Source organism: Pelodiscus sinensis, chromosome 1 (genome assembly GCF_052426305.1).
Source record: "Pelodiscus sinensis isolate ZL-2025 chromosome 1, ASM5242630v1, whole genome shotgun sequence".
Classification (NCBI taxonomy): domain Eukaryota; kingdom Metazoa; phylum Chordata; order Testudines; family Trionychidae; genus Pelodiscus; species Pelodiscus sinensis.
This window is the reverse complement of record NC_143052.1, coordinates 349,970,619-350,041,012: the sequence shown is the minus strand read 5'-3', so window position 1 is coordinate 350,041,012 and position 70,394 is coordinate 349,970,619. Positions and strand designations below refer to the sequence as shown.

Below are 70,394 nucleotides of genomic sequence, written 5' to 3'. Positions count from 1 at the left end.
AATTCAGTGTCATTGACATCTGACATCATGTGCCAAGGAGCTATAAGGAGTTTGGAACTTGTCTTCCTGAAAGGAACAAGAAGAGATTCAATGATATTCAACGAGGAAGCTGTCTGCTCTTAGTGCAGTTCAACATACATCGAGGAGCCCAGGAAGATCAGCCAGATATAATCTTGGATTTACAGCACTGTCAGGAAGACAGGCTCTGCTAGACTGGAGCAGACCTATAGTCCATCAACTCAATATTCAGCGGCTAGTACCAGATGCATTGGAGGAAGGTGGATGAAGCCTTGCAATAGGAATAACTAAACCTGCTCCAAGGCAACGTTTCCCCTCAACGCACACAAATAAGATTCTTGTGGGGGTGCAATTAGTAATGAGTTGGCTATTCCAAGAGTTTTAAATCTCCCTTCACCACTGTAATTGGATATTCTGGTTACCGAGATAAATATCCATGCCTTGTTTGTATCTTCCTAAGCTCCTAGACTCTTTGGGTACATCTACACTGCATCCCTAGTTCGGACTAGGGATGCAAACGGAGACGACCGAAGTAATTAATGAAGCGGGGATTTAAATATCCCGCGCTTCATTAACATGATCTCGCCGGCGTGCTAGTTCGAATCACAGCTGATTCAAACCAGGAAGTGTGCGCCGGGACGTGTTAGTTTGGACTAAAGCCCTTAGTCCGAGCTAACGTTACTCCTTATTTTTGAGAAGTAACGTTAGTTCGGACTAAGGGCTTTAGTCCAAACTAACATGTGATCAGCTGTGATTCGAACTAGCGCGCCGGCGAGATCATGTTAATGAAGTGCGGGATATTTAAATCCCCGCTTCATTAATTACTTCGGTCGTCTCCATTTGCATCCCTAGTCTGAACTAGGGATGCAGTGTAGACATACCCTTAAATATCTTGAATCATGGAGTTCCGCAGCCTACTTGAGCACTATGTGAATTTACATTTGTTACCTCCCCACAGACACCTGTGCTGGCCCTTCACATCTCCATGTGGCCCACGGCAGCATGATGTGTGCAAACATGCCACGAGTGTGGTGAAAACAATCATTCAATGTATTGAATGCCATTTAATCTATTTATAAATGTCTGGTATTGCCTCATTGTAGTGTATATATATCTATTTATTTTCTCCACTCCAGAGAGTCCAGATTGGGTCATAGGATCTTTGGAGAAGTTGCTAGGAATTCTTAGGTGTACTTAAACCAATGCTGTTGATTTCAATGGCATCAGTTCAGATTTAGAGGTGTGAATTCAATACAAGTCTCTTAACTTCAGCACATGTTTCCTATGACAGACCCTGGACCCCAGCAAGGAATCCCTGCAAGAGAAGCTGAAGCAATTTGCCCACCAGTGTTGTCTGAATCCAGAGATATGGCTCATCCTACAGGCTTCTCTTCCTCCTCCCAGGACCTGAATGTTCTCCCCATGGAAGGTTCTGGTACATTCTAAGTGAACACGGACAGCAACTTCAGCTGATGGGAGAAGGAGCTGGAAATACAAATGGGTGATCAGGGCAAACACTAGATTTCCACTTGAGTGTGCCAGTTACTTCAGCCATGCTCCTGCAAAAGCTGATGGGCATAAACGGCCACCATCACACTCGCTGTCCTACACCTCAGTTCAGCTCTTTGCCAAAATAGACACCAGCAAATTTTTTCTCTCAGGACTTTTTTGTAACTCTTGCGCAGCTTGTGTACTGGCATATTGTTCCTCCAACTTCTGAATATCAGCGTAAGAAACTGTTTCTGGCCAGTTACCAGGAGACAATACCATGGAACAGTTTCCTGGACAAAGAGCGAGGAGCACAAAACAATTGCAAACACTCTTGGGAGTTCTTCAGAAACACTTTCTAAAGCAAACATCACGTCCTTCCTGTAGAAATTCCTTCACTCTGCAGCTGGATCTCAATACACATACATGCCATCAGGGTCATTTTTAGCATAACATTTGCACCTTGTTCTTTACCACAGCCAGTTAACCCATTCCTTCCCCTCTCATCTTCTTTGAAAAAAATGTTTCTCAGGTTAGAGTCTAGTACCTCCACTGTCCATCTCCATCCCTAGGTTTAAAGGTGACTGGTTCTCCTGAGGTTCTGTTCTGTCAGTCTATAGTCTCCAGAATAGCAACAGGCACTGGAATCAATATATCTAAAATATTGATTTTCCAAATTCGCACTCTCTGATTCACAGTATAACCCCACCGCCTGTTATTTTGGCATGATGAGGGTTTGCAGAAAGTGTGTTTCAAACTATAATGCTTGAGAATTCATGAAAATGGCACTTCATTTCCCATCAGAGAATTGCCTATTGTTCTCCCTCTCCCGCACTGTGCCTCTCTGGACACATAAAATTCACAGCACCTGGCACAGAATGGGTAGGTTAAACTCAGATCATGGGATGTTTGCTGTGTGTTTACATTGGATTAATTATGGGGACATATAAAGGATGGCGGTATTGAATGAAACCAGTCTGGCTCTTAGTTTACCAGCAGGCAGCTAGAAAACAAGCAGGAAGGGAAGCAGCAGCTCGAGAAAAGCCGTCGCTCAGTGAGACCCTCAAGGAATCAAAGATTTGAAAACGCATTTGCTGATTGTGTTTCTGGGAGCAAATAAACACGAGGTGATTTAGCAACTCAGCCCTGGACAGGATCTCACCCAGAGCGCACGGCATCTCTCGAAATAGGACACACCGAGCAATCCTGACTTGGGGCATTGAGGGTTTAACACTCCAAGCTCATCGTGAACCTCTGTCGAGCATGGGCAGATATAGCAGAGGGTATCCGAGATAGCTTCCATTGACTGCCCCCCACCTTTCTCACTCAGTCACCCCAACATCCCAGCTGAATCCTCTGGCACTGCACAGAACATCTGCCAATGCAAACAGCCTGCAGCCTTCGCCCTGCACTTGGCATGTTACAGATAGTGAAACCTGCCCACGTACCCAGTTCCTGCTAGAAGGGAGCCGCTGGCACCAGAGGTCTTCACTGTAAAGAACAAGGAGTCACCAAAGAGACAGCCTAGACAGCAGGCAGTGTGTGTTCAGCTAGGGAGGCAACTGTCTTTATGCAGCATGTTTGTACCTTCCCTTGGGGCCACTTGGCCATCAGGGAACCTCAGCTGCTTGGCTTCGTGTGCACCAGCTTTAACCCCGTCATAGCCAATGGCAAACGGCAGGAGGCCAAATCACAGGGGATGGGTGAGGTGATGCTAAACAACTGGCCTGTGGCACCAGCCCTGCTGTAGGCTCCATTCCTGGAATCTAGACATGTCAGCCCTGGTTGTATGGTTCCGATTAGTCCCATGGCTGCCGTGGGGACAGCTGAATGGTAAAGATGGTGCTCTTATAGCTGGGATCTCACAGACAGACAGACAGACAGACAGACAGACAGACAGACAGAAAGAAAGAAAGAAAGAAAGAAAGAAAGAAAGAAAGAAAGAAAGAAAGAAAGAAAGAAAGAAAGAAAGAAAGAAAGAAAGAAAGAAAGAAAGAAAGAAAATTCTCTGCACCAGTCCCCTGTTCTGTATTAACTCCCCAGGAGGTTGGCCAGGCCAGGGAATTTCCACAAAGCTCCATTGATGGACATGTCCATCAGAGTGTTGCAGAAGATTGTGTGGGAGGTATTGGACTAAGATGTATATGTGTTCATGATGTGAAATATTGGAAACTGGGAATACAGTTAATCTGTTGTGGCTGACAGCAGAAGTCCATGTCTTGAAATAAAAATGTATTGGCCCATTTACAGTGTCCTCTACGTTAAAAAGGGAGAAAAAGGGAAGTGGATACACACATCACTATTAATGTCATGTCTAAAAGATTAGCTCCATTTTGGGTTCTTTTACAGAGGTAAAGAAACAGAGAGGTAGCCGTGTTAGTCTGATCTTGGTAAGACAAAAAAAGCAGTCACGTGACACTTTAAAGACTAACAAGATGGTTTAGTAGGTGCTGAGCTCTCATGGGGCAGACCCACTTGTGAAGAGGGAACATGCACCTCCTCTGAAGGATCTCCCAGACAGAACCCAGACTGGGATTGTGGATATGGGGCTATGCCTTTGGCAATTGCTTTGCTTTGCATTGTTTGTCAGGTGGAAAAATTCTGCTGTGTGAATTATATTTGAGGGAGAAGAATTCCAGAGCTCGCGTAAAGACGGGATGCGTTTCGAGTAAGCCCTTGGGGCAATATATTCAGAGCCACTGGATGTGAACTTTACAGACTGATGACCATGACCTCAGCACCAGGCAAGTGCCAAAGTGGGCCCGGGCAAGGGAAAAATTTCCAAAAAAATATTTTTAAAGTAAAGGCTCTAACACTATTAGGGATGCAAATAACCCAGAGAGAATGAATATATCGGTGGTACCTAGGAAGGTGAGATTAAGGTTTTAGGATTATGTGTTTTGTAATTATCTGAAGATGTCTAGAGGTTCATGTTGAATCTCTGTAGTCCAACAACCTCGGGACTTGACCGGCGCTGAACCAGAACGTTTGCCTAACCACGGAAGGAGCATTACCAACACTTCCATTATTACTGGGCCTTTAGAAGACATTTAGGGATAAATGAACCCCAAATAACAGCAGAGAAGACTGAGAGCCAGGACGGGTGGCTATAAACAAACTATGGGACTGCAAGCTTGGCCACACCCATGGTAAGTGGACATCTGGCTAAGTAAAATCATGCCGGACTACGGTTGTGACTCATGGAAAAGAGCAGGCCCATGGCCATGTGGGATGAATGAGTCGATGTCTCTCAAGCGCCGGGTGTATGGCATTGGGGAGAGTCTTTCCCGAATGGGAAAATTGACTTGCTCAGAAGAATTAATGGGAGAATATTCTATTGTTGACCAAAGACTCTGGCTGGAGGGAGTTCAATTAGCACAAGCTACTTTTTTTTAGTGCTGGCATGGCAACCACAATGGGAAAATGGATCAAAAGGACTCAACGAAGAGTTTGGGATCTTCCGGTAGATCTTGGACCCTCTGACACGTGATCCCCACTGATTTGGCTGGGAAGCCATCAAGCTCTGGTACTTCAGTTGCTCCTCCCCTGCTCTGACACGCTGATCCTGCCCTTTGCCTGGGAGCTGCCCCCCTGGGAGCCTCTTGCCTGCTGTGCAGAGTGTGGGAGGGAGAAGGGGGAGCACTGGTGTCAGTGTGTGTCCCTCCTAACCCTTGCCTGCAGACACCCTCCTGCAGCCCCCATTGATCAGTAACATGGAGCCGTGGCCAGTAGAAGCTGTGGGCTCAGTGCCTGTAGATGAGGGGCTGCACACAGTGCCACGGAGCCATTGCTGTACACGCCAGCTCCTTTCAGGAGTGGTTCAGGGCTGGGGCAGAAGTAAGTCCACCTGAACCCCACTGCTCCACCACCCAGAAGCAGTCTCAGATAAATGGTGCCCAGCCAGAGCTTGCTTCCTAACCCCCTGTCCCAGCCCTGAACCTCCTCCTGAATCCAACCTCCTTCCAAAAGCTTGCACCCTGAACCCCCTCCTGGACCCCAAAGCCCCACCCTGGGCTCATCCCAGAGCCCCTCTCAGACTCCAAACTCCTTGGCCTACAACCAGAGTCTACACCCCAACCTTCTACCCCAGCCTGGTGAAAGTGAGTGAGGATGGGGGAGGAAAGGAGATGGACTGAGCAAGGTGAGGCCTCAAAAAAGGGGTTGAGCAGGGACGGGGTCTCAAAAAAGGGGGCGGGGACGATTCAGAGTGTTGAACGAAGGCAACAAAGTACACTTGGAAAATGCAGACCGGGAGGCTGATCTCCCTAAAGATAAAGAAGCACAGGCCCAGCGCGGCCGGTACGGTGGCTATTGAAATGCCAAGGTCTGTGAGGGACAATATGGAAAGGAAAATGTAGGAAAATGTAGGGCGGCTCATGGAAGCCTGGCTCAGTTTTTATAATTAACAGAATGACAGAATTGCCTCCTATTGCAACAGCATAAATTAAGCAGAAGGTGACAGCGATCCAGAGATGGGCGTCCTCCAGCCCAGGTACCCCGGTGGGGAGGAACACGGCATGTGTGAATTCGGCGTCATTGACAGCTGCCATCATGCCCGAGCAGATTCATTCAATTTCCTCTAAAGCCCAGACTTTCCTAACATCCTGCTCTCTCCTCCTGTGCTCAAGAGCAGCCCACTCACTTCCTTCCTGGGCTCAGCTTGGCTCAGCATTCCCAAAAGCCAGGCTCCACCATTTCCTTGGAGGCTCTGACTCTACTCCCTCTTTGTCCCCTTCTCCACAAGCCCTGAACTTTTGTCCAGAGTCCACAAGCCCTGAACTCTCCATCTTCCCCGTGGCTTGTGTCCTGGTGGCAGGGACACAGGCTTGGGGCTTGTATTCATCCCACCCATCCCATGCCCTGCCCAGGAAGGTGTGGGGCTACTCACAGTATCTCGGGTACCTCTTAATATAGTCCAGTTTCTGTCCTGGAGAATGGAGTGTTGGGTAAAGATGAGGAGCCAGAGGGTAGGACTTTGAAGGAACAAATGGAGCAAAGGGGAGGGCCTTAGAGAAGGGGAGGAGAACAGAGTGGGCATCAAAAGAGAGAGAGGCAGGGGCTCCTGCCTGTGTCTCTATTTTACCTTTTTAAAAGTTGGTTGTTCCACACTGAGGGCTCAGCTGGGGTCGGAATTGGCTGTGCCTCTGTGGGGGAGCTCAGAAACATGTCCATCCCTTTGCAAACAGCTATGGCAGCACAAAGGGAAGGAAGGAACAGGTCCCGAGTCTCTTGGAGGACCCTGCTGTAGGCAGACCCATTAATGGGCAAATGGACTGACCAGCCACAGGCCCCTGGAGGAGGGCAAAAGGTAAGGGTGGGTGTCTGTGCTCCCTAATTAGCCCTGGTCTGCCATAGGTGCAGCCCATGGATCATGCAGCACCCAAAGCACTCAGGAAGGGCCAGCACTGTGACAGCAGAACATCTCGGGAGCTCTTTTCGTGGCCTGCAGATTTTTAACCAGCGACAGTTCTGTGACAGGACAGGTGTCAGGAGAAACAACATGCACGTCCCTTCCCGTTATTGAATGTGTCAACAGCAACTCTGAGGATGGAGCAGCCACTGATGTCGTATCCCACCTGTTTCCTGGCACCCCAGGAATACAGCCACGAATAGAGTCCACGTCTGGCTTCTGTCCTGGAGAGCGGATGCAGCCTTGGGTAATAATGAGGAGCCAGTGGGTTGTACTGCTGGAATAGGCCCTGTCTACAGTTGCTGCAGCCCCATACACAGCACACAGCACCCAGAGTGCTCAGGAAGGGCCAGGACTGCGACTGCAGAACAGCCTAGCAGCTTTTTTCATGGCCCCCAGATGTTTAACAAGAGATGGGACAGAAACAGGGCAGGTATCATAGGAAAAAGCATCCACATCCCTTCCCTTTATTGAATGTATCGACAGGAATTCTAAGGATGGAGCAGCCACTGATATCACATCCCACCTGATCCCTGGTTCCCCACCAATATAGCCACTCTGGAAATGGAGTTGGCTGTCTTGGTCTCCCTTCCCTAGTGAGTTTTCACCCTCACCAGCAGGTGGGGACAGACCTGTGATGGGGTGCAGTCAGAGAAGACCCGTTGGAGCTGCTTCCCATTGTTCTGACAAAGCCACTGAGACATGCCTCCTTGCTCTGTGGGGGTCTTCACCCCCCTGTCCAGCTAGGCCAGATCTCCTGGTCCCCATCAGCCGAGGCGCAGTCTGGACTCTCTCTTGCGCAAAAGCACATCACTTTTCTGATGAGCTTTTGCAGTGTGGACACACTCTTGCGCAAGACGCTTTTACAGAAGACCTCTTGCGCAAGAAGCCTGTAGTGTAGATGTAACTTGAGTCTCTTCAAGTCTGAAGAGAATGTGGTTTCAGGCACAGTAATCAGAAAGCCCGTTCCCCAAATGGGATGAGAACTCCAAATAAATCGTGCATCATAGCCTCCGTTAGCAACGAAAGGAGGATGTGCACACTGATTGCTCCACCAAATATCAATTATTTACACTCGGCCTGATAGTAAATGAAAAGTGATTTTATTACATACAAAGAGTAAGAATCAAGTGGTTGCAAGTGAAAACACGCAGAGCAAAGGAAATTGCAACTGTAAAAGGAGAGAAAACGTAGAGCTAGTTCTAACACACTCAGAGTATGTCTACACTAGCCACCCTAGTTCGAACTAGGGTGGCTAATGTAGTCATTCGAACTTGCAAATGAAGCCCGGGATTTAAATATCCCGGGCTTCATTTGCATGTTCTCGGGCACTGCCATTTTTAAATTCCCTGTAGTTTGAACTACCTGCCCATGGCTACATGCAGCATGGGCTAGGTAGTTCGCATTAAAGCTCCCAATTCAAACTATCGTTACTCCTCCTGCAATGAGGAGTAATGGTAGTTCGAATTAGGAGCTTTAATTAGAACTAGTTAGCCTGTGCCACGTGTCGCCGTGGCCAGGTAGTTCGAACTACGGGTCATTTAAAAATGGCGGTGCCAGGGAATATGCAAATGAAGCCCGGGATATTTAAATCCTGGGCTTCATTTGCAAGTTCGAATGACTACATTAGCCACCTTATTTCGAACTAGGGTGGCAGTGTAGACATACCCTCAGAGGTTATTGCAAAGTTACCCTAAAACTCTTCTTTTTTCAGCTAAACCTCCATGCCAGGGAAGATCCTACATACCTGGGGCCTCCGGTTTATTCTCTTGAAGGTCAAGTCAGCCAAAGCCTAAAGAACATCTCGCTCCCCATTATCTTATAGATTTCACTTTGGGTAGGAAATTGTTCCTCTCTCCCCCTTCTTTGGAAAATTACCAGATCAGACCCTACCAGTTAGGGTGCTCACATATTTACTCAAGACTAAATATTGCTTAAACTTCAAAGACAAAGCAGGTACTTTAGAGCCAATACCGCAGACTTTGAGGTGCCCCATCACTAGAAACACCCTCAATGGCTTTCATTTGCACATTTATAATCCTAGACCATCCTCTATCTAACATCTCCAACTTTATGTGCAAGAGTGATACATGCATCAAAATAAAATGCATTGATACAGCAGATTGTGATGTTAAAATTGATAGGTAGGGGTACTTTGTCCAAAGCATTTTCGAGTTTCCCATAATTGTATCCATAATTTGTAGCCAGACAGAACCCCCCCCCCCTTGTAACATCCATTTTTGCTTGCCTGGAGCATACAGGGCACACAGAGCAGAAGGCCCAGGCTGTGTGACCGTGAATGGCTGTAAACAGAGATACGCCAATTGCTGACCAAGAGGCTGCCAAGGAGTGCCCTTGGCTCAAACCCATATTGATACGAACACACATCCATCCGCGGGGGGAGGAATCTCTCGCCCAGTAAAAAAATGTCTAGTGCTCACAATTTAGTTATCTCTCTTGCAAGTGTAAATTAACTTGAAACTTGCTTGTAAGAACTGGCGCCACAAAACGGACCAGTACAATTCGGCATCTTAGATAAGAAAGAGAATACGGGCCCCCAGGGGTATAAAGATAGGTCCAGCAGCGCATTTTCTCTGAGTGTCAATCTACCATCTATCTGCTGGTCGGGTTTGGTGTTTGATCTCCCGAGGTTCCAAGGGGACGCCCACCTCGTATTCGTCTTTCCTAGGAATTGAGAGACCGGCCCTGGCCTGACACGCTGGAGTCGAGAGGCACAGAAAGGGGTAAAAATTGTACCTGGATGTGGTCCTTTGTTTAAGTATATATATACATAGACTTAGAGCTCTTTAAAGATTAAGCTGTCACTTGGTACCATTATTTCTATTTTCTATCTTTATTTTCTTTGTAACCATTTTTAAAATCTGTATTTGTTAGCATTTACGAAATAGAGCAATAGCCATTGTAACCATATGCTTTTATAAGTCTTTTAATAAACCTGTAACTGTTTAAGCTTTAACCTGACTCCTTCAGTTGCTGTAACAGAACCAAGCACAATTTAAAAGAACTTCAGCCGGTCATAAAAGGACAGACATAGGGAGAGCTTGGGCGTTTGGATCTGTGTCACTCCCAGGTGACAAGATCCGTTGGGGCACCTTTCCAGCCTTTCCCAGGCTGCCCGCTGCGAAGGAACTTTGTGTTCTAGCAGTTAAAATCTAAGGTGTAATAAGCTCTTCCTATATAATGGGGCGTCTGTTGGCCTGCTGGCCACCCTCTGCGATGGGACCCCGGTCCTAGCAGTAAAGACACGGACGTTAAACCTTTTCTCGGAAACATACACACACACACTGCCCTGACCGTCGGCTGACATAATTCCATTTCATAAAGCATGGGGGTACAAAACTATCACAAGCTGCTCGCCCAGAACCCTGGGTCATCTGAATCTCTCTCTACTTAGTGGCAATGCCTCTCATGTCCTCTCAGAGGTAATGATCCAGGATGGAAGAGGTGACTATGGCACATTCTTCTGTCTCTGCTGTCACCACCATGGCAGAAGGGTAATGAACAAACCCTTCACTTGATGAACACCTTGATTATCCTCTCACGCAGGGGTTTGCTTTTCACACTGTACACGATCGGGTTCATCAGGGGTGGGACAAGCAGGGAGACGTAGCTCAGAATAATCCGAAGCAAAGGAGATGCGTCCTTCACAAATCTGGTTATCACAGACAGGCTGAAATCTGGTGTGTAGAAGAGCAGGACGGCGCAGAGGTGGGAGACACAGGTGTTCAGAGCCCGGAGGCACTCCGCTTGGGACGCGATGCTCAGCACGGTTTTGAGGATCATCACATAAGAGAAGAAGATAAGCAGCAAGTCCAAGCCCCTTGTTAAGATTTTAGTGATCATGCCGTACATGCCTCTTAATCCCACATCCGAACAAGCTAACCTCACAATGTCCTCATTCCGGCAGTAGGAATGGGAGAGGACATCGGATTGACAGTATTGGAACTGCCTCAGGAAAACAGGGAGTGGGATTACCACAGTAAGTGCTCTTATCACACTCACCAGCCCCATCTTGGCTATCCTCTGCAGGGTTAAGATGGAGGCGTATCTCAGTGGGTTACTGATGGCGATGAAGCGGTCAAAGGCCATCAACAAGAGCACACCAGATTCAGTGTACAGAAGGAAGCCAACAAAGTACAGCTGGAGGAAACAGGCGTGGAGGTTGATCTCCCTAAAGTTAAAGAAATAAAGGCCCAGGGTGGTTGGCATGGTGGCTATCAAAAAGCCAAGGTCTGTGAGGGCCAACATGGAAAGGAAAATGTACATGGGCTCATGGAGGCTTGGATTTGTTTTTATAATGAACAGAATGACTGAATTACCTACTATCGCAATAACATAAATTAAGCTGAAGGTGATAGCGATCCAGAGATGGGCATCTTCCTGCCCAAGTATCCTGGTGAGAAGAAACACGGCATGTGAGAATGTGGTGTCATTGAGAGCTGACATCATATACTGAGCAGATACAAGGAGTTTGGAACTTTTCTTCCTGAAAGGAACAAGAAAAGACTAAATGATATTTAATGAGGCAGGTTTTTGCTCCCATTGCAGTTCACCACACACCCAGTTAGCTCAAGGAAGATCAGCCAGAACATACTTTTGGATTTACCGTACTGATAGGAAGACAGGCCCTGCCAGGCTTGATCAGACATGAAGTCCATCAAGTCAGGATTCAGGAGTTAGTATCAAATACTTTGGAGGAAGGTGGAAGAAGCCCTGCAATAGGTATAACAAAACCTGCTCCTGGCGAATGTTTCCCTCCAGCACCCACAGATTAGACACATTTTGGGGTGTAAATCAGGAACGTTGAGAGCCCCTCCAAGAGAATTTATATCTGTCCTCACCGCTGTATTTGGATATTCTAGTTACCAAGATAAACATCCAGTCCCTTTTTGTTTCCACCTAAGCTCCTAGATCTTGAGGTATCATGTGGCTGGGAGTTCCGCATTGCTGAATTTACATTTGTGGCCTTACCACAAACACCTGTTCTGGCGCTATTGAATCTATTTATAAATGTTTGGCATTGCTGGAAATTCTTAGGGGCTCTTAATTCAATACTACTGATTTCAGTGGTATCACTCCATATTTAGAGGTGTAAAGACATTCCAAGTCTCTTAAATAACTTCAGCAAATGGCCCCAATGACAGACTATGAGACCCAGGAATCCCTGCAAGAGAAGCTGAAGCAATTTGCCCACTGGTGTTGTCTGAATACAGAGCAATGGATCATCCTACAGGCTTATCTTCCTTCTCTCCGGACCTGCATGCTCTCCGCAAGCAAGGGTCTGGTACATTCTAAGTTAACACAGACAGCAACTTCCGTTGATGAGAGAAGGAGCTGGGAGCACAAATGGGTGACCAGGGCAAACACTAGATTTGTTGTAAAGCCCCTTGGCTGTGTCTAGACTGGCCAGTTTTTCCAGAAAATCAGCTGCTTTTCCGGAAAAACTTGCAAGCTGTCTATACTGGCCGCCTGAATTTCTGCAAAAGCACTGACTTCCTACTGTAAGAAATCAGTGCTTTTTGCGGAAATACTATTCTGCTCCCGTTCGGGCAAAAGTCCCTTTTGCGCCAAACTTTTGTGCAAAAAGACCAGTGTAGACAGCTGAGATTTGTTTTGTGCAAAAAGCCCCGATCGTGAAAATGGCGATCGGGGCTTTTTTGTGGAAAAGGGTGTCTAGATTGGCCACAGACGCTTTTCCGCAAAAAGTGCTTTTGCGGAAAAGCGTCCGTGCCCATCTAGATGCTCTTTTCCGAAAATGCTTTTAATGGAAATCTTTTCCGTTAAAAGCATTTCCGGAAAATCATGCCAGTCTAGACGTAGCCCTAGAGTGTGTCAGTTACATCAGCAATGCTAAATGGGCATAAATTCCCACCATCACACACGCTGTCCTACACCTCCGCTGAGCTCTCCGCTGAAACGGAGAGCAGCCATGTTGTTCTCTCAGGACTTTTCCCTGAGTCTTGCACAGGTTTTGCACCCGGATTGTCTTCCTAAACCTCATGAATATCAGAGTATTAAACAGTTTCTGGTCAGTGACCAGGAGACAATACCATGGAACAGTTCCCTGGACAAAGAGCGAGGAGCACAAAACAATTGCAAACACTCCTGGGAGTTCATCTGCAACACTTTCTAAAGCACAATTCCGGTCCATCCTGAAAAAATGTCAACAACACTGCAGCTGGATTTCAGCACACATACATGCCATCAGAGACATTTTGGGGCATAACATTTGCACCTTGTACCTTAGCTCACACAAGTCAACACATTCCTTGCCCTCCCATCTTCTTACAAAGAAGATTTCTCAGGTTAGAGTCCAGTACGTCCGCTGTCCATCTCTGTCTCTGGTTTTAAAGCTGACTGGTTTTCCCCTGGCTCTGTTCTGTCAGCCTGTTGTCTATCTCTGGAGTGGCAACAGGGACTGGAATCAATATATAAAGTATAAAATATTGATGCTCTGAACTCAGACTCCCGGGTTCTCTGTAACGCCGGCACCTGTTATTCTGGGATAAGGAGGGTTTGCAGAAAGTGGATTTTAAAGTGTAATGCCTGAGTAGTCATGGAAATGGCACTTCATTGCCCACCAGAGAGTTGCCTATTGCTTTTTCTCTACCTTCTTGTGTCTCTCCTGGACACATACAATTCACAGCAACTAGCAGTGGCACTGGAAAAGACTTGGAGCTGGGCTGCCCTATGGAATGGGTGGGTTAAACCTAGCTCCTGGGATGTTTGCTGTGTGGCTACATTGGATTAACAATGTGGAAATATAAGAGATGGCTGCATTGGGTGAAACCAGTCCGGCTCCTCTTAATTTAGCAGCAGCTGGCTGGAAAACAAGCAGGAAGGGAAGCAGCAGCTCAAGAAAAGCCGTCGCTCAGTGAGCACCTCAGGATACAAAAGGTTGGAAAATGCATTTCCTGATTGTGTTTCTGGGAGAAAATGAACCTATAATGATTTGGCAACTTAGCCCTTAGCAGGATCTTGCCCCGAGCACACGGCACCTCTCGACATGGGATCCACCGAGAATCCCTGACTCAGAGCATTGAGGGTTTAATACTCCAAGCTCCTTGGGAATCTCTTTGTACTTAAAAAAAAATGTATGGAGCCCAGGCAGATGTAGCAGAGGAGTTCCCAGATTGTTACCACTGCCTGCCCCCCAGTCCTGTCACTGAGTCACCCCCACAGCCCAGCTGAGTCCTCTCCCGCTGCACAGAACAGCTGCCAATGCAAACAGCCTGCAGCCTTCGCCCTGCACTTGGCATGTTACAGACAGTGAAATCTGCCAACGTACCCAGTTCCTGCTAGAAGGGAGATGCTGACACCGGAGGTCTTCACTGTAAAGGACAAGGAGTCACCACAGAGACAGCCTAGACAGCAGGCAGTGTGTGTTCAGATAGGGATGCAACTGCCTTTATGCAGCACGTTTGTACCTTCCTTTGGGGTCAATTGGCCATCAGGGAACTTGAATTGTTTGGCTTTGTGCAGGCTGTATTCTTGGAATCCAACCTTGTCAGCACTGTTCATGTAGTTGCAATTAGTCCCAAGGCTGCCTTCCTCCCACACAGTTGTATGGTCGGATGATGCTGTAACAACTGTTATTTCTCCTAACTAACTATGTACATAAACAAACAAGTTTCTTTGCAGCAGTCTCCTATCCTGTATTGACCATCCAGGCTGCTGGCCCGGGAAGAGAATTTCCACAAAGCTCCATCCATGGACATTTCCCTCAGATTGCTGCAGAAGATTCTGTGGGAGGAATTGGATAAAAGTCTATTAGTGATGGCTACCGGCAGGGTGCATCGGGTCTAGACAGAGGGTGTGTCTAGACTACAGGGTTTTTTCGAAAAAACTATACCTGCCTCTAGACTACTGCTGCGTTCTGTCGACAGTAATTTGACAGAATGTGACAGTTTTGTCAACAGCGGTAAACTTCATTCTATGATGAATATCGCCTTTTTTCGACAGAGATCTGTCGAAAAAAGGTGCTATTGTATGAAAACAGGGTTTTTTTCAAATGAGAGTGTCTAGACTCTCTTTCGAAAAAGCAAGCCGCTTTTTTGAAAAATCGTCTTGTTGTGTAGACACTCTTTTTCGACAGATGCTTTTTTGAATGATACAGTTGAAAAAGCCTCTGTCGAAAAAGGTGTGCAGTCTAGACATAGCCAGAGTGACTGACAGCCATGGGTGCACAGCGTTACTTGAAAAGTGTGCCCAAAGAAGATGAGAAAAGGAGGTGTCCCTGATAGATGAAAGAGTTCCCATCTGAATATGAGAAAATGAAATATAGATGGATAGACACATTTAAGAAAACAGGAGAATATGGGCCCTCGCAGGACCCTGTTAAAGTCTGACGCAGTCTTGCATGTTGGCCTCAGGCTGAAGCAAGTATGTGGAAATATATCCTTTTCCCCTTGGTTATAGGGTAAAGGCTTGACTGTAAACTGCTTAAAGTGCTGAACCTGCTAAGTACGTGCCCTCAGGCATTGGGTGAGGTCTACTAATAAGTAGCTTAAAGTGCTGAAATCATTCAAGTGTATGCCACTAACAACAAGTAGGATCAAAATTTCCAGAATTATTAAGACGTGGTTTATAGAAATGGGGGCCAGACAATGGGCATGCCCTGTATTTTATGAAAGTGCTAACTGCCAAATGGGTAAACAGCTTAGAATAGTGTAGACATAAGTTACCCTATGTCTACACTATAGGGTTTTGTCGTTGTTGTTTTGAAAAAGCTACTCAAATTGCGCCCTGGAATTCGCAACGCTTTTTCCGATTGCTTTTCCAGAAGAGGCTTTTCTGACATTTGGCCCCGTGAAGATGGGGGCAAATGGCGGAAAAGCCTCCTCTTTTGGAGGAACCCTTAATACTCATAGAATGAAGTATACAGGGCTCCCCAAAAGAGCGTGTCTGCTCTTCTGCGAAAAAACGTGGAAGACCAAACCTGTTCCCAGGATGTGGCAGAGTTTTTCCGGGATACCTCCGGTATCTCATTAAGCCCCACAAATATTGGACAAATAGTGTTAAGTAAAATGAGTAGCGTATGGAAGCATGTTGGAATAAAGAAGTGCAAATGGCTGGAACACCACGTGGCAAAAAGGTATGAAGCAACCCAGTCTCGCTTAGATAAAGGATGCTTCTGCATGCAAGTGCTTTGGGAGGGAGGAACGGAGAAGACCCGCAAACTCTGTTCATGTAACCAGAAGTTCTTGGCCTGTACATCCACATCATGCAGTCTAGGACGTCTCCGTGTGAGGGAAGAAACGAGACCAAAACCTCCTGCCCAGAGATTGTTGGGATCAAGGGTGAACTGTAGGTGCATTAGGCTTAAATATTGTAATATAGCTAATTGTGCACTAACTGCTTTGCATTATAGGTATCTTAGGCTAACCGTTTTTAAAATCCATAGAACTTTAAACTAGATTGCATAAGTGATAAATTGGCCTATAATGAATCATGGCTGAAGCCCGTATTGTGACTTATGCTGCGTTTATGTGTCTTGCACTGGGTGAACTATACTGACCCTTTGATGTGCAAAGTTCTTTGGTTATTGTCATTGCTTGAACTTTGAATAAAATAAGAAAGTGGTTAAGTTTAAATCTCTCTCACTGGTCTGTCCTGCGCCTTTGAACCTAAAAGTACAGTGCAAGAACCACCACACAACAAATTGGCATCATACACAGGATTCAGAGAACTCAGGCAGATTTGAGATATTTGTGAGTTATGTCACTGTTTAAGCATGGGAAGGGAGAAAAGGACCAGGGAATGATTCTGGGATGGCAACCCGGCAATTATTGGATGATCCTTGCAAATTATATAGCCCAAACTGAACCGCCGATTGGCTGGGTTCGGGAAGACATTCAGAGAATTTGGCAAAAACCAGGGGAATTGGCAGAGATGCTGAAACAGGCAAGTGTAAGTTGAAATTCATCAAGCAATTGTGACTTGATCTCCTGGCTCTTATTAATGGCATTGGAGGCAGGAGACAAAGGCATCGGCGATTTCCAAAAGAAACAAATTACAGGTTCAATTGGAACAAGCAGAAAGCACCATTCAGCTATTAAGACAGGGCATGAGAGAGGCACAGAACTTCACAGACAAACAGGAAAAGAAAATGAATAAGCTTCTGGTAGCTGTTGGGAAACAAACCGCAAATAAGCGGGTGGCCACAGTAACCAGGGGGAAAATTAGTAATAGCAAACTAGCTGCATTTTGCAGAAGTGAGAACTGGGACCCTGAGGCTATGTCTACACTGAAGGCTTCTTGTGCAAGAAACTTTTTGCAGAAGAGATCTTGATTGGCTCTTTATGCGCAAAAATCCCCTGTTGCCTGTCCACATACACCTTTTTGGGCAAGAGCTCTTGCGCAAAAAGGAGACATTCCTCGTAGAAAGAGGAATACCTACACTGCAAAAACCTCTTTGTTCTTTTGATTTATTGTAAATTTACTTGAGCAAAAACATGTTTGAGGTGTGGATGCGCTGTGAGTTTTTTGCTCAAAAATGGCCATTTTTGCGCCAAAATCCTGTAGTGTAGAAGTAGCCACACAGTCAGGGGCCAAATCTGTTACCAAAAGTGGAGAATTATACTACCTCTGAGCTAACTGATCTACACCAACGTATTAGGTAAGCCAGAGGAAACAATATCCACATGGCTGCTCCGTATATATGATCGGATGGGAGAAGCTACTGTGTTAAATAAAGAGGAAATTAGGGCATTAGGAAAGCTAACAACAGACCCCATAATAAACCAAACCTTTAGGGGACTAACATCCACAGGGAATGTGTGCGAAAAGGTACAAACAGAAGTAAGAATGGGAGTCATGGGCTGGAGGGGGTGAAGTCCTAAGGGAATTAGCCATGGGACGGTTGTTGTAAGGTGGCGGGGGTAGTATAATTACCGATCCCGATAAAGTAGATGTTACAACATCTATGTTCCAGAAGCTAGTAAAAGGAGGCCCTCCAGGGGCACAGGGTACTTTGATGGGTTTCCAAGGAAACATAACTGGTTAGCCAGTTTGCAAATGCAGTAAATGCACTGGCATCCATGGAAGGCCTGGGGATAGGGAGAGAGCCTCGGGGAAAAGACCGACGTTGTGAAGACAGAACGAGGCGTATATGGAGGTGGCCAATGACTCTGTAGAGGTGGCCAATGAATCAAGGGGAGGGCATGAACAATGGGATGGGGTCCCATATGTAAATATGTTACAGAGGTGGCAGCAACTGACCACTAATATCGGCAGACCAGGGGTTGACCCTTCAGTTCCTCCTGCTCCTGACCAGACCATTCCCAGTCAAAATAAGGAAAAGGGTGACCAGGGATCCTCACAGGTTTATCCTGATCTGGAGCCCTGGAAAACCAAAGCAACAGATTAGGAGTGGGACCACCCGGTGGCTACTTTGGCAGTCACAGGAGTAGGCGCCCTAATAGAGTGGATGCTTTAAATTCCCACCCGATAGTTCAATTAAAATTAATTGGGATGCAAATAATTGGGAATTCAGAGATATGCTCATGGATACCAGAGCAGAAGACACAGTTTCTGAGGGGCATATATTCTCCCAAGAGGCCAGAAAATTAAACTTGAAGGTAGTTACAGTGGGAGGAGTGACTGGAACTGCTCGGCCAGGAAAATCAAATTGAAGAACGGGGATGAACTACAATTTCCTGCCCAAAGTGAAAGCTATAAAACAATGGGAAGCATGCCATCCCTTGGGCTTTGGCTGCTGTGACGCTCAAGAGAATAAACTAGAGGGCCCAAGGATAAAAATCTTCCCTGGCATGGAGGTTTAGCTGAAAACACAATTAAGGAATCTCTTTACGAACATCTAGACTAATATATTGGGATAAGTAATAGCATAATTTGTGAAGAACAAATTTGTCATAGGCTGGAAATGGATGACAAGAGAGGGATCACTTGATAATTCCTTGAGTATGTCTGGACTGGCAGGTTTTTCTGGGATAACAGACATATTCTGGAAAATCTCCGCCGTGTCCAAAGAAGGCGTTTGCTCTTCCACTTTTTTTTATGGAAGAGCAAATGTGCTCTTTCGGGGAGCCCTGTATATCTCATTCTATGGGGAATAAGGGCTCAACCAAAAGAGGAAGCTTTTCCACTATTTGGCCCCATCGAGACAAGGCCAAACGGCGGAAAAGCCTCTTCCAGAAAAGCAAGAAAAAAGCTACGCAAATTGTGGAGAGCAATTTGCGTAGCTTTTTCCAATAAAAGAGTGCAGTCTAGACCTACTCCCTGTTCTGTTGACTCCTTCTGGGGCATCAGGTATTGGCCATTGTGGGAAGACAGGACACTGGGCTGGAAGAATCTTTGGTCTGACCCAGTGTGGCTGTTTTTATGGTCTTATGTTCCTGGTCTCCAGCAACCAAGGCACACAACTGAGATCACCCCCGACCCTACCCGAAGAGCAACAAAGATGCTGAATCACCTCAGGTTTGAAGAGAATGCAATTTCAAGCCCAGAAATCAGGAAACCCATTCCCCAAAGGGGATCAGAATCCCAAATAACTGACTGCTCCCCCAGGTAACAATTATGTACACTCGGCTTATCATAGAATACTAGGACTGGAAGGGACATCGAGAGGTCGTTGAGTCCAGTCTTCTGCCCTCATGGCTGGACCCAGTACTATCTAGACCATCCATGATAGACATTTATCTAACCTACTGTTAAATATCTCCAGAGAGGGCAATTCCACAATCTGCCTGGGCAATTTATTCCCGTATTTAACCATCTTGACAGTTAGGAACTTTAGCCTAATGTCCAACCTAAACCTTCCTTGCTGCAGTTTAAGCCCAGTGCTTCTTGTTCTATCCTCAGAGCCACGAAGAACAAGTTTTCTCCCTCCTCCTTGTTGGTTTATCAGGTGATGAGCTTTCGTGGGCCATACTCACTTCCTCTGACCCACGAAGACTCATCACCTAATAAACCATATTGTTAGTCTTTAAAGTGCTGCATAGTCATGTCTTTTGTTTCAGCAAGATCAGACTAACACGGCTACATCTCTATTACCCTCCTCCTTGTGATGCCATTTTAGATGCCTGAAAACTGCTATCATGTCCTCTCTCAGGGTATGTCTACACTACCCCCCTAGTTCGAACTAGGGGGGTAATGTATGCATACCGAACTTGCTAATGAAGCCCGGGATTTGAATTTCCCGGGCTTCATTAGCATAAAGCCGGCTCCGCCATTTTTAAAAGCCGGCTTGTTCGAACCCCGTGCCGCGCGGCTACACGCGGCACAGGCTAGATAGTTCGAACTATGTAGCCATTCCGATCTATCTGTACGCCTCGTGGAACAAGGAATGGGAATGGCGGAGCCGGCTTTATGCTAATGAAGCCCGGGAAATTCAAATCCCGGGCTTCATTAGCAAGTTCGGTATGCATACATTACCCCCCTAGTTTGAACTAGGGGGGTAGTGTAGACATACCCTCAGTCTTCTCTTTTCCAAACTAACCTTAATAGTAAATAAAAGTGATTTTATTAAGTGCAAACAGTAGGATTCAAGTGATTCAAGTGAAAAGAGGCAGAGCAAAGGAAATTACAAATTAAAAAAACGGAAAATGTACAGCTAGTTCTAACATACTCAAGTTTATTGCAAAGTTACCGTAAAACTCATCTCTTTTTCAGCTAAATCTCCATACCAGGGAAGATCCTTTATTGCTGGGGCCTCTGGATTATGCTCTTGGGTATCAAGCCAGCCAAAGCGCATGGGACAGCTCGCTTCCCGTGGTCTTAGAGATTTCACTTTGGGTGAGAAATTGCAGTCCTCTCTCCCACCTTCCATGGAAAATTACCTGGTCAGACCTTACCAGTTGGGGGGGTCACATGTTTACCTAAGAACACCTATTGCTTAGACTTAAAGGACAATCACCCAGGCAATCACCCAGACTTTGAGGTACCCCAGCATTGGAAATGCCCTTGATGACTTTCATTTGCACATTTAAAAACATAAACTCTTCCATTCCCCATATCTCTAACTTTACATACAAAATGATACATACACCAAAATAATATGTACAAATCCAGCATATTGTGACATTACAATTGATAGGTTACACAGAATAGTTTGTACAAAGCATCTTTGAGTTATGCATAATCTTGTCCATATTTCCTAACACGTAGGGGGAACAAAAAATGGACACAGACCCCTCTCCCAATGACTCTGGTCTTCTCTCTCCAGTAGAACATGTCATCTCAGATATAACGATCCAGGATGGAATACGTGACTATAGAAAGTTTTTCTGTCTCTGATGTCACCAGTGCTGCAGAGGGGTGATGAACGGCCTCTTCACTTGATGAACACCTTCATTATTCTAGCACGCAGGGGTTTGCTTTTCACGCTGTAAACGATTGGGTTCATCAAGGGTGGGACAAGTAGGGAGACATAGCTCAGAAGAATCCGAAGCAAAGGAGAAGTGTCTTTCACAAATCTGGTTATTACAGACAGGCTGAACTCTGGTACGTAGAAGAGCAGAACGGCGCAGAGATGGGAGACACAGGTGTTCAGGGCCCTGAGGCACTCTGCTTGGGAAGCGATGCTCAGCACTGTTTTGAGGATCATCACGTAAGAGATGAAGATGAGCAGCAAGTCCATCCCCATTGTTAAGGTCTTAATGATCAAGCCGTACATGCTGCTAGGTCTGATATCCGAACAGGCCAATTTCAACATGTCCTCCATCCGGCAGTAGGAATGTGAGAGGACATTGGCTCGACAATATTGGAACTGTCTCAGGAAAAGGGGAACTGGGACTATTATGGCAAGTGCTCTTAGCACACTCACCAGCCCCAACTTGGCTATTCTCGGCAGGGTTAAGATGGAAGCGTATCTCAGTGGGTTACTGATGGCGATGAAGCGGTCAAAAGCCATCAACAGAAGCACGGCAGATTCAGTGTATAGAAGAAAGGCTACAAAGTTCACCTGGAAAATACAGGAATGGATGCTGATCTCCCTAAAGTTAAAGAAGTATATGCCCAGTGTCGTTGGCATGGTGGCTATCAGAAAGCCTAGGTCTGTGGTGGCCAACATGGAAAGGAAAATGTACATGGGCTCATGCAGGCTTCGGTCTGTTTTTATAATGAACAGAATGACTGAATTGCCTACTATCGCAATAGCATAAATTAAGGAGAAGGAGATGGAGATCCAGAGATGTGCGTCCTCTAGCCCCGGTATCATAGCAAGGAGGAACACGGTATGTGTGAATGAGGTGTCATTGACATCTGACATCATGTACTGAGCAGATACAAGGAGTTTGAACTTTTCTTCCTGAAAGGAACAAGAAGAAAGTAAATGATATTTAATTAGACAGATTTCTGCTCTCAGTGCAGGTCAACACACAGCCAGGAGCTCAAAGATCAGTCAGAACATAATCAACATAGTCTTTGATTTACAGCACTGACAGGAAGAAAGGCACTGCCCGACTGTATCAGGATTCAGTGGCCAGTTCCAGATGATTTGGAGAAAGGAGGACGGATCCTTTCAACAGCCAGGTGTGACAAAACCTGCCCCAGGATATATTTCCCCAAAACACCCACAGATTAGACACATTGTGTGGGGGTAAATCAGGAATGTTTAGAGCTCTTCCAAAAGAGCTTAACTCTGTCCTCCCCACTGTAATCAGGTTTACTGAACACCACTATAAACATGCAGTCCCTCTTTGAATCCTCGTAAGCTCCTAGACCCTTTAGTATCTGGGGATAGGAGTTCCCCAGCCTGCTGGAGCACTGTGTGAATTTACCATTGTGACCTTCCTACAGACACTCGTTCTGGCCTTTCACTTCTGTGTGTGGCCCATTCTAGCATGATGTGTGCAATTATATATATATATTTCACCACTCCTAAGAGTCCAGATTACACCACTAACACTTCGGAGAAGCTGCTAGACATTCTTAAGGGTTCTTTATACAATAATGTTGATTTCAATGTCATCAGTCCAGATTTAAAGGTGTGAATTCAATACAAGTCTCTTAACTTATCACATGCTCCCAACGATAGACTCTGAGCCCCAGGAATCCCTGCAAGAGATTCTGAAGTGATTTGCCTGCTGGTGTTGTCTGAATCCAGAGATATGGCTCATCCTACAGGCTTCTCTTCCTCTCCCCAGGAAGGGCCTGATACGTTCTAAGTGAACAGAGACATCAACTTCAGCTGATGGGAGAAGGGGGTTGGGAGCACAAATGGGTGACCAGGGCAAACACTTGATTTCCACTAATAGCCATTTGAGTGTGCCATAGTGATAGAAATGTAGCCGTGTTAGTCTGGTGTAGCTGAAGCAAAATACAGGACTATGTAGCACTTTAAAGACTAACAAGCTGGTTTATTAGGTGATGAGGTTTCGTGGGCCAGATCCACTTCCTCAGATCAAATAGTGGAAGAAAATTGGCACAACCTTATATACCAAAGGATACATTTGAAAAAAATGAACAATATGAAAAGGAGAAATCAAATTTCAGAACAGAAGGGAGATGGTGGGGGGAGGTAAATGTCTGTGAGCTAATAATATTAGAGGTGATAATTGGGGAAGCTATCTTTGTAACGGGTAAGATAATTAATGTCTTTTTTTAAACCTAGGTGAAAAGTGTTGAATTTAAGTTTGAACGACAGTTGTCTCAACGACTTGATTACCTGCATCCTGCTTCAAAGACCTTTTAACACCAGACTTGAAAGAGAATCCTCTGAACTGTCAATCATACTTAAATTCGACACTTTTCAGCTAGGTCTAAACAAAGACATTAATTATCTTACCCATTACAAAGATTGCTTCCCCAATTATCACCTCTAACATCATTAGCTCACAGACATCTACCCTTCCCCACCTCCTCCCCCTTCTGTTCTGAAATTTGATTTCTCCTTTTCATATTTGTTCATTTTTTTGATTGTATCCCTTGGTATATACGGTTATGCCAATTTTCTTCCACTATTTGATCTGGGGAAGTAGGTCTGGCCCACGAAAGCTCATCATCTAATAAACCATCTTGTTAGTCTTTAAAGTGCTACATAGTCCTGTTTTTTTCTTGAGTGTGCCAGTGACTTCAGCCACGCTCCTGCAAAAGCTGATGGGCATAAATGGTCACCATCACACTCTCAGGACTTTTCCCTAAGTCTTGCATAGGTTTTGCACCTGGATTATCTTCCTGAACCTCCTGAACATCAATATATGAAACAGCGTCTGCTCAGTTACAAGGAGACAATATCATGGGACTGTTCCCTGGAAAAAGCGTTAGTAGCACAAAACAATTGTAGAAGATTCAGGAGGCTAGCCAAGTGAGTTCATCTGTATAGGATAAACTTAAAAAAAACAACAAAAAGTCTGGTAACATAGATTCATAGAATCATAGAATATTAGGACTGGAAGGGACCTCGAGTGGTCATCGAGTCCAGTTCCCTGCCCTCATGGCAGGACCCAGTACTGGCTAGACCATCCCTTACAGACATTTATCTAACCTACTGTTAAATATGTCCACAGATGGAGATTCCACAACCTCCCTGGGCAATTTATTCCAGTGTTTGACTACCCTGACTGTTAGGAACTTTTTTCCTAATGTCCAACCTAAACCTCCCTTGCTGCAGTTTAAGCCCATTGCTTCTTGTTCTATCCTGAGAAGCCAAGATGACCAAGTTTTCTCCCTCCTCCTTATAACACCCTTTTAGATACCTGAAAACGGCTATCATGTCTCCCCTCAATCTTCTCTTTTCTAAACTAAACAAATCCAAATCTTTCAGCCTTCCTTCATAGGTCATGTTCTCTAAACCTTTAATCATTCTTGTTGCTCTTCTCTGGACCCTCTCCAATTTCTCCACATCCTTCTTGAAATGCGGTGCCCAGAACTGGTCACAATACTCCAGTTGAGGCCTAACTAGCGCAGAGTAGAGCAGAAGAATGACTTCTTGTGTCTTGCTCACAACAGTCCTGTTAATGCTTCCCAGAATCATGATTTCTTTTTTCGCAACAGCATCACACTGCTGACTCATATTCAGCTTGTGGTCCACTATCACCCCTTTCTGCTGTACTCCTTCCTAGACAGACACTTCCCATTCTGCATGTTCTGCATGTGTGAAACTGATTGTTCCTTCCTAAGTGGATCACTTTGCAATTGTCTTTATTAAACTTCATCCTGTTTACCTCAGACCATTTCTCCAATTTGTCCAGATCATTTTGAAAGCTCATAACACAATCTACAAGTTTTTTTAATCTTTCAAGTACTATCAGACTATTGGGCTGTGTCTACATTGGCACCCTTTTCCGGAAAAGGGATGCTAATGAGACACTACAGAATTGCAAATGCCGCAGGGGATTTAAATATCCCCCGCGGCATTTGCATGAACATGGCTGCCGCTTTTTTCCGGCTCAGGGTTTTGCCGGAGAAAAGCGCCAGTCTAGATGGGATCTTGCAGAAAATAAACCCTTTTCTGCAAGATCCCTTATTCCTACTTGAAAGAATGGAATACTTGAAAGTAGGAATAAGGGATCTTGCGGAAAAGGGTTTATTTTCTGCAAGATCCCGTCTAGACTGGCACTTTTCTCCAGCAAAACCCCGAGCCGGAAAAAAGCAGCAGCCATGTTCATGCAAATGCCGCGGGTGATATTTAAATCCCCCGCGGCATTTGCAATTCCAAAGTGTCTCATTAGCATCCCTTTTCCGGAAAAGGGGCCAATGTAGACACAGCCTTGTTATTTTTTTAAGAGTAAAACAATTGCAAACACTCTTGTGAGCTCTTCTACACAAATGGGTGACCAGGGCAAACACTAGATTTCCACTAATAGCCACCTGAATGTGCCAGTTACAACAGCCATGCTCCTGCAAAAGCTGAGGGGCGTAAATGGTCACCATCTCACACTCAGGACTTTTCCCTAAGTCACATTCTCAGGACCCTTCCCTGAATTCTTGCACAAGTTTTGCAATTGGATTATCTCCCAGAACCTCCTGAATATCAAGTTTCTAATGCACAAATCGGGCTCTTCCTGTAAAAATGTTTGCTATGCTGCTGTGGGTTTCAATACACATACATGCCACCAGAGACATTTTTTGGCATAACTTTTGCACTATATACCTTAGCACACACAAGTCGACCCATTTCTTCCTCTCTCATCTTCTTACATGGAAGATTTCTCAGGTTGCAGTCTAATATCTCCACTGTCCCGCTCTGTCCCTGTGTTTAGAGCTGATTGGGTCATCTCAGATTCTGTTCTGTCAGACTGTTGCCTGTCTCTGGAGCAGTAACAGGCAGTGGAATCAATATGTAAAATATTTATTCTCTGAACTCACACTCTCTGGTTCCCAGTAACCCCAACGCCCGTTATTCGGGCATGAGGAGGGTTTGCAGGAAATGAATTTTAAAGTCTGATACCTGAGTATTCATGGAAATGGCACTTCATTGCCCACAGGAGTGTTGCCTATTGCTCTCTCTCCCTCCCTCACTGTGTCTCACCTGGATACATAAAATTCACAGCAACTGGCAGAGGAACTGGAACAAAAATGGAGCTGGGCTGCCCTACGAATGGGTGGGTTAAACCTGGGATGTTTGCGTGTGGCTACATTGGATTGACTATGTGGCGGTAGAGGAGATGGTTCTATTGGATGAAACCAGTCTGGCCATACTTAGTTTATCAGCAGGCTGCTGGAAAACAAGCAGGAAGGGAAGCAGCAGCTCAAGAAAAGCCGTCGCTCCTTGAGCACCTCAGGATACATAAGGTTGGAAAATGCATTTGCTAATTGTGTTTCCAGACCAAAAAAAAAAAAAACCTGAGGTGATTTCGCAACTCAGCCCTTAGCAGGATCTCACCCAGAGCACAGGGCACCTCTGGAAATAGGACCCATCCAGAAATCCTGTCTCAACGCACTGAGGGTATAACACTCCAACCACATTGGGAAACTCTTTCTGCTAAAAAGAGACGTATGGAGCGCAGGCAGGTGTAGCAGAGGAGTTCGCAGCTTGTTACCACTTCCTGCCCCCCAGCCCTGTCACTCTGAGTCACCCCGACAGCCCAGCTGAGTCCTCTGCCACTGCACAGAACATCTGCCAATGCAAACAGCCTGCAGCCTTAGCTCTGCACTTGTCATGTTACAGACAGTGACACCTGCCAACGTACCCAGTTCCTGCTAGAAGGGAGCCGCTGACACTGGAGGTCTGCACCTTCAAGGAGAGGAAGTCACCACAGAGACAGCCTGGACAGAAGGCAGTGAGTGTTCAGCTAGGGAGGCAACTGCCTTTAAGCAGCATGTTCGTACCTTCTCCTGGGGGACCCTTGGCCATCAGGGAACTTGAGTTGTTTAGCTTTCTGCAGGCTCCTTGGAATCTAGTCTAGTCAGCACTGTTCGTGTAGTTTCAATTAGTGCCCAAGGCTGCCTTCCTCGGATGTAGCTGAATGGTAGGAAGATGCTGTTAGAGCTGTGATCTCACTTAACTATGTATGTAAACAAAGAAACACATGTCTTTGCAGCGGTCCCCTCTCCTGTATTGACCACACAGGCTGCTAGCAAGAGAAGGGAATTTCCACAAACCTCCATCCATAGACATTTCTCTCAGATTGCTACAGAATGCTGTGTGATAGGGACTGAACAAAAATGTAGTATGATGCCCCCGGTCTGGTGCATCAGGTCAAGACGGAGTGACTGACCTCTATAGCTGTGCCAGATTACTGGAGAGTGTGCCCAAGAATGTTGAGAAGAGGAAGTGTCGGAGCCCTGACAGAGGAAAGAGTTCCCATTTGAATATGAGAAAATGGAATTTAGATGGACAGACACATTTAAGAAAACAGGAGACGATAGGCCCTCACTGGGCATATCTTATAGTGTGCAGCCCCTAATGGCACATGAATGGTTAATTTAGACAATGGGTGTATTTGTGAGTGTGACCACTGAAAAATCTGGGGAAAATATGACAGGAAAAGGGCTGTGGAGGAGTCCGTACAGCGTTCTCTGGCTTGACAAGAGTTCTGGCTAAGAAGCCAGGTGCTGTTAAAGTTTGGTGCAGGAGGGCCTCAGGATGAGGCAAGTATGAGGAAATATAAACTTTTGCCCTCGGTCATGAGTTAAGGGTTGACTGTAAACTGCTTAAAGTGCTGAACCTGCTAAGTTCATGCCCTCGGGTATTGGGCGACATCGACTAATAAGTAGTTTCAAATGCTGAAATCATTCAAGTGGATACCACTAAAACCAAGCAGAATCAAATTTTCCGGAATTATAATGACGTGGTTTATGGAAATAGGGGGCGACACAACGGGCAGTTCCTGGCTGTGTCTAGACTGGCAAGTTTTCTTGCCAGCTCTCTACACTGGCCACTTGAATTTGAGCAAAAGCACTGACTTTCTACTGTCTGAAATCAGTGCTTCTTGCGCAAATACTATGCTGCTCCCGTTCGGGCAAAAGCCCTTTTCCGGAAATGGTTTTCCGCAAAAGGGCCAGTGTAGACACCTGAAAACTGTTATGCACAAAAAAGCACCGATGGCGAAAACGGCGATCGGGGATTTCTTGCGCAAAACCGCCTCCAGATTGGCACGGACGGTTTTCCGCAAAAAGTGCTGTTGGGGAAATGCGTCCGTGCCAATCTAGACGCTCTTTTCCACAAATGCTTTTAACGGAATAACTTTTCTGTTAAAAGCATTTGCGGAAAATCATGCCAGTCTAGACGTAGCCCCTGTGTTTTACAAAAGTGCTAACCAGAAAAAGCGTAAACAGCTTAGGAGAATGGCGTCAATTAGGTTATGTCTCTACTTTAGGGTTTTTTTCTGAAAAGGCTACAGAAATTGCACTCTGTTGACACTTGCCCTATGCTTTCTGGGGCCTCTCACCACCCTGCCCTGCTGGGCCAGATCTTCTGGTCTCCACCAGCCAAGACACCGAGCTGAAAAACCCCCCCATCCAACCCACAAACAGAAATAGAGACATTAACTCTGTTTAGGTCTGATGAGAATGCAGTTTCAGGCACAGTAATCAGGAAGCCTACTCTCCAAATGCGATCAGAACCCAAATTAAATCATTCTGGGTAGCTGCCTTTAACAATGAAAGGAGGATGTGCACACTGATTGCTCCCCCAGGTAACAATTATTTGCACTCAGTCTGATAATCAATAAAATTGTTTTTATTAAGTACAATCAGTAGGGGTCAAGGAGCTACAAGTGAAAACAGGCAGAGCAAAGGAAATTACAATTTTAAAATAACAGAAACAGCAGAAATAGTTCTAAAACACTCGAGCTTACAGCAAAGTTACCCTAAAATTCTTCTTTTTTCAGCTAAAACTCCATGCCAGGGAAGATCCTTTATCCCTGGGGCCTCCGGTTTATTCTCTTAGTCCAAAGACTAAGTGACAGCTTACTTCCCATTATCTTATAGATTTCACTTTGGGCAGGAAATTGTAGTTCTCTCTTCTAATTCTCAAGGAAAATTAAATGATCAGACCCTGCCAGTTGGGGCGGTCACATGTTTACCTAAGACCAACTGTTGCTTAGGCTTAAAAGACAAATTGGGTGCTTACAGGCAATAGCCAAGACTTCGAGATGTCCCATCATTGGAAACAGCCTTGCTGGCTTTCCTTTGTACTTTTAAAAACATTAAACCATTCCCTACCCAACATCTCTAACTTTACATGCAAGAGAAATCATAAGCATTGATATCGCCGATTGTGATATAACGGTGGTAAGTTACATGAGGTTCTTTGTCTAAAGCATCTTCCACTTACGAATAATTGTATCCATAAGTCAAATTCATAAAACAAAGGGGGTACAAAACAGTCATGAGCCCAGTACCCTCTGTTTTAGATTCCATCTGAACCTTTCTTTATATACTGGCAATCAGTAGCTCATGTCCTCTCAAATTTAAGGATTCAGGACCGAATAGGTGACTATGGCATGTTTTTCTGTCTCCGGTGTCATCAGCACTGCAGAGGGGTGATGAACAGAACCTTTACTTGGTGAACACCTTGATTATCCTCGCACGCAGGGGTTTGCTTTTCACACTGTACACGATCGGGTTCATCAGGGGTGGGACAAGCAGGGAGACGTAGCTCAGAATAATCCGAAGAAAAGGAGACGCGTCCTTCAAGAATCTGGATATCACAGACAAGCTGAACTCTGGTGTATAGAAGAGGAGGACAGCGCAGAAGTGGGAGACACAGGTGTTTAGGGCTCTCAGGCTCTCCGCCTGGGATGCGATGCTCAGCACGGTTTTGAGGATCATCACATAAGAGAAGAAGATGAGCGGAAAGTCCAACCCCATTGTTAAGACTTTAATGATCAAGCCATACATGCCTCTTAATCCCACTTCCGAACAAGCCAACTTCAGGATGTCCTCATTCCGGCAGTAGGAAAAGATGAGGACATTGGATCGACAGTATTGGAACTGCTTCAGGAAAACGGGGAGTGGGATTACAACAGTCAGTGCTCTTATCACACTCACCAGCCCCATCTTGGCTATCCTTGGCAGGGTTAAGATGGAACCATATCTCAGCGGGTTACTGATGGCGATGAAGCGGTCAAAGGCCATCAACAAGAGCACACCAGATTCAGTGTACAGAAGGAAGCCAACAAAGTACACTTGGAGGAAACAGACGTGGAGGTTGATCTCCCTAAAGTTAAAGAAATAAAGGCCCAGTGTTGTTGGCATGGTGGCTATCAAAAAGCCAAGGTCTGTGAGGGCCAACATGGAAAGGAAAATGTACATGGGCTCATGGAGGCTTGGCTCAGTTTTTATAATGACTAGAATGACAGAATTGCCTACTATCGCAATAGCATAAATTAAACCAAAGGCGATAGATATCCAGAGATGGAAGTCTTCCTGTCCGGGTATCCCAGAGAGAAGGAATATGACATGTGAGAATGTGGTGTCATTGACATCTGACTTCATGTGCCGAGCAGATACAAGGAGTTTGGAACTTTTCTTCCTGAAAGGAACAAGAAGAGATTCAAGTATATTTAACGAGGTAGTATTCTGCTCTTTGTGCAGGTCAATACATACCCAGGAGCTCAAGGAAGACCAGCCAAACATAATGTTGGATTTACAGCACTGACAGGAAGACAGACTCTGCCAGATTGGAGCAGACCTGCAGTCCATCAACTCAGTCTTCAGTGGCTAGTGCCAGAAGCAATGGAGGAAGATGGACGAAGCCTTGCAATAGGAATAACGAAACCTGCTCTGAGGCAATCTTCCCCCCCAACACACACAAATTAGATTCATTTTGGGGTGCAATCAGTGATGCGTGGGCTCTTCCAAGACTTTTAAATTTCTCCTCACCATTGTTATTGGACATTCTGGTTACCAAGATTAATATCCAGGCTTTGTTTGTTTCCTCCTAAACTCCTAGACTCTTTAATATATTGTGTCAGGAAGTTCTGCAGCTTACTTGAGCACTGTCTGAATTTACATTTGGGACCTTCCTACAGAAACCCTTTCTGGCCCTTCACATCAAAATAGAATCATAGAATCATAGAATAATAGGACTGGAAGGGACCTCGAGAGGTCATCGAGTCAAGTCCCCCGCCCTCAAGGCAGGACCAAGCTCCACCTACACCATCCCTGACAGATGTCTATCTAACCTGTTCTTAAATATCTCCAGAGAGGGAGATTCCACCACCTCTCTTGGCAATTTATTCCAATATTTGACCACCCTGACAGTTAGGAACTTTTCCTAATGTCCCATCTAAACCTCCCCTGCTGCACTTTAAGCCCATTACTCCTTGTCCTGTCCTCAGTATCCAAGAGGAACAAATTTTCTCCTTCCTCCTTGTGACACCCTTTTAGATATTTGAAAACAGCTATCATGTCCCCCCTTAATCTTCTTTTTTCCAAACTAAACAAGCCCAGTTCATGAAGCCTGGCTTCATAGGTCATGTTCTCTAAACCTTTAATCATTCTTGTCGCTCTTCTCTGTACCCTTTCCAATTTCTCCACATCTTTCTTGAAATGTGGCGCCCAGAACTGGACACAGTACTCCAGCTGAGGCCTAACTAGTGCAGAGTAGAGCGGCAGAATGACTTCACGAGTTTTGCTTACAACATACCTGTTGATACAACCTAGAATCATATTTGCTTCTTTTGCAACAGCATCACACTGTTGACTCATATTCAGCTTGTGGTCCACTATGACCCCTAGATCCCTTTCTGCCATGCTCCTTCCTAGACAGTCGCTTCCCATCTTGTATGTATGGAACTGATTGTTCCTTCCTAAGTGGAGAACTTTGCATTTCTCTTTATTAAACCTCATCCTGTTTACCACTAACCATTTCTCTAACTTGCTAAGGTCATTTTGAATTATGTCCCTATCCTCCAAAGAAGTTGCAACTCCACCCAGTTTGGTATCATCTGCAAACTTAATAAGCGTATTCTCTATCCCAATATCTACATCATTGATGAAGATATTGAACAGTACGGGTCCCAAAACAGACCCTTGCGGAACTCCACTTGTTATCCCTTTCCAGCAGGATTTAGAACCGTTAACAACAACTCTCTGACTACGGTTATCCAGCCAATTATGCACCCACCTTATCGTGGCCCTATCTAAGTTATATTTGCCTAGTTTATCAATAAGAATATCATGCGAGACCATATCAAATGCCTTACTAAAGTCTAGGTATATGATCCACCGCTTCTCCCTTATCCACAAGGCTCGTTATCCTATCAAAGAAAGATATCAGATTAGTTTGGCATGACTTGTTCTTCACAAACCCATGCTGGCTATTCCCTATCACTTTATTACCTTCCAAGTGTTTGCATATGATTTCCTTAATTACCTGCTCCATTATCTTCCCTGGGACAGACGTTAAACTGACCGGTCTGTAGTTTCCTGGGTTGTTCTTATTCCCCTTTTTATAGATGGGCACTATATTTGCCCTTTTACAGTCCTCTGGAATCTCCCCTGTCTGCCATGATTTTTCAAAAATCATAGCTAAAGGCTCAGATACCTCCTCTATCAGCTCCTTGGGTATCCTGGGATGCATTTCATTAGAACCTGGTGACTTGCTGACATCTAACTTTCCGAAGTGATTTTTAACTTGTTCTTTGTGTATCCTATCTTCTAAACTTACCCTCTCTCTGCTTGTGGTCTTATGTGGTCCATGGTTGCATAACGTGTGCGAACATGCCATGTATGTGGTGAAAATAATCATTCAATATATTTGTCTTCCATTGACACTATTTCTAAATGTCCGTCATTGCCTCAGTGTATATTTATCTGTTTATTTTCTCCTCTCCAGAGAGTCCACATTAGGACCCTGGGTCTTTGGAGAAGTTGCTAGAAAATCATAGGGGTTCTTAATTCAATGACATTGTTTTCAATGACATCAGTCCAGATCTGGAGGTGTGAATTCAATACAAGTCTCTTAACTTCAACACATGCACCCAGTGAAAGACTCTGAGCCCCAGGAATCCCTGCAAGAGAAGCTGAAGCAATTTTCCCACCAGTGTTGTCTGAATCCAGAGATACCGATTGTCCTACAGGTTTCTCTTCCATCTCCCAGGACCTGCATGTTCTCCCCATGCAAGGGTCTGGTACGTTTTAAGCTACCACAGAGAGCAACTGCCCAACTGTATCAGGATTCAGTGGCCAGTGCCAGATGATTTGGAGAAAGGAGGACTGATCCTTTCAATATGCAGGTGAGACAAAGCCTGCCCCAGGAAATATTTCCCCAAAACAACCACAGATTAGACACATTGTGTGGTGTAAATCAGGAATGTTTAGAGCTCTTCCAAAAGTGCTTAACTCTGTCCTCCCCACTGTAACTGGGTTTACTGAACACCGCTATAAACATGCAGTCCCTCTTTGAATCCTCATTAGCTCCTAGACCCTTTAGTATCTGGGGCTAGGAGTTCCCCAACCTGTGGGGGAATGTGTGAATTTACCTTTGTGACCTTCCTACAGACACCCATTCTGGCCTTTCACTTCTGTGTGTGACCCATTGCAGCATGATGTGCGCAAATATATATATATAAATATGTATGTATGTATTTTCACCGCTCCTGGGAGTCCAGATTACGCCACTAACACTTGGGAGAAGGGCTAGAAATTCTTAAGGGTTCTTTAAACAGTAACATTGATTTCAATGGCATCAGTCTGGATTTAGAGGTTTGAATTCAATACAAATCTCTTAACTTATCACATGCTTCCAATGACAGACTCTGAGCCCCAAGAATCTCCGCAAGAGAAGCTGAAGTGATTTGCCTGCTGGTGTTGTCTGAATCCAGAGATATGGATCATCCTACAGGCTTCTCTTCCTCCTCCCAGGACTTGCGTGTTCTCCCCAGGAAGGGTCTGATACATTCTAAGTGAACAGAGACAGCAACTTCAGCTGATGGGAGGAAGGGGTTGGGAGCACAAATGGGTGACTGGGCAAACACTAGATTTCCACTAATAGCCACTTGAGTGTGCCAGTGACTTCAGCCATGCTCCTGCAAAAGCTGATGATGGTCACCATCTCACTCTCAGGACTTTTCCCTAAGTCTTGCATAGGTTTTGCACCTGGATTATCTTCCTGAACCTACTGAACATCAATATTAGAAACAGCTTCTGCTCAGTTACCAGGAGACAATACCATAGGACTGTTCCCTGGACAAAGAGCTAGTAGAACAAAAAAATTGCAGAAGATTCAGGGGGTTAGCCGAGTTAGTCTCTACGGGATACACTTTAAAAAACAACAAACAGTCTGGTAGCCCTTGAAAAACTAACAAAGAATAGAATCACAGAATACTAGGACTGGAAGTGACCTGGAGAGGTCATCGAGTCCATTCCCCTGCCCTCATGGCAGGACCAAATACTGTCTAGACCATCCCTGATAGACATTTATCTAACCTGCTCTTAAATATCTCCACAGATGGAGATTCCACAACCTCCCTGGGCAATTTATTCCAGTGTTTAACCACCTTAACAGTTAGGAACTTTTTCCTAATGTCCATCCTAACTGTCCCATGCCGCAGCTTAAGCCCATTGCCTCTTGTTCTATCCTCAGAGGCCAAGATGAACAAGTTTTTTCCCTCCTTCTTATGACCCCCTTTTCGAAACCTGTCTCAAGGCGCTGAGGGTTTAACACTCCAACTACATTGGAAATCTCTTTCTGCTCAAAAGAGATGTATGGAGCGCAGGCAGGTGTATCACAGGAGTTCCCAGCTTGTTACCACTGCCTGCCCCCCAGCCCTGTCACTCTGAGTCACCCCGAGTCACCCCGACAGCCCAGCTGAGTCCTCTGCTGCTGCACAGAACAGCAGCCAATGCAAACAGCCTGCAGCCTTACCCCGGCACTTAGCATGTAACAGACAGTGAAACTTGCCAACGTACCCAGTTCCTGCTAGAAGGGAGCCGCTGACACTGGAGGTCTGCACCTTCAAGGAGAGGAAGTCACCACAGAGACAGCCTGGACAGCAGGCAGTGAGTGTTCAGCTAGGGAGGCAACTGCCTTTAAGCAGCATGTTCGTACCTTCCCTTGGGGGCCCCTTGGCCATCAGGGAACTTGAGTTGTTTGGCTTTCTGCAGGCTCCTTGGTATCTAGTCTAGTCAGCACTGTTCGTGTAGTTTCAATTAGTGCCCAAGGCTGCCTTCCTCGGATGTAGGTGAATGGTAGGTGGATGCTGTTAGAGCTGTGATCTCACTTAACTAACTATGGTTACGTCTACACTACAACGTTAATTCGAACTAACTTAGTTCAAATTAGTTAATTCGAACTAAGCTAATTCGAACTAACGGATCCAGACTAAAAAACTAGTTCGAATTAGTGTTTTGCTAATTCGAACTAGCATGTCCACATTAAGTGGACCCTGAACCAGGCTTAAGGATGGCCGGAAGCAGTGCCGGCAGGGCATCAGAGGAGGACTTAGAGCGTGGAGATGCTGTCTCAGGCTAGCCGAGAGCTGTGCTTAAAGGGTCCCGAACCCTACCCTGGACAGACAGTTCTCAGGGGTGCCCTGCTTGCAAAGCAGTCCTGGCTTGGATTGCCTGAAGTACCCACACTGGGCACATAACAGCACTCGGCCATCAGTCCGGCTGCACTTGCCGCAGGCTGCCATCTGGGGAGAGGGGGCAATTGGGGGGCTGCAGGAGAGCTTCCACCCCCAGAAGCCCACAGAGCCAGCCCAGTCCTCCCCATCGGGGGCGCGTACCCCATTCCTACCTCACCTCCTTCCACTTACCCTTCCCTAGCCCCTCTTCTTGATGTACAAAATAAAGGACAATTGTGTTCAAAAATGGAATCTGCCTTTATTGAACAAAACTGGGGGAGACTGGGAAAAGGAGGTGGGAGAGGGGAAGAGAGAGAGTGGGAGAGGGGAGGGCAACTACAATGATGAGGGGTTTTGGAACAGGTCCCATATGAAGAGAGGCTAAAGAGACTGGGACTTTTCAGCTTAGAAAAGAGGAGACGGAGGGGGGACAGGATAGAGGTCTCTAAAAGCAGGAGTTGGGTGGAGAGGGTGCATGCAGAAATGTGCTTCACTAGTTCCCATAAAGAAGGACAAGAGGACACCAAAGGAAAGGAATGGGTAGCAGGCTTCAAACTAGTAACAGAAAGTTGTTCTTCACAAAGTAAAGAGTCAACCTGTGGAACTCCTTGCTGCAGGAGGCTGTGAAGGCTAGAACTAGAATAGAGTTTAAAGGGAAGTGAGATAAAGTCATTGAGGTTGGGTCCATGGAGTGCTATTAGGCAGGGGGTAGGAGTGGTGTCCCTGCCCAAGGTTTGTGGAAGGCTGGAGAGGGATGGCACGAGACAAATGGCTTGGTCACTGTCTTCAATCCATCCCTCCAGGGTCCCTAGGGTTGGCCGCTGTCAGCAGACAGGCTACTGGGCTAGATGGACCTTTGGTCTGACCCAGGACGGCCATTGTAAGCTCAGGGCTCAGGGTCGGGGGTCTCAGTGGACCACCTTGATTTTCATGCACACCTGCTCCTGGGTGACCAGGCTGGCAGCTCTCCTGCCCCAGCCAGCAACTTTCCTGTGCCTAGTGCGGAGGTCGTGGACAAGGTCCACGATGTCCACACTAGACCAGGCGGGTGCCCGCCTCTTGCGGTCCCGGGCAAGCTCCCGGGAGACGCCAGCCTGGTCCTGGGAAGAGGGGAAGGGCTGGGGGGCATCGAGTGGGTGGCTTGATCCGTGCCAGGTGCAGGGTCTGCTGGCTGGGTGCTGGCAGGCTTGCACCTGGCACGGGCACCGTAGCCAGCCCGTGCCCCTTTAAGGGGTCCTGTGCCGGGAGGGGGGTAGACGAGTTTCCCTGGTGTTGGCCGGAGTGGCCACCAGGGAAAGCTGGGGAGGGCTAGCCTCCCACTAGTTCGAATTAAGGGGCTACACACCCCTTAATTCGAACTAGCTAGTTCGAACTAGGCTTAATCCTCGTAAAATGAGGTTTTCCTAGTTCAAACTAAGCGCTCCGCTAGTTCGAATTAAATTCGAACTAGCAGAGCGCTAGCGTAGCGCCTATTAAAGTTAGTTCGTACTAACGTCCATTAGTTCGATTGAACTAACTAACATCCATTACACTTTGTAGTGTAGACATACCCTATGTATGTAAACAAAGAAACAAATGTCTTTGCAGCGGTCCCCTCTGCTGTATTGACCATACAGGCTGCGGGCCAGGGAAGGGAATTTCCACAAACCTCCATCCATAGACATTTCCCTCAGATTGCTGCAGAATGCTGTGTGAGAGGGACTGGATCAAAATGTAGTATGATGCCTCCGGTATGGTGCATCAGGTCAAGACGGAGTGACTGATCTCTATAGCTGTGCCGGGTTACTGGAGAGTGTGCCCAAGGATGTTGAGAAGAGGAAGTGTCGGAGCCCTGACAGATGAAAGAGTTCCCATTTGAATATGAGAAAATGGAATTTAGATGGACAGACACATTTAAGAAAACAGGAGACTATAGGCCCTCACTGGGCATATCTTATAGTGTGCAGCCCCTAATGGCACATGAATGGTTAATTTAGACAATGGGTGTATGTGTGAGTGTGACCACTGAAAAATTTGGGGAAAATATGACAGGAAAAGGGCTGAGGAGGAGTCCGTATGGCCTTCTCTGGCTTGACAAGAGTTCTGGCTAAGAAGCCAGGTGCTGTTAAAGTTTGGTGCAGGAGGGCCTCAGGATGAGACAAGTATGAGGAAATATAAACTTTTGCCCTCGGTCATGGGTTAAGGGTTGACCGTAAACTGCTTAAAGTGCCGAACCTGCTAAGTTCATACCCTTGGGTATTGGGCGACGTCCACTAATAAGTTGTTTCAAATGCTGAAATCATTCAAGTGGATACCACTAAAACCAAGCAGAATCAAATTTTCCGGAATTATAATGACATGGTTTATGGAAATAGGGGGCGACACAACGGGCACACCATGGCTGCGTCCAGACCGACAAGTTTTTCGGCACAAGCACTTACTTTTGCGGAAAAACATGCCAGCTGTCTACACTGGCCGCTTGAATTTGTGCAAAAGCACTGACTTTCTACTGTCTGAAATCAGTGCTTCTTGGGCAAATACTATGCTGCTCCCGTTCGGGCAAAAGCCCTTTTCTGGAAATGCTTTTGCGCAAAAGGGCCAGTGTAGACAGCTGAAAACTGTTTTGCAGAAAAAAGCCCCGATGGCGAAAATGGCGATCGGGGCTTCCGTGCGCAAAACCGCGTCTAGATTGACACGGACGCTTTTCTGAAAAAAATGCTTTTGCGGAAAAGCGTGCGTGCCCATTAGACGCTCTTTTCCACAAATGCTTTTAACGGAATAATTTTCCGTTAAAAGCATTTGCGGAAAATCATGCCAGTCTAGACGTAGCCCCTGTGTTTTACAAAAGTGCTAACCAGAAAAAGCGTAAACAGCGTAAACAGCGTAAACAGCTTAGGAGAATGGCGTCAGTTAGGTTATGTCTCTACGATAGGGTTTTTTTCTGAAAAGGCTACAGAAATTGCACTCTGTTGACACTTCCCCATGCTTTCTGGGGCCTCTCACCACCCTGCCCTGCTGGGCCAGATCTTCTGGTCTCCCACAGCCAAGACACCGGGCTGAAAAAAACCCCCATCCAACCCACAAACAGAAATAGTGACAATAACTCTGTTTAGGTCTGATGAGAATGCAGTTTAAGGCACAGCAATCAGGAAGCCCACTCCCCAAATGCATTCAGAACCCAAATTAAATCATTCTGGGTAGCTGCCTTTAACAATGAAAGGAGGATGTGCACACTGATTGCTCCCCCTGGTAACAATTATTTCCACTCAGTCTGATAATCAATAAAATTGTTTTTATTAAGTACAATCAGTAGGGGTCAAGCAGCTACAAGTGAAAAGAGGCAGAGCAAAGGAAATTACAAATTAAAAATAACAGAAACAGCAGAAATAGTTCTAAAACACTCGAGCTTACAGCAAAGTTACCCTAAAACTCTTCTTTTTTTCAGCTAAAACTCCATGCCAGGGAAGATCCTTTATCCCTGGGGTCTCCAGTTTATCCTCTTAGTCCAAAGACTCAGTGACAGCTTACTGCCCACTATCTTATACATTTCACTTTGGGCAGGAAATTGTAGTTCTCTCTCCTAATTCTCAAGGAAAATTAAATGATCAGACCCTACCAGTTGGGGTGGTCACATGTTTACCTAAGACCAACTGTTGCTTAGGCTTAAAAGACAAATTGGGTGCTTACAGGCAATAGCCAAGACTTCGAGATGTCCCATCATTGGAAACAGCCTTGCTGGCTTTCCTTTGTACTTTTAAAACCATAAACCATTCCCTACCCAACATCTCTAACTTTATATGCAAGAGAAATCATATGTATTGATATCGCAGAGTGTGATGTAACGTTGGTAAGTTACATGAGGTTCTTTGTCTAAAGCCTCTTCCACTTACGAATAATTGTATCCATAAGTCAAATTCATAAAACAAAGGGGGTACAAAGCAGTCATGTGCCCAGTATCCTCTGTTTTAGATTCCATCTGAACCTTTCTTTATATACTGGCAATCAGTAGCTCATGTCCTCTCAAATTTAATGATTCAGGATCGAATAGGTGACTATGGCGTGTTTTTCTGTCTCCGGTGTCATCAGCACTGCAGAGGGGTGATGAACGGTCCTTTCACTTGGTGAACACCTTGATTATCTGCTCACGCAGGGGTTTGCTTTTCACACTGTACACGATCGGGTTCATCAGGGGTGGGACAAGCAGGGAGACGTAGCTCAGAATAATCTGAAGCAAAGGAGACGCGTCCTTCATGAATCTGGTTATCACCGACAAGCTGAACTCTGGTGTATAGAAGAGGAGGACAGCGCAGAAGTGGGAGACACAGGTGTTTAGGGCCCTAAGGCTCTCCACCTGGGATGCGATGCACAGCACTGTTTTGATGATCATCACATAAGAGAACAAGATGAGCGGCAAGTCGAACCCCATTGTTAAGATTTTAGCGATTAAGCCGTACAAGCCTTTTAATCCCTCATCCAAACAAGCCAACCCCACAATGTCCTCATTCCTGCAATAGGAAAGGATGAGGACATTGGATCGACAGTATTGGAACTGTCTCAGGGAAACAGGGAATCCGATTACGAAAGTAAGTGCTCGGATCACACTCACCAGCCCTATCTTGGCTATTGTCGACAGGGTTAGGATGGAACCGTATCTCAGCGGGTAACTGATGGCGATGAAGCGGTCAAAGGCCATCGACAAGAGCACACCAGATTCAGTGACTATAAGAACGTAAACAAAGTACACTTGGAGGAAACAGGCATGGAGGTTGATCTCCCTAAAGTTAAAGAAATAGAGGCCCAGTGTTGTTGGCATGGTGGCTATCAAAAAGCCAAGGTCTGTGAGAGCCAACATGGAAAGAAAAATGTACATGGGCTCATGGAGGCTTGGCTCAGTTTTTATAATGATTAGAATGACAGAATTGCCTACTATCGCAATAACATAAATTAAACCAAAGGCGATAGAGATCCAGAGATGGATGTCTTCCTGTCCGGGTATCCCAGAGAGAAGGAACATGACATGTGAGAAAGTGGTGTCATTGACATCTGACTTCATGTGCTGAGCAGAAACAAGGAGTTTGGAACTTTTCTTCCTGAAAGGAACAAGAGATTCACGTATATTTAAGGAGGTAGTATTCTGCTCTTAGTGCAGGTGATCACATACCCAGGAGCTCAAGGAAGACCAGCCAGGCATAATGTTGGATTTACAGCACTGACAGGAAGACAAACTCTGCCACACTGGAGCAGACCTGTAGTCTATCAACTCAGTCTTCAGTGGCTAGTGCCAGAAGCAATGGAGGAGGATGGACGAAGCCTTGCAATAGGAATAACAAAACCTGCTACGATGCAACGTTTCCCCCCAACACACACAAATTAGATTCATTTTGGGGTGCAATCAGTGATGCGTAGGCTCTTCCAAGAGTTTTAAATTTCTCCTCACCATTGTAATTGGATATTTTGGTTACCAAGATAAACATGCAGGCTTTGTTTGTTTCCTTCTAAACTCCTAGACCCTTTAATATTTTGTGTCAGGGAGTTCCGCAGCTTACTTGAGCACTGTGTGAATTTACATTTGGGACCTTCCTACAGACACCCTTTCTGGCCCTTCACATCTCCATGTGGTCCATGGCTGCATGACGTGTGCGAACATGCCATGTATGTGGTGAAAATAATCATTCAATGTATTTGTCTTCCATTGACACTATTTCTAAACGTCTGTCATTGCCTCAGTGTATATTCATCTCTTTATTTTCTCCTCTCCAGAGAGTCCACATTACGGCACTGGATCTGTGGAGAAGTTGCTAGAAATTCTTAGGGATTCTTAATTCAATGACATTGTTTTCAATGGCATCAGTCCAGATCTGGAGGTGTGAATTCAATACAAGTCTCTTAACTTCTACACATGCTCCCAGTGAAAGACCCTGAGCCCCAGGAATCCCTGCAAGAGAAGCTGAAGCAATTTGCCCACCAGTGTTGTCTGAATCCAGAGATACCGATTGTCCTACAGGTTTCTCTTCCATCTCCCAGGCCCTGAATGTTCTCCCCATGCAAGGTTCTGGTACGTTTTAAGCTAACACAGAGAGCAACTGCCCAACTGTATCAGGATTAAGTGGCCAGTGCCAGATGATTTGGAGAAAGGAGGATGGATCCTTTCAATATGCTGGTGAGACAAAGCCTGCCCCAGGAAATATTTCCACAAAACATCCACAGATTAGACACATTGTGTGGTGTAAATCAGGAATGCTTAGATCTCTTCCAAACGTGCTTAACTCTGTTCTCCCCACTGTAATCGGGTTTACTGACCACCGCTATAAACATGCAGTCCCTCTTTGAATCCTCATTAGCTCCTAGACCCTTTAGTATCTGGGGCTAGGAGTTCCCCAACCTGTGGGGGAATGTGTGAATTTACCTTTGTGACCTTCCTACAGACACCCATTCTGGCCTTTCACTTCTGTGTGTGACCCATTGCAGCATGATGTGTGCAAATATATATATATATAAATATGTATGTATGTATTTTCACCACTCCTGGGAGTCCAGATTACGCCACTAACACTTGGGAGAAGGGCTAGAAATTCTTAAGGGTTCTTTAAACACTAACATTGATTTCAATGACATCGGTCCGTATTTAGAGATTTGAATTCAATACAAGTCTCTTAACTTATCACATGCTTCCAATGACAGACTCTGAGCCCCAGGAATCTCCGCAAGAGAAGCTGAAGTGATTTGCCTGCTGGTGTTGTCTGAATCCAGAGATATGGATCATCCTATAGGCTTCTCTTCCTTCTCTCGGGATCTGCATGCTCTCCCCAGGAAGGGTCTGGTACATTCTAAGTGAACAGAGACAGCAACTTCAGCTGATGGGAGGAAGGGGTTGGGAGCACAAATGGGTGACTGGGCAAACACTAGATTTCCACTAATAGCCACTTGAGTGTGTCAGTGACTTCAGCCATGCTCCTGCAAAAGCTGATGGGCATAAATGGTCACCATCTCACACTCAGGACTTTTCCCTAAGTCTTGCATAGGTTTTGCACCTGGATTATCTTCCTGAACCTCCTGAACATCAATATTAGAAACAGCTTCTGCTCAGTTACCAGGAGACAATACCATAGGACTGTTACCTGGACAAAGAGCTAGTAGAACAAAAAAATTGCAGAAGATTCAGGGGGTTAGCCGAGTTAGTCTGTACGGGATACATTTAAAAAACAACAAACAGTCTGGTAGCGCTTGAAAAACTAACAAAACATAGAATCACAGAATACTAGGACTGGAAGGGACCTGGAGAGGTCATTGAGTCCAGTCCCCTGCCTTCATGGCAGGACCAAATACTGTCTAGACCATCCCTGATAGACATTTATCTAACCTGCTCTTATATATCTCCAGAGATGGAGATTCCACAACCTCACTGGGCAATTTATTCCAGTGTTTAAACACCTTGACAGTTAGGAACTTTTTCCTAATGTCCATCCTAACTGTCCCTCGCTGCAGCTTAAGCCCATTGCCTCTTGTTCTATCCTCAGAGGCCAAGATGAACAAGTTTTTTCCCTCCTCCTTATAACCCACTTTTCGAAACCTGTCTCAAGGCGCTGAGGGTTTAACACTCCAACTACATTGGAAATCTCTTTCTGCTCAAAAGAGATGTATGGAGCACAGGCAGGTGTAGCACAGGAGTTCTCAGCTTGTTACCACTGCCTGCCCCCCAGCCCTGTCACTCTGAGTCACCCCGACAGCCCAGCTGAGTCCTCTGCTGCTGCACAGAACAGCAGCCAATGCAAACAGCCTGCAGCCTTACCCCAGCACTTGGCATGTAACAGACAGTGAAACCTGCCAACGTACCCAGTTCCTGCTAGAAGGGAGCCGCTGACACTGGAGGTCTGCACCTTCAAGGAGAGGAAGTCACCACAGAGACAGCCTGGACAGAAGGCAGTGAGTGTTCAGCTAGGGAGGCAACTGCCTTTAAGCAGCATGTTCGTACCTTCCCTTGGGGGCCCCTTGGCCATCAGGGAACTTGAGTTGTTTGGCTTTCTGCAGGCTCCTTGGTATCTAGTCTAGTCAGCACTGTTCGTGTAGTTTCAATTAGTGCCCAAGGCTGCCTTCCTCGGATGTAGCTGAATGGTAGGTGGATGCTGTAAGAGCTGTGATCTCACTTAACTAACTATGGTTACGTCTACACTAAAACGTTAATTCGAACTAACTTAGTTCAAATTAGTAAATTCGAACTAAGCTAATTCGAACTAACGGATCCAGACTAAAAAACTAGTTCGAATTAGTGTTTTGCTAATTCGAACTAGCATGTGCACATTAAGTGGACCCTGAACAAGGCTTAAGGATGGCCGGAAGCAGTGCCGGCAGGGCATCAGAGGAGGACTTAGAGCGTGGAGATGCTGTCTCAGGCTAGCCGAGGGCTGTGCTTAAAGGGTCCCGAACCCTACCCTGGACAGACAGTTCTCAGGGGTGCCCTGCTTGCAAAGCAGTCCTGGCTTGGATTGCCCGAAGTACCCACACTGGGCACATAACAGCACTTGGCCATCAGTCCGGCTGCACTTGCCGCAGGCTGCCATCTGGGGAGAGGGGGCAATTGGGGGGCTGCAGGAGAGCTTCCACCCCCAGAAGCCCACAGAGCCAGCCCAGTCCTCCCCATCAGGGGCGCGTACCCCATTCCTCCCTCACCTCCTTCCACTTACCCTTCCCTAGCCCCTCTTCTTGATGTACAAAATAAAGGACAATTGTGTTCAAAAATGGAATCTGTCATTATTGAACAAAACTGGGGGAGATTGGGAAAAGGAGGTGGGAGAGGGGAAGAGAGAGGGTGGGAGAGGGGAGGGCAACTACAATGATGAGGGGTTTGGAACAGGTCCCATATGAAGAGAGGCTAAAGAGACTGGGACTTTTCAGCTTAGAAAAGAGGAGACGGAGGGGGGACAGGATAGAGGTCTCTAAAAGCAGGAGTTGGGTGGAGAGGGTGCATGCAGAAATGTGCTTCATTAGTTCCCATAAAGAAGGACTAGAGGACACCAAAGGAAAGGAATGGATAGCAGGCTTCAAACTAGTAACAGAAAGTTGTTCTTCACAAAGCAAAGAGTCAACCTGTGGAATTCCTTGCTGCAGGAGGCTGTGAAGGCTAGAACTAGGATAGAGTTTAAAGGGAAGTGAGATCAAGTCATGGAGGTTGGGTCCATGGAGTGCTATTAGGCAGGGGGTAGGAGTGGTGTCCCTGCCCAAGGTTTGTGGAAGGCTGGAGAGGGATGGCACGAGACAAATGGCTTGGTCACTGTCTTCAGTCCATCCCTCCAGGGTCCCTAGGGTTGGCCGCTGTCAGCAGACAGGCTACTGGGCTAGATGGACCTTTGGTCTGACCCAGGACGGCCATTGTAAGCTCAGGGCTCAGGGTCAGGAGTCTCAGTGGACCACCTTGATTTTCATGCACACCTGCTCCTGGGTGACCAGGATGGCAGCTCTCCTGCCCTAGCCATCCACTTTCCTGTGCCTAGTGCGGAGGTCGTGGACAAGGTCCACGATGTCCACACTAGACCAGGCGGGTGCCCGCCTCTTGCGGTCCCGGGCAAGCTCCCGGGAGATGCCAGCCTGGTCCCGGGAAGAGGGGAAGGGCTGGGGGGCACTGAGTGGGTGGCTTGATCCGTGCCAGGTGCAGGGTCTGCTGGCTGGGTGCTGGCAGGCTTGCACCTGGCATGGGCACCGTAGCCAGCCCGTGCCCCTTTAAGGGGTCCTGTGCCGGGAGGGGGGTAGACGAGTTTCCCTGGTGTTGGCCGGAGTGGCCACCAGGGAAAGCTGGGGAGGGCTAGCCTCCCAGTAGTTCGAATTAAAGGGCTACACACCCCTTAATTCAAACTAGCTAGTTCGAACTAGGCTTAATCCTCGTAAAATGAGGTTTTCCTAGTTCAAACTAAGCGCTCTGCTAGTTCGAATTAAATTCGAATTAAATTCGAACTAGTGGAGCGCTAGTGAAGCTCCTATTAAAGTTAGTTCGGACTAACGTCCATTAGTTCGATTGAACTAACTAACGTCCATTACACTTTGTAGTGTAGACATACCCTATGTATGTAAACAAAGAAACACATGTCTTTGCAGCGGTCCCCTCTCCTGTATTGACCACACAGGCTGCTGGCCTGGGAAGGGAATTTCCACAAACCTCCATCCATAGACATTTCCCTCAGATTGCTGCAGAATGCTGTATGAGATGGACTGGACCAAAATGTAGTATGATGCCCCCGGTCTGGTGCATCAGGTCAAGACAGAGTGACTGATCTCTATATCTGTGCCGGGTTACTGGAGAGTGTGCCCAAGGATGTTGAGAAGAGGAAGTGTTGGAGCCCTGACAGATGAAAGAGTTCCCATTTGAATATGAGAAAATGGAATTTAGATGGACAGACACATTTAAGAAAACAGGAGACTATAGGCCCTCACTGGGCATATCTTATAGTGTGCAGCCCCTAATGGCACATGAATGGTTAATTTAGACAATGGGTGTATTTGTGAGTGTGACCACTGAAAAATTTGGGGAAAATATGACAGGAAAAGGGCTGTGGAGGAGTCCGTACAGCGTTCTCTGGCTTGACAAGAGTTCTGGCTAGGAAGCCAGGTGCTGTTAAAGTTTGGTGCAGGAGGGCCTCAGGATGAGACAAGTATGAGGAAATATAAACTTTTGCCTTCGGTCATGGGTTAAGCGTTGACCGTAAACTGCTTAAAGAGCTGAACCTGCTAAGTTTATGCCCTCGGGTATTGGGCGACGTCGACTAATAAGTTGTTTCAAATGTTGAAATCATTCAAGTGGATACCACTAAAACCAAGGAGAATCAAATTTTCCGGAATTATAATGACGTGGTTAATTAAAATAGGGGGCGACACAACGGGCACACCATGGCTGCGTCTAGACCGACAAGTTTTTCTGCAAAAGCACTTACTTTTGCGGAAAAACATGCCAGCTGTCTACACTGGCCGTTTGATTTTGTGCTAAAGCACTGACTTTCTACTGTCTGAAATCAGTGCTTCTTGCGCAAATACTATGCTGCTCCCGTTCGGGCAAAAGCCCTTTTCTGGAAATGCTTTTGCGCAAAAGGGCCAGTGTAGGCAGCTGAAAACTGTTTTGCACAAAAAGCCCCTATGGCAAAAATGGCGATCGGGGCTTCCGTGGGCAAAACCGCGTCTAGATTGGCACCGACGCTTTTCGGAAAAAAATGCATTTGCGGAAAAGCGTGCGTGCCCATTAGACGCTCTTTTCCACAAATGCTTTTAACGGAATAACTTTCCGTTAAAAGCATTTGCGGAAAATCATGCCAGCCAAGACATCGAGCTGAAAACTACCCCCATCCAACCCACAAACAGAAATAGAGACATTAACTCTGTTTAGGTCTGATGAGAATGCAGATTCAGGCACAGCAATCAGGAAGCCCACTCCCCAAATGCCTTCAGAACCCAACTTAAATCATTCTGGGTAGCTGCCTTTAACAATGAAAGGAGGATGTGCACACTGATTGCTCCCCCTGGTAACAATTATTTCCACTCAGTCTGATAATCAATAAAATTGTTTTTATTAAGTACAATCAGTAGGGGTCAAGCAGCTACAAGTGAAAACAGGCAGAGCAAAGGAAATTACAAATTAAAAATAACAGAAACAGCAGAAATAGTTCTAAAACACTTGAGCTTACAGCAAAGTTACCCTAAAACTCTTCTTTTTTTCAGCTAAAACTCCATGCCAGGGAAGATCCTTTATTCCTGGGGTCTCCGGTTTATTCTCTTACTCCAAAGACTCAGTGACAGCTTACTGCCCACTATCTTATACATTTCACTTTGGGCAGGAAATTGTAGTTCTCTCTCCTAATTGTCAAGGAAAATTAAATGATCAGACCCTACCAGTTGGGGTGGTCACATGTTTACCTAAGACCAAATGTTGCTTAGGCTTAAAAAACAAATCGGGTGCTTACATGCAATAGCCCAGACTTCGAGATGTCCCTTCATTGGAAACAGACTTGCTGGCTTTCCTTTGTACTTTTAAAACCATAAACCATTCCCTACCCAACATCTCTAACTTTATGTGCAAGAGAAATCATAAGCATTGATATCACAGAGTGTGATATAACGTTGGTAAGTTACATGAGGTTCTTTGTCTAAAGCATCTTCCATTTACGAATAATTGTATCCATAAGTCAAATTCATAAAACAAAGGGGGTACAAAACAGTCATGAGCCCAGTACCCTCTGTTTTAGATTCCACCTGAACCTTTCTTTAAATAGTGGCAATCAGTAGTTCATGTCCTCTCACATTTAAGGATTCAGGATCGAATAGGTGACTATGGCATGTTTTTCTGTCTCCGGTGTCATCAGCACTGCAGAGGGGTGATGAACGGTCCTTTCACTTGGTGAACACCTTGATTATCTGCTCACGCAGGGGTTGGCTTTTCACACTGTACACGATCGGGTTCATCAGGGGTGGGACAAGCAGGGAGACGTAGCTCAGAATAATCTGAAGCAAAGGAGACGCGTCCTTCATGAATCTGGTTATCACCGACAAGCTGAACTCTGGTGTATAGAAGAGGAGGACAGCGCAGAAGTGGGAGACACAGGTGTTTAGGGCCCTAAGGCTCTCCACCTGGGATGCGATGCACAGCACTGTTTTGATGATCATCACATAAGAGAACAAGATGAGCGGCAAGTCGAACCCCATTGTTAAGATTTTAGCGATCAAGCCGTACAAGCCTTTTAATCCCTCATCCAAACAAGCCAACCTCACAATGTCCTCATTCCTGCAATAGGAAAGGATGAGGACATTGGATCGACAGTATTGGAACTGTCTCAGGGAAACAGGGAATCCGATTACGAAAGTAAGTGCTCTTATCACACTCACCAGCCCTATCTTGGCTATTGTCGATAGGGTTAGGATGGAACTGTATCTCAGCGGGTAACTGATGGCGATGAAGCGGTCAAAGGCCATCGACAAGAGCACACCAGATTCAGTGACTATAAGAACGTAAACAAAGTACACTTGGAGGAAACAGGCATGGAGGTTGATCTCCCTAAAGTTAAAGAAATAGAGGCCCAGTGTTGTTGGCATGGTGGCTATCAAAAAGCCAAGGTCTGTGAGAGCCAACATGGAAAGAAAAATGTACATGGGCTCATGGAGGCTTGGCTCAGTTTTTATAATGATTAGAATGACAGAATTGCCTACTATCGCAATAACATAAATTAAACCAAAGGCGATAGAGATCCAGAGATGGATGTCTTCCTGTCCGGGTATCCCAGAGAGAAGGAACATGACATGTGAGAATGTGGTGTCATTGACATCTGACTTCATGTGCTGAGCAGAAACAAGGAGTTTGGAACTTTTCTTCCTGAAAGGAACAAGAAGAGATTCACGTATATTTAAGGAGGTAGTATTCTGCTCTTAGTGCAGGTGATCACATACCCAGGAGCTCAAGGAAGACCAGCCAGGCATAATGTTGGATTTACAGCACTGACAGGAAGACAAACTCTGCCACACTGGAGCAGACCTGTAGTCTATCAACTCAGTCTTCAGTGGCTAGTGCCAGAAGCAATGGAGGAGGATGGACGAAGCCTTGCAATAGGAAAAATGAAACCTGCTCTGAGGCAATCTTTCCCCCCAACACACACAAATTAGATTCATTTTGGGGTGCAATCAGTGATGCGTAGGCTCTTCCAAGAGTTTTAAATTTCTCCTCACCATTGTAATTGGATATTTTGGTTACCAAGATAAACATGCAGGCTTTGTTTGTTTCCTTCTAAACTCCTAGACCCTTTAATATTTTGTGTCAGGGAGTTCCGCAGCTTACTTGAGCACTGTGTGAATTTACATTTGGGACCTTCCTACAGACACCGTTTCTGGCCCTTCACATCTCCATGTGGTCCATGGCTGCATGACGTGTGCGAACATGCCATGTATGTGGTGAAAATAATCATTCAATGTATTTGTCTTCCATTGACACTATTTCTAAACGTCTGTCATTGCCTCAGTGTATATTCATCTCTTTATTTTCTCCTCTCCAGAGAGTCCACATTACGGCACTGGATCTGTGGAGAAGTTGCTAGAAATTCTTAGGGATTCTTAATTAAATGACATTGTTTTCAATGGCATCAGTCCAGATCTGGAGGTGTGAATTCAATACAAGTCTCTTAACTTCTACACATGCTCCCAGTGAAAGACCCTGAGCCCCAGGAATCCCTGCAAGAGAAGCTGAAGCAATTTGCCCACCAGTGTTGTCTGAATCCAGAGATACCGATTGTCCTACAGGTTTCTCTTCCATCTCCCAGGCCCTGAATGTTCTCCCCATGCAAGGTTCTGGTACGTTTTAAGCTAACACAGAGAGCAACTGCCCAACTGTATCAGGATTAAGTGGCCAGTGCCAGATGATTTGGAGAAAGGAGGATGGATCCTTTCAATATGCTGGTGAGACAAAGCCTGCCCCAGGAAATATTTCCACAAAACATCCACAGATTAGACACATTGTGTGGTGTAAATCAGGAATGCTTAGATCTCTTCCAAACGTGCTTAACTCTGTTCTCCCCACTGTAATCAGGTTTACTGACCACCGCTATAAACATGCAGTCCCTCTTTGAATCCTCATTAGCTCCTAGACCCTTTAGTATCTGGGGCTAGGAGTTCCCCAACCTGTGGGGGAATGTGTGAATTTACCTTTGTGACCTTCCTACAGACACCCGTTCTGGCCTTTCACTTCTGTGTGTGACCCATTGCAGCATGATGTGTGCAAATATATATATATATAAATATGTATGTATGTATTTTCACCACTCCTGGGAGTCCAGATTACGCCACTAACACTTGGGAGAAGGGCTAGAAATTCTTAAGGGTTCTTTAAACACTAACATTGATTTCAATGACATCGGTCCGTATTTAGAGATTTGAATTCAATACAAGTCTCTTAACTTATCACATGCTTCCAATGACAGACTCTGAGCCCCAGGAATCTCCGCAAGAGAAGCTGAAGTGATTTGCCTGCTGGTGTTGTCTGAATCCAGAGATATGGATCATCCTATAGGCTTCTCTTCCTTCTCTCGGGATCTGCATGCTCTCCCCAGGAAGGGTCTGGTACATTCTAAGTGAACAGAGACAGCAACTTCAGCTGATGGGAGGAAGGGGTTGGGAGCACAAATGGGTGACTGGGCAAACACTAGATTTCCACTAATAGCCACTTGAGTGTGTCAGTGACTTCAGCCATGCTCCTGCAAAAGCTGATGGGCATAAATGGTCACCATCTCACACTCAGGACTTTTCCCTAAGTCTTGCATAGCTTTTCCACCAGGATTATGTTCCTGAACCTCCTGACCATCAATATATGACACAGCTTCTGCTCAGTTACCAGGAGACAATACCATAGGACTGTTCGCTGCACAAAGAGCTAGTAGAACAAAAAAATTGCAGAAGATTCAGGGGGTTAGCCGAGTTAGTCTGTACGGGATACACTTAAAAAAACAACAAACAGTCTGGTAGCCCTTGAAAAAATAACAAAGCATAGAATCATAGAATACTAGGACTGGAAGGGACCTGGAGAGGTCATCGAGTCCATTCCCTTGCCCTCATGGCAGGACCAAATACTATCTAGACCATCCCTGATAGACATTTATCTAACCTGCTCTTAAATATCTCCAGACATGGAGATTCCACAACCTCCCTGGGCAATTTATTCCAGTGTTTAACCACCTTGACAGATGGAACTTTTTCCTAATGTCCATCCTAACCCTCTGTTGCTGCAGTTTAAGCCCGCTGCTTCCTGTTCTATCCTCAGAGGCCAAGATGAACAAGTTTTTTCTCTCCTCCTTATGACCCAATTTTAAAAACCTGTCTCAAGGCGCTGTGGGTTTAACACTCCAACTACATTGGAAATCTCTTTCTGCTCAAAAGAGATGTATGGAGCACAGGCAGGTGTAGCACAGGAGTTCCCAGCTTGTAACAACTGCCTGCCCCCCAGCCCTGTCACTCTGAGTCACCCCGAGTAACCCCGACAGCCCAGCTGAGTCCTCTGCTGCTGCACAGAACAGCAGCCAATGCAAACAGCCTGCAGCCTTACCCCAGCAGTTGGCATGTTACAGACAGTGAAACCTGCCAACGTACCCAGTTCCTGCTAGAAGGGAGCCGCTGACACTGGAGGTCTTCACCTTCAAGGAGAGGAAGTCACCACAGAGACAGCCTGGACAGAAGGCAGTGAGTGTTCAGCTAGGGAGGCAACTGCCTTTAAGCAGCATGTTCGTACCTTCCCTTGGGGGCCCCTTGGCCACCAGGGAACTTGAGTTGTTTGGCTTTCTGCAGGCTCCATTCTTGGAATCTAGTCTAGTCAGCAATGTTCGTGTAGTTTCAATTAGTGCCCAAGGCTGCCTTCCTCGGATGTAGCTGAATGGTAGGTAGATGCTGTTAGAGCTCTGATCTCACTTAACTAACTATGTATGTAAAAAAAGAAACAAATGTCTTTGCAGCGGTCCCCTCTCCTGTATTGACCATACAGGCTGCTGGCCAGGGAAGGGAATTTCCACAAACCTCCATCCATAGACATTTCCCTCAGATTGCTGCAGAATGCTGTGTGAGAGGGACTGGATCAAAATGTAGTATGATGCCCCCGGTCTGGTGCATCAGGTCAAGACAGAGTGACTGATCTCTATAGCTGTGCTGGGTTACTGGAGAGTGTGCCCAAGGATGTTGAGAACAGGAAGTATCGGAGCCCTGACAGATGAAAGAGTTCCCATTTGAATATGAGAAAATGGAATTTAGATGGACAGACACATTTAAGAAAACAGGAGACTATAGGCCCTCACTGGGCATATCTTATAGTGTGCAGCCCCTAATGGCACATGAATGGTTAATTTAGACAATGGGTGTATTTGTGAGTGTGACCACTGAAAAATTTGGGGAAAATATGACAGGAAAAGGGCTGAGGAGGAGTCCGTACAGCGTTCTCTGGCTTGACAAGAGTTCTGGCTTAGAAGCCAGGTGCTGTTAAAGTTTGGTGCAGGAGGGCCTCAGGATGAGGCAAGTATGAGGAAATATAAACTTTTGCCCTCGGTCATGGGTTAAGGGTTGACCGTAAACTGCTTAAAGTGCCGAACCTGCTAAGTTCATGCCCTCGGGCATTGGGCGACGTCCATTAATAAGTTGTTTCAAATGCTGAAATCATTCAAGTGGATACCACTAAAACCAAGCAGGATCAATCTTTCTGGAATTATAATGACGAGGTTTATGGAAATAGGGGGCGACACAACGGGCACACCATGGCTGCGTCCAGACCGACAAGTTTTTCTGCAAAAGCACTTACTTTTGCGGAAAAACTTGCCAGCTGTCTACACTGGCCACTTGAATTTGTGCAAAAACACTGACTTTCTACTGTCTGAAATCAGTGCTTCTTGCACAAATACTATGCTGCTCCCATTCGGGCAAAAGCCCTTTTCTGGAAATGCTTTTGTGCAAAAGGGCCAGTGTAGACAGCTGAAAACTGTTTTGCACAAAAAAGACCCGATAGCGAAAATGGCGATCGGGGCTTCCGTGCGCAAAACCGCGTCTGATTGGCACGGACGCTTTTCTGCAAAAAGTGCTTTTGTGGAAATGCATCCGTGCCAATCTAGACGCTCTTTTCCACAAATGCTTTTAACGGAATAACTTCTCTGTTAAAAGTATTTGCGGAAAATCATGCCAGTCTAGACGTAGCCCCTGTGTTTTACAAAAGTGCTAACTGGAAAATGGGTAAATAGTTTAGGAGAATGGCGTCAGTTAGGTTATGTCTCTACGATAGGGTTTTTTTCTGAAAAGGCTACAGAAATTGCACTCTGTTGACACTTGCCTCATGCTTTCTGGGGCCTCTCATCACCCTGCCCTGCTGGGCCAGATCTTCTGGTCTCCCCCAGCCAAGACACCGAGCTGGAAAAAAACCCCATCCAACCCACAAACAGAAATAGAGACAATAACTCTGTTTAGGTCTGATGAGAATGCAGTTTCAGGCACAGTAATCACGAAGCCCACTCCCCAAATGCATTCAGAACCCAAATTAAATCATTCTGGGTAGCTGCCTTTAACAATGAAAGGAGGATGTGCACACTGATTGCTCCCCCTGGTAACAATTATTTCCACTCAGTCTGATAATCAATAAAATTGTTTTTATTAAGTACAATCAGTAGGGGTCAAGCAGCTACAAGTGAAAACAGGCAGAGCAAAGGAAATTACAAATTAAAAATAACAGAAACAGCAGAAATAGTTCTAAAACACTTGAGCTTACAGCAAAGTTACCCTAAAACTCTTCTTTTTTCCATGCCAGGGAAGATCCTTTAACCCTGGGGTCTTCAGTTTATTCTCTTACTCCAAAGACTAAGTGACAGCTTACTTCCCATTATCTTATAGATTTCACTTTGGGCAGGAAATTGTAGTTCTCTCTCCTAATTCTCAAGGAAAATTAAATGATCAGACCCTATCAGTTGGGGTGGTCACATGTTTACCTAAGACCAACTGTTGCATAGGCTTAAAAGACAAATCGGGTGCTTACAGGCAATAGCCCAGACTTTGAGATGTCCCGTCATAGGAAACAGCCTTGCTGGCTTTCCTTTGTACTTTTAAAACCATAACACATTCCCTACCCAACATCTCTAACTTTATATGCAAGAGAAATCATATGTATTGATATCGCAGATTGTGATAGATCGTTGGTAAGTTACATGGGGTTCTTTGTTTAAAACATCTTTCACTTACAAATAATTGTCTCCATAGGTCAAATTCATAAAACAAAGGGGGTACAAAACAGTCATGAGCCCAGTACCCTCTGTTTTAGATTCCATCTGAACCTTTCTTTATATACTGGCAATCAGTAGTTCATGTCCTCTCAAATTTAATGATTCAGGATCGAATAGGTGACTATGGCGTCTTTTTCTGTCTCCGGTGTCATCAGCTCTGAAGAGGGGTGATGAACGGTCCTTTCACTTGATGAACACCTTGATTATCCTCGCACGCAGGGGTTTGCTTTTCACACTGTACACGATCGGGTTCATCAGCGGTGGGACAAGCAGGGAGACGTAGCTCAGAATAATCCGAAGCAAAGGAGACACGTCCTTCACGAATATGGGTATCACCGACAAGCTGAACTCTGGTGTATAGAAGAGGAGGACAGCGCAGAAGTGGGAGACACAGGTGTTTAGGGCCCTAAGGCTCTCCACCTGGGATGCGATGCGCAGCACTGTTTTGAGGATCATAACGTAAGAAAAGAAAATGAGCGGCAAGTCCAACCCCATTGTAACGATTTTAATGGTTAAGCCGTACATGGCTCTTAATCCCTCATCCAAACAAGCCAACCTCCCAATGTCCTCATTCCTGCAGTAGGAAAGGGTGAGGACATTGGATCGACAGTATTGGAACTGTATCAGTAAAACAGGGAATGGTAATACTAAAGTAAGTGTTCTTATCACACTCACCAGCCCTATCTTGGCTATTGTCGACAGGGTTAGGATGGAACCGTATCTCAGCGGGTAACTGATGGCGATGAAGCGGTCAAAGGCCATCGACAAGAGCACACCAGATTCAGTGACTATAAGAACGTAAACAAAGTACATTTGGAAAATACAGGCATGGAGGTTGATCTCCCTAAAGTTAAAGAAATACAGGCCCAATGTCGTCGGCATGGTAACGATCAAAAAGCCAAGGTCTGTGAGAGCCAACATGGAAAGGAAAATGTACATGGGCTCATGGAGGCTTGGCTCAGTTTTTATAATGACTAGAATGACAGAATTGCCTACTATCGCAATAGCATAAATTAAACCAAAGGTGATAGAGATCCAGAGATGGAAGTCTTCCTGTCCGGGTATCCCAGAGAGAAGGAACATGACATGTGAGAAAGTGGTGTCATTGACATCTGACTTCATGTGCCGAGCAGATACAAGGAGTTTGGAACTTTTCTTCCTGAAAGGAACAAGAAGAGATTCAATGATATTTAACGAGGTAGTTTTCTGCTCTTCGTGCAGGTCAATACACACCCAGGAGCTCAAGGAAGACCAGCCAGACATAATGTTGGATTTACAGCACTGACAGGAAGACAGACTCTGCCAGATTTGAACAGACCTGCAGTCCATTAACTCAGTCTTCAGTGGTGAGTGCCAGAAGCAATGGAGGAAGATGGACGAAGCCTTGCAATAGGAAAAACGAAACCTGCTCTGAGGCAATCTTTCCCCCCAACACACACAAATTAGATTCATTTTGGGGTGCAATCAGTGATGCGTAGGCTCTTCCAAGAGTTTTAAATTTCTCCTCTCCATTGTTATTGGGTATTCTGGTTACCAAGATAAACATGCAGGCTTTGTTTGTTTCCTCCTAAACTCCTAGACTCTTTAATACATTGTGTCAGGAAGTATTGCAGCTTACTTGAGCACTGTCTGAATTTCCATTTGGGACCTTCCTACAGACACCCTTTCTGGCCCTTCACATCACCATAGAATCATAGAATCATAGAATAATAGGACTGGAAGGGACCTCAAGAGGTCATCGAGTCAAGTCCCCCGCCCTCAAGGCAGGACCAAGCTCCGTCTACACCATCCCTGACAGATGTCTATCTAACCTGTTCTTAAATATCTCCAGAGAGGGAGATTCCACCACCTCCCTTGGCAATTTATTCCAATATTTGACCACCCTGACAGGAACTTTTCCGAATGTCCAATCTAAACCTCCCCTGCTGCACTTTAAGCCCATTCCTCCTTGTCCTGTCCTCAGTAACCAGGAGGAACAAATTTTCTCCTTCCTCCTTGTGACACCCTTTTAGATATTTGAAAACAGCTATCATGTCCCCCCTTAATCTTCTTTTTTCCAAACTAAACAAGCCCAGTTCATGAAGCCTGGCTTCATAGGTCATGTTCTCTAAACCTTTAATCATTCTTGTCGCTCTTCTCTGTACCCTTTCCAATTTCTCCACATCTTTCTTGAAATGTGGCGCCCAGAACTGGACACAGTACTCCAGCTGAGGCCTAACTAGTGCAGAGTAGAGCGGCAGAATGACTTCACGAGTTTTGCTTACAACATACCTGTTGATACAACCTAGAATCATATTTGCTTTTTTTGCAACAGCATCACACTTTTGACTCATATTCAACTCGTGGTCCACTATGACCCCTAGATCCCTTTCCGCCATGCTCTTTCCTAGACAGTCGCTTCCCATCTTGTATGTATGGAACTGATTGTTCCTTCCTAAGTGGAGCACTTTGCATTTCTCTTTATTAAACCTCATCCTGTTTACCTCTGACCATTTCTCTAACTTGCTAAGGTCATTTTGAATTATGTCCCTATCCTCCAAAGAAGTTGCAACCCCACCCAGTTTGGTATCATCTGCAAACTTAATAAGTGTACTCTCTATCCCAATATCTACGTCATTGATGAAGATATTGAACAGTACGGGTCCCAAAACAGACCCCTGAGGTACTCCACTTGTTATCCCTTTCCAGCAGGATTTAGAACCGTTAACAACAACTCTCTGACTACGGTTATCCAGCCAATTATGCACCCACCTTATCGTGGCCCTATCTAAGTTATATTTGCCTAGTTTATCAATAAGAATATCATGCGAGACCGTATCAAATGCCTTACTAAAGTCTAGGTATATGACATCCACCACTTCTCCCTTATCCACAAGGCTCGTTATCCTATCAAAGAAAGCTATCAGATAAGTTTGGCATGACTTGTTCTTCACAAACCCATGCTGGCTATTCCCTATCACTTTATTACCTTCCAAGTGTTTGCATATGATTTCCTTAATTACCTGCTCCATTATCTTCCCTGGGACAGACGTTAAACTGACCGGTCTGTAGTTTCCTGGGTTGTTCTTATTCCCCTTTTTATAGATGGGCACGATATTTGCCCTTTTCCAGTCTTCTGGAATCTCCCCTGTCTGCCATGATTTTTCAAAAATCATAGCTAAAGGCTCAGATACCTCCTCTATAAGCTCCTTGGGTATCCTGGGATGCATTTCATTAGAACCTGGTGACTTGCTGACATCTAGCTTTCCGAAGTGATTTTTAACTTGTTCTTTGTGTATCCTATCTTCTAAACTTACCCTCTCTCTGCTTGTGGTCTTATGTGGTCCATGGTTGCATAACGTGTGCGAACATGCCATGTATGTGGTGAAAATAATCATTCAATATATTTGTCTTCCATTGACACTATTTCTAAATGTCCGTCATTGCCTCAGTGTATATTTATCTGTTTATTTTCTCCTCTCCAGAGAGTCCACATTATGACACTGGGTCTTTGGAGAAGTTGCTAGAAAATCATAGGGGTTCTTAATTCAATGACATTGTTTTCAATGACATCAGTCCAGATCTGGAGGTTTGAATTCAATACAAGTCTCTTAACTTCAACACATACACCCAGTGAAAGACTCTGAGCCCCAGGAATCCCTGCAAGAGAAGCTGAAGCATTTTGCCCACCAGTGTTGTCTGAATCCAGAGATACCGATTGTCCTACAGGTTTCTCTTCCATCTCCCAGGCCCTGAATGTTCTCCCCATGCAAGAGCCTGGTACGTTTCAAGCTAACACAGAGAGCAACTGCCTAACTGTACCAGGATTCAGTAGCCAGTGCCAGATGCTTTGGAGAAAGGAGGACGGATCCTTTCAATATGCAGGTGAGACAAAGCCTGCCCCAGGAAATATTTCCCCAAAACAACCACAGATTAGACACATTGTGTGGTGTAAATCAGGAATGTTTAGAGCTCTTCCAAACGTGCTTAACTCTGTCCTCCCCACTGTAACTGGGTTTACTGAACAGCGCTATAAACATGCAGTCCCTCTTTGAATCCTCATTAGCTCCTAGACCCTTTAGTATCTGGGGCTAGGAGTTCCCCAAACTGAGGGGGAATGTGTGAATTTACCTTTGTGACCTTCCTACAGACACCCATTCTGGCCTTTCACTTCTGTGTGTGACCCATTGCAGCATGATGTGTGCAAATATATATATATATAAAAATATGTATGTATGTATTTTCACCACTCCTGGGAGTCCAGATTACACCACTAACACTTGGGAGAAGGACTAGAAATTCTTAAGGGTTTTTTAAACAGTAACATTGATTTCAATGGCATCAGTCTGGATTTAGAGGTTTGAATTCAATACAAATCTCTTAACTTATCACATGCTTCCAATGACAGACTCTGAGCCCCAAATATCTCCGCAAGAGAAGCTGAAGTGATTTGCCTGCTGGTGTTGTCTGAATCCAGAGATATGGATCATCTTACAAGCTTCTCTTCCTCCTCCCAGGACTTGTGTGTTCTCCCCAGGAAGGGTCTGATACGTTCTAAGTGAACAGAGACAGCAACTTCAGCTGATGGGAGGAAGGGGTTGGGAGCACAAATGGGTGACCAGGGCAAACACTAGATTTCCACTAATAGCCACTTGAGTGTGCCAATGACTTCAGCCATGCTCCTGCAAAAGCTGATGGGCATAAATGGTCACCATCTCACACTCAGGACTTTTCCCTAAGTCTTGCATAGGTTTTGCACCTCTATTATCTTCCTGAACCTCCTGAACATCAATATATGACACAGCTTCTGCTCAGTTACCAGGAGACAATACCTTAGGACTGTTCCCTGCACAAAGAGCTAGTGGAATGAAAAAATTGCAGAAGATTCAGGGGCTTAGCCGAGTTAGTCTGTACGGGATACACATAAAAAACCAACAAACAGTCTGGTAGCGCTTGAAAAACTAACAAAACATAGAATCATAGAATACTAGGACTGGAAGGGACCTGGAGAGGTCGTCGAGTCCAGTCCCCTGCCCTCATGGCAGGACCAAATACTGTCTAGACCACTCCTGATAGATGTCTATCTAACCTACTCTTAAATATGTCCACAGATGGAGATTCCACAACCTCCCTAGGCAATTTATTCCAGTGTTTGACTACCCTGCAGTTAGGAACTTTTTCCTAACGTCCAACCTGAACCTCCTTTGCTGCAGTTTAAGCCCATTGTTCTTGTTCTATCCTCAGAGGCCAAGGAGAACAAACTTTCTCCCTCCTCCTTATGATACCCTTTTAAATACCTGAAAATGGCTGTCATGTCCCCCCTCGGTCTTCTCTTTTCTAAACTAAACAAACCCAATTCTTTCAGCCATCCTTCATAGGTCATGTTCTGTAGACCTTTCATCATTCTTGTTGCTCATCTCTGGACCCTCTCCAATTTCTCCACATCCTTCTTGAAATGCGGTGCCCAGAACTGGACACAATGCTCCAACTGAGGCCTAACTAGTGCAGAGTAAAGTGGAAGAATGACTTTTCATGTCTTGCTCACAACACACCTGTTGATGCATCCCAGAATCATGTTTGCTTTTTTTGCAACAGCATCACACTGCTGACTCATATTCAGCTTGTGGTCCACTATCACCCCTTTCTGCTGTACTCCTTCCTAGACAGACGCTTCTCATTCTGTACGTGTGAAACTGATTGTTCCTTCCTAAGCAGAGCACTTTGCATTTGTCTTTATTAAACTTCTTCCTGTTTACCTCAGACCATTTCTCCAATTTATCCAGATCATTTTGAAAGCTCGTGACACCATCTACAAGTTTTGTTAATCTTTAAAGTGCTATCAGACTATTGGGTTTTTTTTTAAGATTATAACAATTGCAAATTGTTCTGCACAAATGGGTGACCAGGGCAAACACTAGATTTCCACTAATAGCCACTTGAAAGTGCCAGTTACAACAGCCACGCTCCTGCAAAAGCTGACGGGCGTAAATGGTCTCCATCACACTCTCAGGACCTTTCCCTAAATTCTTGCACAAGTTTTGCAATTGGATTATCTCCCTGAACCTCCTGAATATCAGGTTTCTAAAGCACAAGTCGGGCTCTTCCTGTAAAAATGTTTGCTATGCTGCTGTGGGTTTCAATACACATACATGCCACCACAGACATTTTTTGGCGTAACATTTGCACCATATACCTTAGCACACACAAGTCGACCCGTTTCTTCCCCTTTCATCTTCTTACAGAGAAGATTTCTCAGGTTACAGTCTAATATCTCCACTGTCCCTCTCTGTCCCTGTGTTTAGAGCTGATTGGTTCATCCCAGATTCTGTTCTGTCAGACTGTTGCCTGTCTCTGGAGCAGTAACAGGCAGTGGAATCAATATGTAAAATATTTATTCTTTGAACTCACACTCTCTGGTTCCCAGTAACCCCAACGCCCGTTATTCGGGCATGAGGAGGGTTTGCAGGAAATGAATTTTAAAGTCTGATACTTGAGAATTCATGGAAATGGCACTTCATTGCCCACAGGAGAGTTGCCTATTGCTCTCTCTCCCTCCCTCGCTGTGTCTCACCTGGATACATAAAATTTACAGCAACTGGCAGAGGAACTGGAACAAAAATGGAGCTGGGCTGCCCTACGAATGGGTGGGTTAAACCCAGCTCTTGGGATGTTTCTGTGTGGCTACATTGGATAGACTATGGGGCGGTGGAGGAGATGGCTCTATTGGATGAAACCAGTCTGGATCTTCTTAGTTTACCAGGAGCCTGCCTGCAAACAAGCAGCAAGGGAAGGAGCAGCTCAAGAAAAGCCATCGCTCCGTGAGCACCTCAGGATACATAAAGTTGGAAAATGCATTTGCTAATTGTGTTTCCAGACAAAAAAAAAACCTGAGGTGAGTTTGCTACTCAGCCCTTAGCAGGATCTCACCCAGAGCACAGGGCACCTCTGGAAATAGGACCCATCCAGACATCCTGTCTCAAGGCGCTGAGGGTTTAACACTCCAACCACATTGGGAAACTCTTTCTGCTAAAAAGAGATGTATGGAGTGCAGGCAGGTGTAGCAGAGGAGTTCCCAGCTTGTTACCACTGCCTGCCCCCCAGTCCTGTCACTCTTGAGTCACCCTGAAAGCCCAGCTGAGTCCTCTGCTGCTGCACAGAACATCTGCCAATGCAAACAGCCTGCAGCCTTACCCCGGCAGTTGGCATGTAACAGACAGTGAAACCTGCCAACGTACCCAGTTCCTGCTAGAAGGGAGCCGCTGACACCAGAGGTCTTCACCTTCAAGGAGAGGAAGTCACCACAGAGACAGCCTGGACTGAAGGCAGTGAGTGTTCAGCTAGGGAGGCAACTGCCTTTAAGCACCATGTTCGTACCTTCTCCTGGGGGCCCCTTGGCCACCAGGGAACTTGAGTTGTTTGGCTTTCTGCAGGCTCCATTCTTGGAATCTAGTCTAGTCAGCACTGTTCGTGTAGTTTCAATTAGTGCCCAAGGCTGCCTTCCTCGGATGTAGCTGAATGGTAGGAGGATGCTGTTAGAGCTGTGATCTCACTTAACTAACTAACTAAGGGTATGTCTACACTACAAAGTTAATTCGAACTAACAGACGTTAGTTCAAATTAACTTTGATAGGCGCTACACAGGCAAACTGCTAGTTCGAACTTAATTCGAACTAGCGGAGCGCTTAATTTTGAATTATGTAAACCTCATTCTACGAGGACTGACGCCTAATTCGAATTAAGTAGTTCGAATTAAGGGCTGTGTGGCCACTTAATTCGAACTAGTGGGAAGCTAGCCCTTCCCAGCTTGCCCTGGTGGCCACTCTGGCCATCACCAGGGAAACTCTTCTGCCCCCCTCCTGGCCCCGTAGCCCTTAAAGGGACACGGTCTGGCTACAGTGTTTGTGCCAGTTGCAAGCCTGCCAGCACCCAGCCAGCAGACCCTGCACCTGGCACGACATGAGCCAGCCACCCACTGCCACCCAGCCCTCTGCCTCTTTACAAAACTAGGCTGGCAGCTCCCAGGAGCCTCCCCGGGGCCGCAAGAGGCGGGTGCCTGCCTGGTCAAGTGCAGAGATCGTGGACCTCATCGAGGATTGGGGGGAGGCCTCCAACATCCACGATCTCCGCACTAGCCACAGGAACGCGGCTGTCTACAGCCTCATGGCTGCTAGCCTGGCCGCCAGAGGTCACATGCGGACCCGGGAGCAGGTTCGCCTTAAAATAAAGGACCTGCGGCAGTCCTACTCCAGGTCATGCCAGCCAGGGGCCGACCCGGAGGCCTGCCTCCACTTTGAGGCCCTGGACCGCATGCTAGGGGCTCACACCGTCCATGCTCCCCGGGTGGTGATCGGGCATGTCCACGTCCCCGACCCTGATGTGGCGGTCAAGGAAGAAGGTCCTGTACTTCAGCCTCTGGCACACAGAGGAGTTCTGGTACACCCGTGCGTCGTGTGCCTTGCCGGACCAGCTCATATTAATGTCCGTGAACTGGCCCCGGTGGTTACACACGGCCTGCAGGAGGATGGAGAAGTACCCCTTTTGGTTGACGTACTGGGAGGCCTGGTGCTCCGGGGCACGGATGGGGATGTGCGTCCCGTCGATGGCTCCCCACAGTTGGGGAAGCCGAGGGCGCCGAACCCCCGGATGACGGCATCCGGGTCGGCGAGGTGGACCACCCTGCGGAGCAGCACCCGGTTGACGGCCTTGACCACCTGCAGAGAGACACAGCAAACCGCGAATCACTGGGGCACCCGGGTGGCTGGGAGTGTGCGTGCCCTGGCAGTGCCCCGCGCCCCACTCCCGGAAGCAACCCCCTCGGGCGGCATGTAGTACGGCCGGGACAGACCGACCCCTCCGGTGCAGGGCCCTTTCGCCTCCTCCCCGCCCTCCCGCCATTTTCCCTGAGGCGGCCCATCCCCTCCTTGCAGTCCCCCTCCCCCTCCTGCCCAGTGGCCGGTGAGTGCCATACTTGCACGAGCACTGCTCCGACGGTGGATCTCCCCACACTGAACTGGTTCCCAGCAGATCAGTAGCTGTCCAGCGTGGAGAGCTTACAGAGGGCGATGGCCACACACTTCTGGATGGGGATGGCGGGCCTCATGCGAGTGTCCCGTCACCGCAGAGCAGGGGCGAGACACTTGCAGAGCTCCAGGAAGGTGTCCCTCCTCATCCTGAAGTTCTGGGTCCACTGTCTGTCTCCCCAGCGCTCCAGGACAATGTGGTCCCACCAGTCACTGCTGGTGTCCAGATGCCAGATGCGGGGGGGCACGTTGGCATCCGGGCACTGCTGCGGCTCCTCCACGGCACCCAGGGAGGCCAGGCGGAGAAGTAGGGGGCTGACGTGCACCAGGTGGTGCCAGGCAGCCTCCAGCCATTGCTGGCAGACTTGCAGCAGGAAGTCCAAAAACTGCACCAGAAAGCCCAGGGCGAGCTCTGGCTCCATGTTGCCAACTGCGGCGGTGTCCCCAAAGGGAACCACCGACACAGACAGGCGCAGAGAAAAACGCTTTGCTGTCCCTCGGCGAGGTTGGCAAGCAAGTGGAAAAGCTGAGAACCGGCTGTCCAGGGGGTTCCCTTTAAGCACGAGACTCAGATAGCCTCAGACAGCAGCCACACAAAGCAACTACTGACCTGATTCCCTGCTGGAACCGGTTTCAGCTACCCTTAAGTGCGCCCCAGCGTTCAATCAGTGTGGGCGCGCTAGTTCGAATTAGCAAAATGCTAATTCGAACTAGTTTTTAAGTCTAGATGCGCTAATTCGAATTAGCTTAGTTTGACTTAACTAATTGGAACTAAGTTAGTTCGAATTAGTGCTGTAGTGTAGACATACCCTAACTATGTATGTAAACAAACAAACAAACAAACAAATTTCTTTGCAGCAGTCCTTTCTCCTATATTGACCACACAGGCTGCTGGCCAGGGAAGGGAATTTCCACAAACCTCCATCCATAGACATTTCCCTCAAATTGCTACAGAATGTTGTGAGAGAGGGACTGGACAAAAATGTAGTATGATGCCCCCGGTCTGGTGCATCAGGTCAAGATGGAGTGACTGACCTCTATAGCTGTGCTGGGTTACTGGAGAGTGTGCCCAAGGATGTTGAGAAGAGGAAGTGTCGGATCCCTGAGAGATGAAAGAGTTCCCATTTGAATATGAGAAAATGAAATTTAGATGGACAGACACATTTAAGAAAACTGGAGACTATAGGCCCTCACTGGGCATATCTTATAGTGTGCCCCTAATGGCACGTGAATGTTTAATTTAGACAATGGGCGTGACCATTGAAAAATTTGGGGGAAATATGACAGGAAAAGGGCTGTGGAGGAGTCCGTACGGCCTACTCTGACTTGACAAGAGTTCTGGCTAAGAAGCCAGGCCCTGTTAAAGTTTGGTGCTATCAAGCATGCAGGAGGGCCTCAGGATGAGGCAAGTATGAGGAAATATAACCTTTTGCCCTCGGTCATGGGGTAAAGGCTTGACCGTAACTGCTTAAAGTGCTGAACCTGCTAAGTTCATGCCCTCAGGCATTGGGCGACGTCTACTAACAAGTTGTTTTAAATGCTGAAGTCATTCCAGTGTATACCACTGAAACCAAGCAGGATCAACATTTCCAGAATTATAATGATGTGGTTTATGGAAATAGGGGGCGACACAACGGGTACACCCTGAATTTTACAAAAGTGCTAACCGGAAAAGGGGTAAACAGCTTAGGAGAATGGCATCACTGAGGGTATGTCTACACTACCCCGCTAGTTCGAACTAGCGGGGTAATGTATGCATACCGAACGTGCTAATGAAGCCCGGGATTTGAATTTCCCGGGCTTCATTAGCATAAAGCCGGCTCCGACATTTTTAAAAGCCGGCTTGTTTGAACCCCTCATTCCACGAGGCGTACAGATAATTCGGAACAACCACGTAGTTCGAACTATCTAGCCCGTGCCGCGTGTAGCCGCGCGGCACGGGGTTCGAACAAGCCGGTTTTTAAAAATGGCGGAGCCGGCTTTATGCTAATGAAGCCCAGGAAATTCAAATCCCGGGCTTCATTAGCACGTTCGGTATGCATACATTACCCCGCTAGTTCGAACTAGCGGGGTAGTGTAGACATACCCTTAGGCTATGTCTATACTATAGGGGGTTTTTCTGAAAAAGCTACACAAATTGCACTCCGTTGCTCCCCTGCTCTCTGGGGCCTCTCACCACCCTGCCCTGCTGGGCCAGATCTTCTCGTCTCCCCCAGCCAAGACATCAACCTGAGAAAACCTCCCATCCAACCCACAGACAGCAATAGAGACACTAACTCTCCTCAGGTCTAATGAGAATGCAGTTTCAGGCACAGTAATCAGAAAGCCCACTGCCCAAATGCGATCAGAACCCAAATTAAATAATTCTGGGAAGCTGCCTTTAACAATGAAAAAGGATGTGCACACTGATTGCTGCCCCAGGTAACAGTTATTTGCACTCAGTTTGATAATCAATAACATTGATTTTATTAAGTACAATCAGAAGGGTTCAAGCAGCTGCAAGTGAAAACAGGCAAAGCAAAGGAAATTACAAATTTAAAAGAACAGAAACGTAGAGCTAGATGTAACACATTCAAGCTTATTGCAAAGTTCAACTAAAACTCTTCTTTTCTCAGCTAAATCTCCATGCCAGGGAAGATTTTTATCCTTGGGACCTCTGGTTTATGCTTTTGGGTGTCACAGCAGCCAAAGCACAAAGGATGGCACGCTTCCCATTGTTTTATAGATTTTAATTTGGCAGGAAATTGTAGTTCTGTCTCTTAATTCCCAAGGAAAGTTAAATGATCAGACGTTACCAATTGGGGTGGTCACAGGTTTACCTAACACCATCTGTTGCTTAGGCTTAAAACACAAATCGGGTACTTACAGGCAATAGCCCAGACTACGAGATGTCCCATCATTGGAAACATTTGTACATTTAAAACCATAAACCAATCTCTACCCACTATATTAACTTTACATGCAAGATAAATCATATGTATTCTTATTGCAGATTGTGATATAACATTTGGTAAGTTACATGAGGTACTTTGTCTAAAGCATCTTCGACTTACACATAATTGTATCCATAAGTCAAATTCATAAAACGAGGGGGTACAAAACCGTCATGATCCCCTCGCCCAGTACCCTTGGTCTTAGATTCCATCTGAACCTCTTTCTATATAGTGGCAATCAGTAGCTCATGTCCTCTCAAATTTAATGATCCAGGATGGAATAAGTGACTATGGCATGTTTTTCTGTGTCCAGTGTCACTAGTGCTGCAGAGGGGTGATGAACGGCCCCTTCACTTGGTGAACACCTTGATTATTCTCTCACGCAGGGGTTTGCTTTTCACACTGTACACAATCGGGTTCATTAGGGGTGGGACAAGCAGGGAGACGTAGCTCAGTATAATACGAAGCAAAGGAGAAGCGTCCTTCATGAATCTGGTTATCACCGACAAGCTGAACTCTGGTGTATAGAAGAGGAGGACAGCACAGAAGTGGGAGACACAGGTGTTTAGGGCTCTAAGGCTCTCCGCCTGGGATGTGATGCTCAGCACTGTTTTGAGGATCATCAGATAAGAGAAGAAGATCAGTGGCAAGTCCAACCCCATTGTTAAGATTTTAATGATCAAGCCGTACATGCCTCTTAATCCAACATCTGAACAAGATAACCTCACAATGTCCTCATTCCGACAGTAGGAAAGGGTGAGGACATTGGATCGACAGTATTGGAACTGTCTGAGGAAAACAGGGAATGGGATTACTACAGTAAGTGCTCTTATCACACTCACCAGCCCCATCTTGGCTATTCTCGGCAGGGTTAAGATGGAGGTGTATCTCAGTGGGTTACTGATGGCGATGAAGCGGTCAAAGGCCATCGACAAGAGCACACCAGATTCAGTGAATATAAGAATGGAAACAAAGTACATTTGGAAAATACAGGCATGGAGGTTGATCTCCCTAAAGTTAAAGAAATACAGGCCCAATGTCGTTGGCATGGTAACGATCAAAAAGCCAAGGTCTGTGAGGGCCAACATGGACAGGAAAATGTACATGGGCTCATGGAGGCTTGGCTCCGTTTTTATAATGACTAGAATGACAGAATTGCCTACTATCGCAATAGCATAAATTAAACCAAAGGCGATAGATATCCAGAGATGGAAGTCTTCCTGTCCGGGTATCCCAGAGAGAAGGAACATGACATGTGAGAATGTGGTATCATTGACATCTGACATCATGTGCTGATCAGATACAAGGAGTTTGGAACTTTTCTTCCTGAAAGGAACAAGAAGAGATTCAATTATATTTAAGGAGGCAGTATTCTGCTCTTAGTGCAGGTCAACACATACTCAGGAGCTCAGAGAAGAAGAGCCAGACATAATCTTGGATTTACAGCACTGACAGGAAGACAGGCTCTGCCAGATTGGAGCAGACGTGTAGACCATCAACAAACTATTCAGTGGCTAGTGTCAGAAGCAATGGAGGAAGATGGACGTAGCCTTGCAATAGGAATAACGAAACCTGCTATGAGGCAATGTTTCCCCTCAACACACACAAATTAGATTCATTTTAGGGTGCAATCAGCAATGCGTGGGCTCTTCCAAGAGTTTTAAATCTGCCCTCACCACTGTAACTGAATATTCTGGTTACCAAGATAAACATGCAGGCTTTGTTTGTTTCCTCCTAAACTCCTAGATTCTTTAATATATTGTGTCAGGGAGTTCCATAGCTTAATTGAGCACTGTGTGAATTTACATTTGTGACCTTCCCACCCTTTCAGGCCCTTCACATCCCCATGTTGTCCATGGTTGCATGACGTGTGCGAACATGCCATGCATGTGGTGAAAATAATCATTCAATGTATTTGTCTTCCATTGACACTATTTCTAAATGTCTGTCAATGCCTCAGAGTATATTTATCTATTTATTTTATCCTCTCCAGAGAGTCCAGATTATGTCACTGGGTCTTTGGAGAAGTTGCTAGAAATTCTTAGGGGTTCTTAATTCAATGTTATTAGTGTCAATGGCATCAGTCCAGATCTGGAGGTGTGAATTCAATACAAGTCTCTTAACTTCAGCACATGCTCCCAATGACAGACTCTGAGCCCCAGGAATCCCTGCAAGGGAACCTGACGCAATTTTCCCACCAGTGTTGTCTGAATCCAGAGATACCGATTGTCCTACAGGTTTCTCTTCCATCTCCCAGGACTTGCATATCCTCCCCAGGCAAGGGTCTGGTACATTCTAAGCTAACACAGACAGCAACTTCGGCTGATGGGAGAAGGGGTTTGGGAGCACAAATGGGTGACCAGGGCAAACACTAGATTTCCACTAATAGCCACTTGAGTGTGCCAGTTACTTCAGCTATGCTCCTGCAAAAACTGATGTCCGTAAATGGCCACCATCACACTCCCCCTTCTGCACCTCAGCTCAGCCCTTTGCTGAAACAGACACCAGTCATTTTTTTCTCTTAGGACTTTTTCGTAAGTCTTGCACAGCTTGTGTATTGCGATATTGTTCCTCAAATTCCTAAATATCAGTGTAAGAAACAGTTTCTGGTCAGTGACCAGGAGACAATACCATGGAACAGTTCCCTGGACAAAGAGCGAGGAGCACAAAACAATTGCAAACACTCTTGGGAGTTCTTCAGAAACACTTTCTAAAGCAAAAGTCAGGACCTTGCTGTAGAAATTCCTTAACTCTGCTGCTGGATTTCAATACACATACATGCCATCAGGGTCATTTTTGGCATAACATTTGCACCTTGTTCTTTACCACAGCCAGTCAACCCATTCCTTCCCCTCTCATCTTCTTTCAAACAAGATTTATCAGGTTAGAGTTGTCATGGCTCCTTCCCCACTCTGGCATGATAAATGCAGAAGTGGGGGCCAGCAAGTGTACCCCAAAGCCTTATCTACCAGGCTTTGGTATAAAACTTCCCCCAAAATCTTAAAAACCTAGATCTTGGGAACAAAACTTCCGCTGCCACCACCCAAATGTTGATAAAGAAATCAGGGGGAAGATCTTTTGGGAAATCTCACCCCTAAGATAAAAATCAAGGCACACTATTAACCAATGCCAGGTTAATAAAAAGAAAAGAAAGAACTTTTATTATTACAACAATATTCCTGTTGCAAACATAATGACTAGATAGGGAAGTAACAAAATATACTCATGAAGAAACTCCATGGGCCTAGAACTTAGTTATAAAGAAAAGCCAAAACATCTTTTAAGCAGTGCCAGATCTCAGATCCCATACCCAATCCTTAAAACAATAAAACCTAACGAAACTACCTAAACTTTACCCTACTTGCAGAAAATGAAGAATGGTGTCTTGGAGAGAGAGAGACATGCTTGTCCCTCTCTGTAGCTGCAGAGAACACACACAGAGAGACAAAAGGGAGAAAGGAAAAAACCCAAAAATCCTTTGTCCCAGTTTGAAAAGTCCCACCTACATTCCTATTGGTCACTCCACCTGGCTAGGTGTAGTTAACCCCTTAATCCCCAGGCTGCTGGCTAACCCTCATAATCATGACAAGAGTCTAGTATCTCCACTGTCCATCTCCGTCCCTGGGTTTAGAGATGACTGACTCTCCCCATGTTCTGTTCTGTATGTCTGTAGCCTGTTTCTGGAGTGGTAACAGGCACTGGAATCAATATATAACATATTTATTCTCTGAACCCGCACTCTCTGGTTCACAGTAACCCCAGAGCCTGTTATTCGGGCTGGATGAGGATTTGCAGAAAGTCAGTGTCAAAGTCAAATGCTTGAGTATTTATGGAAATGGCACTTCATTTCCCACCAGAGAGTTGCCTATTGCTTT

General features: G+C 45.9%; 8 protein-coding genes across 8 annotated transcripts in view; all 8 read right to left on the bottom strand.

Moving 5' to 3' along the window:
- LOC102457560 (olfactory receptor 51G2-like) overlaps nt 1-26 on the bottom strand; it is a 936-nt gene extending 910 nt beyond the window's left edge. The window contains exon 1 of the mRNA XM_006132437.3: nt 1-26. This exon is cut by the window's left edge and continues 910 nt beyond it. Within this exon, the coding sequence (XP_006132499.1) occupies nt 1-26 (26 nt within the window).
- Nucleotides 27-10,447: 10,421 nt separating this feature from the next.
- Nucleotides 10,448-11,383, bottom strand: LOC102457304 (olfactory receptor 51G2-like). Its single transcript, XM_006132436.4, has one exon. The coding sequence runs from the start codon at nt 11,381-11,383 to the stop codon at nt 10,448-10,450; it is 936 nt and encodes a 311-aa protein (XP_006132498.4).
- A 9,244-nt stretch (nt 11,384-20,627) lies between these two features.
- On the bottom strand, nt 20,628-22,200 carry LOC102457054 (olfactory receptor 51G2-like). The gene has a single exon (XM_006132435.4). It carries the CDS (start codon nt 22,167-22,169, stop codon nt 21,231-21,233), a length of 939 nt encoding a protein of 312 aa, XP_006132497.3. The 5' UTR covers nt 22,170-22,200; the 3' UTR covers nt 20,628-21,230.
- A 7,642-nt stretch (nt 22,201-29,842) lies between these two features.
- Nucleotides 29,843-32,989, bottom strand: LOC102456813 (olfactory receptor 51G2-like). Its single transcript, XM_075925537.2, has 2 exons — nt 32,958-32,989; nt 29,843-30,818 (listed from the first exon to the last, which is right to left on the bottom strand). Exons 1-2 carry the CDS (start codon nt 32,987-32,989, stop codon nt 29,843-29,845), a joined length of 1,008 nt encoding a protein of 335 aa, XP_075781652.2.
- Nucleotides 32,990-39,949: 6,960 nt separating this feature from the next.
- LOC149526021 (olfactory receptor 51G2-like) lies at nt 39,950-40,888 on the bottom strand. Its single transcript, XM_089779517.1, has one exon. The coding sequence runs from the start codon at nt 40,886-40,888 to the stop codon at nt 39,950-39,952; it is 939 nt and encodes a 312-aa protein (XP_089635643.1).
- A 7,313-nt stretch (nt 40,889-48,201) lies between these two features.
- On the bottom strand, nt 48,202-52,944 carry LOC102456313 (olfactory receptor 51G2-like). Its single transcript, XM_025189338.3, has 3 exons — nt 52,920-52,944; nt 51,934-52,009; nt 48,202-49,177 (listed from the first exon to the last, which is right to left on the bottom strand). The coding sequence occupies exons 1-3, from the start codon at nt 52,942-52,944 to the stop codon at nt 48,202-48,204; spliced, it is 1,077 nt and encodes a 358-aa protein (XP_025045123.3).
- A 1,826-nt stretch (nt 52,945-54,770) lies between these two features.
- On the bottom strand, nt 54,771-55,850 carry LOC102456073 (olfactory receptor 51G2-like). The gene has a single exon (XM_006132431.5). The coding sequence runs from the start codon at nt 55,848-55,850 to the stop codon at nt 54,771-54,773; it is 1,080 nt and encodes a 359-aa protein (XP_006132493.5).
- Nucleotides 55,851-66,869: 11,019 nt separating this feature from the next.
- LOC102455829 (olfactory receptor 51G2-like) lies at nt 66,870-67,805 on the bottom strand. The gene has a single exon (XM_006132430.4). It carries the CDS (start codon nt 67,803-67,805, stop codon nt 66,870-66,872), a length of 936 nt encoding a protein of 311 aa, XP_006132492.4.
- Between the last annotated feature and the right edge of the window lie 2,589 nt (nt 67,806-70,394).

Excerpts from the sequence above, each read along its gene's own strand:
- LOC102457304 (XM_006132436.4), bottom strand. The coding sequence starts at position 11,383 with ATGTCAGCTCTCAATGACACCACATTCTCACATGCCGTGTTTCTTCTC.
- LOC102456813 (XM_075925537.2), bottom strand. The coding sequence starts at position 32,989 with ATGGACCACATAAGACCACAAGCAGAGAGAGG. Across the intron at positions 30,819-32,957 it reads AGACCACAAGCAGAGAGAGG|GAAGAAAAGTTCCAAACTCC; the intron begins GTAAGTTTAGAA and ends TGTTCCTTTCAG.
- LOC102456313 (XM_025189338.3), bottom strand. The coding sequence starts at position 52,944 with ATGCCCGAGGGCATGAACTTAGCAG. Across the intron at positions 52,010-52,919 it reads CGAGGGCATGAACTTAGCAG|GCTGTCTCTGTGGTGACTTC; the intron begins GTTCGGCACTTT and ends CCTTCTGTCCAG. Across the intron at positions 49,178-51,933 it reads TCCCTTCTAGCAGGAACTGG|GAAGAAAAGTTCCAAACTCC; the intron begins GTACGTTGGCAG and ends TGTTCCTTTCAG.
- LOC102455829 (XM_006132430.4), bottom strand. The coding sequence starts at position 67,805 with ATGTCAGATGTCAATGATACCACATTCTCACATGTCATGTTCCTTCTC.
- LOC102456073 (XM_006132431.5), bottom strand. The coding sequence starts at position 55,850 with ATGTCTGGCTGGTCTTCCTTGAGCTCCTGGGTGTGTATTGACCTGCAC.
- LOC149526021 (XM_089779517.1), bottom strand. The coding sequence starts at position 40,888 with ATGAAGTCAGATGTCAATGACACCACTTTCTCACATGTCATGTTCCTT.
- LOC102457054 (XM_006132435.4), bottom strand. The coding sequence starts at position 22,169 with ATGATGTCAGATGTCAATGACACCTCATTCACACATACCGTGTTCCTC.